This window comes from Panthera tigris, chromosome D1 (genome assembly GCF_018350195.1).
Source record: "Panthera tigris isolate Pti1 chromosome D1, P.tigris_Pti1_mat1.1, whole genome shotgun sequence".
Classification (NCBI taxonomy): domain Eukaryota; kingdom Metazoa; phylum Chordata; class Mammalia; order Carnivora; family Felidae; genus Panthera; species Panthera tigris.
Window position 1 is genome coordinate 89,535,713 of NC_056669.1, and position 72,089 is coordinate 89,607,801.

Here is a 72,089-nt window from a genome sequence, read left to right on the forward strand (position 1 = left end):
TTCATTTGTTTGTTTTTTGTTTTTTTTTTTTTGTCTGTTTTGTTCACTTCTATATCCCTGGTACCTAGAACAGTTCCTGGCCTGTAATAAGCCCTTAATAAATATTAGTTGAATTAATGTTTGCCGTTGCTGAAGGCACCCCTGATGTGGACACTCTGCTTATTCCCATGAACTTTCTAAAATATACTTCCTATTTTGTTAGTCCTTTGTTTAGAACTCTTCAGGTGGTTTCTTTTTGCTTTCAAAATAAATTTAAAATTTCTTTACATGACCTGAAAGGCCTTCTAAGGTGATCCCTGCTAATATCTTCAGTCCCACCTTTGGCCATTCAATTCTTTCTACTCTCCTCTTCTGCCATATTGAAGCAGGTGCAGTGCCCAATGAAGCCATGGTCTTTCTCACCCTCTGAGTTTTGCACATGCCCACTTCTCCTTTGGAGATACTTTCTGTTCCTTTCGTCCTTTAGGATTTAGCTTTAGATATCATTTCTTCTGAGAAGATTTCCTACCCTCAAGGCTGGGTTAGTCCATTGTTGCATGATATTTACCTGCATCATAGTACATATCATGGTGTAATTTGTTAGCCTAATTTATTATAATTTAGGAAAAGACTGTCTTAGGCAGCTTGGGCTACCATAATAGATGACTGGGTGGTTTAAACCACAGAAATTTATTTTGCACAGTTCTGCAGGCTGGAAGTGTGAGATCAGGGTGCCCTCCTGGCTGAGTTCCGGTGAGAGCTGTCTTCCTGGCTCGCAGTTGGCTGCCTACCCTCTGTGCACTTACATGGCCTTTCCTAGCTGCGTGTGCCTGGAGAGACAGAGAAGAGACATATCTTCCTCTTATAAGGCCACCAATCTTACTGGATTAGGATCTTACCCTATGACCTTATTTAGCCTTAGGAATATTAACCTTAAACCTTAGGAAGTTTAACCTTTAACCTCCTAAAGGCCTTTATCTCCAAATACAGTCACATTGGAGGTTAGAGCTTCAACATACAGACTTTGTTGGGGTGGGTATGGGGGCGCCATTCTGTTCATAACAAAGATCCTGCTTTGAATTCTGTTAGTAAAATGTCAAACATTTATTGGATAGGGATTAATATAAATATTTCTGGCAAAGGCCAATGAGAATGAAATGGGGAAGAAAGATGAAACTGAGTTATCAGGAACCCGGGGGAGAAAGAGGAGAGTCTGGGCATATGTGCCCGCTGGAATGCTGGGGTCCTATGGGACTCTCCACCAAGGCCACACTGAGTGAGGATAAGGCTCCTTATCCTCACTGTGTGAAGGCTGTAGCCATCTTTGGCATGTTTCAGGCAGTGTTTGGTAATGGGAAGACCAGTATAGATCAGTGATATTCCAGGATGCCATCAATTAAAAATGAACAGATGAACAAGACCAGTACTGGAGATCTGCAAGGAGGCATAAGATCCAACCCTCAGAGGCTTGAACCGGGTGGGGATCAGGACTGTGTAACCAACCTTATACTAAAGGGTTTGGTGGGGAAACAGGGAATCTGGGTGTTTTGTACCAGATATTTTGTTCCAAAGGTACTTGGTTTGGTAATGGGGCATAGGGGAGCTCAGCTGGGAGGGGCCCAGGGGTATTTTGGGGTTCTGAGGGCACTCCTGGGAATTTGGCAGTGTGGGAGTCTCAAGGGGCTCTGAAGGAGTGTAGCAGCTATGACTAGATCCTGGATCCCCAGACTGGAAACCTTAGTTAATGTCTCATGATGATTCCCGTAGTCCCAAGAGCCGTCTTCTCATAGTCATGGCCTGCTGGAGTTTCAGAGTAACCTCAAACATACAAAGAAAAAGCCATTTCATAATAATTGGCAATTTCATTATCAGAATGTCAAGAGCCTTCAGGGGAGAGAGCAGTGTAATGTTTTGAGCTTTGGACCCAGGTTTATAGCAATCACAGAAGTATCTTCTCCCCAAGAGAAACCTTTCTACCGTGATAGGAGGGAAGAGTTTTGAGATGAAAACGTGCTATAACCAAAGCAAACAGTTCCTCCAGATTCCTACCGCCTCAAGCCTTCTGTAGTCAAGGCCTGTATCAGGTTTCTGCATATCCAAATTGTCTAACTTTTAGATACAGCAGGGGAACACGGAGTCTTGTCAGGATGTCTTAACAGAGCTGTCTTTCCTAACAAAAGGAATCAAGCATTTATCTGCAGATTTGTAGGGAAATGAAATAATTCTGCCTTCTGACTACCAAATCCCAAGCAGTGGAAGAGATATGGATGATTTCAAGATTGTTCCAAAATCATTTTATGGTTTAAATTGTTCCTTCTCACTTTACGGTTTCTGCCATTCTGATTTACTCTTCAGGCCTCACGCCCAAGGTGCCTGTAAATCGTGACCAGCTTTCATTATTCTTCAGGATGTGGGACAGTACAGAGGTTAGGAGTCTTGGGTTATTGACCCTGGGCCATCAGCTTGTTAAGCCTTAACTTTCTTGCCTGGAGAATGAGTTTAGTAAGAGTCTGTCTCTTATAAGATTGTTAATGAAATGCTGCATGTAGATGGCCACATAGTAAGCATCCAATAAATGGGAGCTCTTCTCACATTTACATTTCCCCTACTGGAGCTTATACTCCATGAGGACAAGAGATGCTCTTAGTTATCTCCAGGTCTTCACACAGTTGGTAGCACATGACCAGTGGCCAGTGGTAGTTTGGTGCATAAGGAAATAAATTATTGCAGCTATCTGAACCACATCGGGCCACACCTGTCCCTTAGCTCTGTGAAAAGTTGGAGATTCGGGGGCCTCTCATCAATGACAATAATATGCCTTATAAAATATCTTATAAGTTGTGAAAATGCAGCCTAAAATTTTAGTACCAACATAATATTTCTTTGCATGTACTACTAGTCTGTGTGCACTGAAATGCTGTTTTCAGTGATCTCAAACATTTTTAGTCTGAGCAATAATATAATTGTTTTATGTTTCTTTTTTTAATGTTTATCTGTTTTGAGAGAGAGAGAGACAGAGCTAGCAGGGGAGAGGGGCAGAGACAGGGAGAGAGAGAATCCCAAGCAGGTTCCTTGCTCAGTGTGGAGCCTGATGTGGGGCTTGATCCCATGACTGTGAGATCATAACTTGAGCCAAAATCAAGAGTCGGATGCTTAACCCCAATAATAATTGTTTTAAGTTGTAGGTGCTCAAGAGCCACCGGGCATCCTTGTTAAAATGCAGAATCCTGGGCCCCATTACTGCGATTTTGAATCATAGGTCTAAAGGAGAGCCCAGGAAAATAGAAATTTTTGAAAATACAAATTAAAAGAAATTTTTTTAATGTTTGTTTATTTCTGAGACAGAGAGAGACAGAGCATGAGTGGGGGAGGGGAAGAGAGAGAGGGGGCACACAGAATCCAAAGCAGGCTCCAGGCTCTGAGCTCTCAGCACAGAGCCTGAAGCGGGGCTTGAACTCACAGTCCGTGAGATCATGACCTGAGCCAAAGCCGGACACTCAACCGACTGAGCCACCCAGGCACCCCCAAAATACAAATTTTTAAAAAGCTCTTCAGGTATTTCTGATGACATTTTGAATTTTCAAAAATACTAGTTGGTTCATTACCTTACAGACTGAATTGTACTTGGGAAAAGTCATCTCCTGTAGATCAGTTGGGCCACTAAAAGTGTTGTGGGAACAGGGCTTGACCATAGTAATGGGAGCTCACACAGTGTTGGAGGAGCTAAGGAAGTGAGTGTTGAAATGGGGGTTGGAGAGCCAGATAAACAGTCGTGAGACATAGAGACAGATGAGCAGGTCACAGCTTGCAGGAAATCGCACAACCTGTATGTGTTGGCTACTGCTGTGGACCTGTTTAGACTCGTTGAAGGTGTTCCCTTTCTACTTAGAAAACAACTCAGATACCTTGCCATGGTTGACAAGGCCTTCCTGATCTGTCCCTGCCCTCTTGCCACTCTAATCTTTAGCTCTGGTGCCCGGCACCTGGCTCAGTCAGTTAAGTGTCTGATTCTTGATTTCGGCTCAGGTTGTGATCTCATGATTCATGAGATCAAGCTGTCATGCTGACAGCACAGAACCTGCTTGGGATTCTCTCTCCCCCTCTCTTTCTGCTCCTCTCTTCTTTCATGTGCTCTCACTCTCTCTCTCTCTCTTGCTCTTTCTCAAAATAAATAAATAAACTTTAAAAAGTAATAATGATGCATTATTATCCAATAATGGATTGGAGAGGGTTATAAGAGTAAATGAAGGGAGACCAGTTGGGAAGCCATGCAATGGCTTGGCTGGAGGTGGAGAGAAGAGGGAAGTGTTGAGAAATAGCCAGAGGTAGAAGAAGTAAGACTCAAGTTCACACTCCAAGATGTATCAGTTGCATGACCTTGAGCAAATCAAACTCCCTGAGCTTCCAATTCTTCACCTGTGAAAACGTCTCAATATAAATTCTCTAATTCACACTGGTAGTAAAAGAATCTCATGAAAAAATATTTTAAAAAGCACCTTGTCAAACTCTGTGTTGCAAACTCACGTGAAGAGGCATGACTGTTACGATTGCATTTTTTCCCTAATGGCCTGATGGGTTCTCAGAAACACAGTCACTGGTTTTCACCGCGTCTCCTAGGTTTCTAGGGTAGTGAGTTTATGTGAGCGTAATCCCTCTGGTCTCTGAGACTGGCACCATGATGTCATGAGCCATTCTACCTCTTGAAGCTCCTCGCCAGGGTCATGAGAAGCCCCTTTCCGTTTAGAGCAACAGTTCTCAAATTTGAACACACATCAGAAGCTCCTGGAAGGCTTGTTAAAATGCAGACCGTTGAGCTCCAAATCTAGAGCTTCTGATTCAGTCAGCCTGGAAAAAGAAGCAAGAACATGCATTTCTAACAAGGTGCTCAGTGCTACTAATGTGCAGTCAACTTTGAGAACTGCCTTAGGTGAGCATACATTCAACTGCCTTTTCTGTTTGGAGGGTCTTCTATACTTCTCAGATACGATCCCTAGGAAAATTCAAGAACCAAAAGAAAAATGTCATCCAAAGCTTCCTCCATATCTTTTTATATGAGATCTAGTTGTTCTTGTTTAAAACAACTGGTATACTTTAAAAGCATGAAGCCAACATACTTGGTTTCAAAACTGTGTACCAGCTTCATGACCTTGGCCCGCTCCTACCTCCTAGGATCAATGCAAGGACTAAGAGTTAATACATGCAAAGCACTTGGAGTCAAAGCTGGCACCGAGTAAGCACTTGATAGATGCTAGCTGTTAGCATTATTATTCCAATGTTACGACTCATGTAATTGGTTGTTTTATGGTTTTCACACAAAAACCGATAGAAAACTCTGTTTCAAATGTGTGATCCACCTCTGAAAAATGCATAGGACTGGATGGCAAGCATTTCAGGGACAAACCTCACTCCCAGCTCCATCTTGCTTTTAACCTACATTTTCCTTAGGACTCTGTTCCCTCTCTTCAGTCTGTCTTATTGAATTACTATATGATTCTCTCTATGCCACTTTCTTAAACAAAGCGAGTCCTATGCAAAAACAAATGGTTCTCCATTCATTTATGCAGCTTCTTCATGAATGGTCAAGGTGTTTCAGGTTCAAGATCCCTACACCCCAACTTCTTCAGGAACCTGGTCATTACCGCTTTACATGTTCCAGCACCTTAAGCACACAGTAATAAAACATATACAACAAGTGCACATAGGAATACAGTTGTGTTACACTTATCCTCCCGACCAACTTTCTGTCATTTTGATTCTTAGAATGATGGAGAGTATGCTATCCAGCATTTGCTGCCTTTCTCTTATGAAGACATGATTGACCTACCATTGCTAGAACACAGTCTTCCAGTTGTTTTTGTGACACTCATTCAAGAAGCAGTTGAGCATCTAATACGTGTCACACATTGCACAGGGTATAAGGCAGGTAACAGTGCTTAAGACCCTATCTGTCCTCAAGGAATTCAGAATCTGATGAACAGACCCATAAATGGGTAGGCTATTACCGTACCGCAAGGTACCTGCTATGAATATAAACGTCAGCAACGCTTAATGAACGCTTGCTACATGCCAGGCACTATTCTGTGCATTTTCCATGAATGCTCTCTTTCATCCTCACACTGACCCTTGAAGCAAGCACTGCCATTTCCCTCACTTTGTAGCTGAGGAAATGGAAGCCTGGAGACTACAAGGTTGTAGTGTAACAGGCAGAGGGAGGCAGAGGCAGACTTCGCACTCAGGGAGGCTAACCTCAAGGTCTGCACCCTGAATCTCTCCCTATTATGCTGCTTTTCTGCAGGGTAACATGAACGACAGTTGGAGCGATAAAGGTTTGAGGGATCTTTGGACCCAGTAACGCAAAAAAGTAACACTAGACAGGGAAATATAATTAGTGAGAAGAGAGAGGGCAGGGCTGCTGGGGAGGCAGGTTAGGTGGCAGAACTAGGCAGCATTCCTTCCATGGAAGCATGGGTTGAGGAAAGGCTGAGTAAGCAGCCTGCGATAATGACCCGTAGAGCCTTTGGAGGCTGACAACTGTAGCAAATTACAGTACTGGCCCTCAGGAGACCAGTGGGCCCCACACAGCTAGCAGTTTTATGTAAGGTTCAAAATCAGCACTTTCCATGGAGTTCATCAAGAGAGCAAGGACTGTTAAGACCTAAGGCCTAAAGAGGCACTTGCCTCGAGCCCTCACACATGAAAAAAAAGAATGGATTTGATTTTGCAGAGAGGCATTGTCTGAGACTTTGGTGTCTACTGTGGTCTGTGCTTTAATGTTGGATTTATGATATATATTATCTTCCAAGTCTAGATCAACAAGCCTTCCAGGAGCTTCTGATGTGTGTTCAAATTTGAGAACTGTTGCTCTAAACGGAAAGGGGCTTCTCATGACCCTGGCGAGGAGCTTCAAGAGGTAGAATGGCTCATGACATCATGGTGCCAGTCTCAGAGACCAGAGGGATTGCGCTCACATACTCACCACCCTAGAAACCTAGGAGACGCGGTGAAAACCAGTGACTGTGTTTCTGAGAACCCATCAGGCCATTAGGGAAAAAATGCAATCGTAACAGTCATGCCTCTTCACGTGAGTTTGCAACACAGAGTTTGACAAGGTGCTTTTTAAAATATTTTTTCATGAGATTCTTTTACTACCAGTGTGAATTAGAGAATTTATATTGAGACGTTTTCACAGGTGAAGAATTGGAAGCTCAGGGAGTTTGATTTGCTCAAGGTCATGCAACTGATACACTTGGAGTGTGAACTTGAGTCTTACTTCTTCTACCTCTGGCTATTTCTCAACACTTCCCTCTTCTCTCCACCTCCAGCCAAGCCATTGCATGGCTTCCCAACTGGTCTCCCTTCATTTACTCTTATAACCCTCTCCAATCCATTATTGGAAAATAATGCATTATTATTACTTTTTAAAGTTTATTTATTTTTAGAGAGAGAGTGCAAGAGAGAGCACATGAATGTGGAGAAGGGCAGAAAGAGAGAGGGAGAATCCCAAACAGGCTCCATGCTGTCAGCATAGAACCAGATGTGGGGTTCCATCTCAGGAACCATGAGATCATGACCTGAACCAAAATCAAGAGTCAGATACTTAAATGACTGAGCCAGGCTCCCCTCCAATCCATTCTTATTATTTGTTTTTTGAATACCTTCTCAATATGCCAGGTACTTTTCTCAGTGCTGAGCAACAGCAGTGACTTAATATAGATCATGTTGCTTTTGTTTTTAGAATTGTTGAAGGTGTACCCTTTCTACTTAGAACACAGCTCAGATATGTTGCCTTGGCTGACAAGGCCTTCTTGATCTGTCCTTGTCCTCTTACCAGTCTAATCTTTAGCTCTTGACCTTGCTCCCTATGCTTCTGCCCCACTGGGTGAATCTCAGCTCCTTGAACATCTCAAGAACTCTATCTCTGGATCTCAGACATTTCTTTCCACTGCCTGCAATGCTGTTCCTCTTGGTGCTCGTGTGTCAAAATCCTTCTCATCCCTTGGGTCTCAAACTAAATGCCATGTCTTCAGAGAGGCCCTTTACATCTGTTTGAGTCAATTTTGGATTCTATAACAAAATACCACAGACTGGTTAGCTTATAAACAAATTCATTTTTCATAGTTCTGGAGGCTGGAGGTCCAAGATCAGGGTGCTAGCATGGTCAGAGAAAGGTCTTCCTCCGGGGTCATAGCTGGTTCCTTCTTGCTGTGTCCTGACTTGGTGGAAAGAGCTAGGGAGCCTTGTGAATTCTTTTTGATAAGAATGCTAATTTCATGTATGAGGGCTCCACCCTTATAACCTAAGCACCACCCAAAGGCCCACTACCTAATGTATCACATTGGGCATGAGGATTTCAAAACATGAATTTTGGGGAGACAAACATTCAGACCAAAGCGCCATCCAACATGAAATATCCAAGATGGCTTCTTCACCTAAGTGTTGCCACCTAGCTGCAACAGCTGATGAATCAGGACTCGCTGGGCCTCTCTCCCCACAGCCTCTCTACACAGCTAGCTTGGGCTTCATACATGGAAGCTAGCTTCAGGCCCATTACATTGGCATTGCCATTGCAATGGCATTACATTACATTGGCCCATTACTGGCTTCCCCTAGAGCAAGCATTGCAAGAGAGGATCCTGCCACTACTTTAAAGCCTCAGTGAAACATCACTTCTGCCATATTCTAGTGGTCAACACAATCCCAGAACCAGGCCAAATTCAAGAAGAAGGGACATAACTATCCCCCCCCCACACACACACTGAGGGGGTTTGCAATATCAAAAAGTTGGTGGACAAACTAATTCTGTCACAGGGCCCTTCCTACAACCACTACTGGCACACTGTGTTTACTTCACCATTACATTTAAGCTTAATTATAACTACCCAATTCTAGTCAACATTGTAACCCTAGAGACCAGCACAGCACCCTCAATAAATCTTTGCTGAATGAATGAATGAAAATGAGGAAGGAACAAGAATTTTCTGTACTTTAGGTATCCCTGTGGGTCTGGGAAATAGGAAACAAGACACGAAGCTCCAGGAGAGACCATGTCTGTCTTGTTTTCTGTTGCTTCTGCTACAGGAGGCATAGAACCTGGCACATATTTTAGGTACTAAATAGCTATTTATTGAATGAATGAGTGAATGCATGCATGCATGTATGAGCCTAGTTCCACTGTACTTTAAATGGCATGAAGTCAAGCCTCTTTTTTCTGCACCGGTTACAGAGCCACCCCCATCTCTGCCCTGCCTGGTGTTCTTCAAACTGTAGCCCCTGGGGGACTTGATATGCACTCACATCCTCAGCACCTTATAACCTCCCTCATGCATGTATTCTCAGATTCTTGAAGCAGGAGTAGGAGTGGAACATTGTGAGTTTTAAAATTCACTCAGCTCAGAAAAAAAAAATACCTTCAAAGCTAAGAGGTCTCTCAGTGGTAATATTTAGACTCCTGGAGCTTATTCAGCTTTCTTACAGGGGCACATTGGAAAATAGGAAATCGGAGAAAGCCTTCGAGAAAGATGTAGAAAAGCCTAAGCGTGTGAAACTCTTTTCTCTGTGCCTGGAGGAAATGCAAAGGAGGACTATGGGAACATTTGCAGGAGTTACTGAGTGGCTCAGCATTGGAGTCAATTCTGCAATGGTGGTTTGCTTTTCGACTCAATAAGATGTTTCTTGTTGGGGCTTTTTACCCTGGTGAGTTTACTTTGAGTACTTTGGATTCAGGGTTTGCTTGTAAGTGACCAGGACAATTGCTTTTAAGGTAAGGGATTCCTGTTTATCTTTGGTTGAAACTTCCCTTTTGAGGGGCACCTGGGTGGCTCAGTCAGTTAAACATCCGACTTCAGCTCAGGTCATGTTCTTATGGTTTGGGGCTCAAGCCCTGCATCAGGCTCAGTGCTGATGGCATGGAGCCTAGCACCTGCTTCGGATTCTGTCTCCTCTCTCTGCCTCTCCCAGGTTTGTGCTTTCTCTCACTCTCCCTCTCTCGAAAATAAATAAGTAAACTTAAAAAACATAAAAAAAAAACAACTTCCCTTTTGAGCTGGAGACCTTTATGTCAGACTTCTTACCTGATCTCACCTGGATATCCCACAGTTATTTCAAACTGCAGTTGCCCAAAATAGAATTTATTCTCAGTTTCCAGAAATGAATTTCTCCTTCTGTAGATCCTATCAGGATCAAAGGCACCAGCCTCCAAGCAGTCAGTCTCTTGAGCAGAAGTGTGGACATCACTGTCCGAGCTTCCCTCGTATTGGTGGTATTATGATACTAGTATTGATAACTTCCTTTTGCTAGGTACTGTGCGCCGTGTTTTGCATGCATTAACTTCCTTAGTCATCACCGTAGCTTAGCTGCTGACCAGGATGTTGTTGTTATGTCCATTTACAGATGAGCAAACTAGATGCCTCTTTACCTGCAATCCCTCCCCACCACACGGCAGCCTGACTTCTCTTTTAACCATGCAGATGTGATTATGTCATTCTCAGAATACAGCCCTCACCCTTGGCCAGGAGTACAGGGCTTTTCATGATCTGGTCACTGAGCATCTATCCATTTCTGGCTGCTCCTATCTGCCGCTTTCCCCGCCCCTACACTAGTCATGCTGGATACTTGCAACCTCTTGAAATATACACATTTTCCCTAGCCTCATTCAATTGTTTATTCATTCTACAAATCCTTTTGGGGAGCCTGCCTTGTGACAGCCCTCTTCTAGGCACCGGTGACATAACTGTGGACAAAACAGACCAAGCGCCTGCCCTCATGGTGCTTAAATTCTAAGGGAGAAATCAGATAGTACACAAGTGACTAGCTAAATACGTGATGTGATATCATAGTCCTGATTGTTGTGCAGAGAAATCAAGCAGGACCAGGGGACAGAATGACAGGAGAGTTCTGCTTTATGTAGGATTGCCAAAGGAGGCATAGCAAAGACCCTGAGATAGGAGCTTGCGTGGAATGGTTGAAGACCATCAAGGAGGCCACTGTGGTTGCAATGGTGAGCCGGGGGAGCGTGGAAGGAAGGGAGGAGGTCTCTAGTATAACAGTGTGCCATCATGTAAGGTTGAGGACTTTGGATTTTATTCCAGGTGTGTTCAGAAGCTATTGGAAGTTTGAGATCAGGGAGTGATGGACTCTGATTGACATTTTACAAGGATCATGCCAACAGCTGTGTGACTGGCAAACAAACCACAGTGGGGCCAAAGTGGAAGTGGCGAGACCACATAGGAGACTTTGTCTCTTGTAACGATAGCAGCGGTGTCCATTCTCTACCCCCTTCTTCACTTTTTTCTGGCCGCAGCTCTCCAGCTTTCTACACCCATCTCGAGGGTATCTTTATGCAAAAACCTTTCTCAGTTCTCTTCTCCGTCTTCCTGACAGAATTGTCTTGCACTGAATCTCACTGGCAGTAATTTATGAGTACATCTGACTTTCCTAACTGGTTGTGAGCTCCTGTGGGAAGATCTATTCTTATTTTTCCTCATGTTTCTAGCTCCCTAGCTTGGCACCTGACATTTGGTAGCACCCAGTGAGGGTTTGATGAATAAATGAATGAAGGAAGGAACAAAGGGACAGCTTGTTTGGCCAACACCAAACATTCAAATGCTTATTTGGTTGAACAAAGGGAGGCTTTAAATAATTCACTTCCGTCAAAATAGGCGATGTACCTATAGACAGCTTTAGAGTATAATGGACAGATGTAAAGGCATCAGATTTCAGAAATCCTTGTGGAAATCTGATTTGTGGCATTACGGAGCAGTCCTTTTGATTACAGTCCCATCTGTTGGAAAAGAGCTTAAGGCTGTTAGCTCTCTTACCAACCTTTGTTCGTGATTTCCATCACCACTCCAGCATGCAGGAGGACCGGTCCACTTCATTGCCGCCAGTAGCAGCCAAAGAGAACCAGAAATCACACCTTTTTGCTTCAGGTGGTCTAGGACTTTTGTAAAACTCACTTGGGCTTCAGGAGGGTGGAGGACGTGACTTAAGGCTTCTCAGGTTACTCACTTGCCAGATGGCCTTCAATTGGTTTTTGTAGGTCTGTGCGTTGCCTAAACCTGATAGAAGAATTTTTTTTTTTACACAAATGACTGAAAGGTGATTTATTTGATAAATGAGTTAAATCACAGTAGGATTCCTTTAACTAACAAGGTTCTTTAATGAATTTAAAATGATAGGATCTGTTAAAGAAAGCATTGACATGCAGCTTCCAAGAGTCCTTCCGCAATTAGCCTTGAGCAGTCCTAACTTGGACAGTTTCCATCCCCAAAGCTTGTTGAGCATACCTGCCAGGAACTTCTGTGCGGGCTGTGGGGGGCGCAAAGAACGTAAGAGACCTGGTTTCTGGCTCTCAGTCTACACCTGCTGTGTATGAAATGCAGCTCCCACTCATGTGTGGCTACTGAACACTTGAGATGTGGCTAATGCAGCTGAAAAACTGAAATTTTAATTTAATTTCATTTCATTACAATTAATTAAGCATTTCAAACTGATATTTGATTCCATTCCCAGGGAAGTTCTGAGTGTGTTGGGAACAGCTTGGGTATATGGGTTTGCTTTTTCAGTTATAAATTTTGTGAGCTCTTAAATGCAGGTCAAGTATTTCTGATGAAAATTTTAGTGTACCGCTGAAGACGTATTTTATACACACTGATTTTGAGGACTGTAGTACAAAAGGATGTAAAATTTCTCATTATTGTTTTTTTTGTACTGATTACATGTTGAGGTAATATTTTGGATATGTTAGGTTAAAATATGTTAAAGTTAATTTCGCTAGTTTATTTTTACTTTTTAAATGTGACTGTTAAAAATTTCTGAACATGATATCATGTGATATTTCTACTGAACGGCACTGGCGGTCTGTGCTGGGGATGCCCACTACCTCTCCACCACACATACTCTGTTCTGTGTGAGACCCTACAACCTGAACAGGACAGCCCAGTCTATGGTCTATGATCTTCTATGGTCTATGATCTTCTGTAATTAGACCACCTTTGAACAACAAGATGGAGAACCAGTGTTACTTAATACTTGGTTACTTTTGGGGTCCCTGATGGGGGCTTTGTCTCTGTGGATATAAATAAAACATCAGAAATGCTCTACCACCCCTCCTGGGAACTTCTTCACGCTGGACCAACCAGATTTCTCAGCTAGGATTTTAAAACACAGACTTGCTATTAAGTTGTTGGACATGGAACTCTAAGGTTCATCAGAGATACCTTCGTGGTAACCCAAAGCCTTCCCTGAGAGGGTGAGAGCCTCGCTGAGGACCTATATGGAGAGTGAGCCCAGAGCCATGAGGTCTGGGAAGAAACACAGTGGGGACCTTGCTGCACCTCCCATGTGGAGTTTTGTAAAATTTCCCTGTTTCTTCACCATAAATCTTCCTTGGTTTAACCTAGCTTGAGTGGATTTCTATTCCTTAAAGCTAATGATTGAGCACACACACACACACACACACACACACACACACACACACACACACGATTAGGGAAACAAGTCAAACATTTGTAAAAATTAAAAAGGGATCAGAATGCACAATCGCTGAAATTAGAAAAGTGAGCATGTGTGTGAAGGCAGAGAGGACGTAGTGTGAGGGATGGACTAGAACAGGGGGTCCTCACGGTGTGATGTGGGGACTACCGGGGGATGCTGAAGACCTTTCCAAAGGGTCTCCATAAGGTCAAACTTATTTTCCTAATAATACTAAACCATTATTTGCTTTTCTTGCTCTCATTTTCTCATGAGCGTCCAGTGTAGTTTTCCAGGGGCAGCATGATGTGTGATACAGCCACAGATTAAATGTAAAAGCAAATCTAAGAAGCTGGCTGTCTTCTATTAAGTCACATGTTAAAGAGATACCTAAAAATGTCAAACAGCATCACTTCTTCTCACTGTTTTTTTTTAAATTATGAAAAGTACAGTTTTTAAATTTTGTATTTTTATTTATTTTAAAATTTACATCCAAGTTATTTAGTATAGTGCAAAAATGATTTCAGGAGTAGATTCCAGTGATTCATCCCCTATTTATAACACCCAGTGCTCATCCCAGCAAGTGTCCTCCCTAATGCTCCTTTGCCCATTTAGCCCATCTCCACCCCCCAACCCTCCAGCAACCCTCTTTGTTCTCCATATTTAAGAGTCTCTTATGTTTTCGTCCCCCTCCCTGATTTTGTATTATTTTTGCCTCCCTTCCCATATGTTCATCTGTTTTTTATCTTAAAGTCCTCATATGAATGAAGTCATATGATATTTGTCTTTCTCTGACTAATTTCACTTAGTATATACCCTCTATTTCCATCCACGTAGTTGCAAATGGCAAGATTTCATTCTTTTTGATTGCTGAGTAATACTCCATTGTATATATATACCACATCTTCTTCATCCATTCATCCATCAATGGACATTTGGGCACTTTGCCTACTTTGGTTATTGTTGATAGGGCTGCTATAGGCATGGGGGTGCATGTGCTCCTTCAAAACAGCATACCTGCATCCTTTGGATAAATACCTAGTAGTGCAATTGCTGGGTTGTAGGGTAGTTCTATTTTTAATTTTTTGAGGAACCTCCATACTGTTTTCCAGAATGGATGCACCAGTTTGCATTCCCACCAGCAGTGCAAAAGAGACCCTCTTTCTCCTTATCCTCACCAGTATCTGTTGTTGCCTGAGTTGTTAATTTTAGCCACTCTGACTGGTGTGAGGTAGTATCTCATTGTGATTTTAATTTGTATTTCCCTGATGATGAGTGATGTTGAACATTTTTTCATGTGTCTGTTAGCCATCTGGATGTCTTCTTTGGAGAAGTGTCTATTCATATCTTTTGCCCACTTCTTCACTGGATTATTTAAGTGCAGTTTTTTTTTTAAATAAAAGTGTATTATGTTAACATGGAAAGAGTTTATTAGATATTTTAAAGCTTCTCCATATTAATTGCTAACATGTTACACATCAGTAGTTATAACCCACATAAACAAAAGCACTGTTACTCAGTTACTGTTGTTTTCAGTAGGTTGCAAGGATATAAGTGGTCCTGAGCAGAAAATAGCAATATAAATCCGCAAAGACTTCTTGGAGGGAGACCTGGTGTCAAGTTGCTCTGAGGTTTCTGTTCATGATGCCTGAGTCTCAAACAAGGGCCAAAGGTGTGATCACAGTGGTTCTCAGCCTTGGCATCAACATCAACTTACAGGACTAAACGTAAATACAGATTCCCAGTCCTCCACCCCTAGTTATTTGTATGATGAGGTCTGAGAAGAGCCCCAGGAATCTGTATTTTTTAAAAAGTGCTTTAAGTATTTCTCTACACAACTTGCCAAGAGGAGCAAAGACCAGACACCATTTAACTGCAAAGAAATGGGCTGCAGATGAGAAGCAAATGAGGGTGCCTGCCCCCTGCCTGACTACTGCCCTCTTCCTGGCAGCTCTGTGGGTGGACTGGGAGGGGGTGGTGGTGTGGGAGGGGCTGGTTGTTCAGGTCAGAGGGAGCGACATGCACCAAGGTGGCCCGTACTCACTTGGCTGCCTCCCCAGTGGCCTGCCAGCGAGTCTCTGGAGCTAGTGGCATGGGGTAATTCACAGGTTCTCAGGGGCACATCATGAATCCAGGAATCCATCAGAGTTGAGAGTTGGAAGAGATGAGATGTTGCAAACATGAGCTGGTCCTTGTGCCTTGCTTCTAGAGTTTTAGCTCTTTACAAAAAAAAAGGGGGGAGGGTGGTTCTCAGGACCAAAAGTGGCTTCTGAAGCAGACACTAGCTATATTTTAAGAGGTGGGCTGGACTTTGTTGTTTGTATCATAAATCAGCGTTTTTTCCCGTGTGTGTGTGTGCGTGTGTGTGTGCGTGTGTGTGTGTGTGCGTGCGCCCACACACGTGTTGGTGTTCTTGTTTCCTTAAAGGAGAGGAGACTCCTCACTGCAATATCTTGCAGACACAATGATTTCTTCTGAGGGTTGAAAGAGTTCTGTATTTACCTCTGGTTCCCCCATTCTACTCACATACACAGAGAAGGCATAGGGAGGGTTGGTGTGGAATTTTCTTTTTTATTTCTTCTTACTCTGGGGTTATTTATTGAGGTGGATTTTCAGTTTATTTTGGCTCTCCAGATATTTTCCCATCATTCGCTTTCTTCTGGAAACATACACTGCCCTCCTGGATACAGGGGTACTGTATGCTACAGGCCTGTCTGTTCTTAATATCCTATCTTTGGGGACAGGGTCACCATGTAGCACAACTGTAGTAACTCCAAATGCCACCCCTGCCGTGGACTTGGATGTGAATGGTGCCCCCTGGTGTTGTGTGATAGGACAGCCATGCCCTGGAAATTAAGTGGTCCTAGTGTGGGGGCATGAGATCATAGGACCAATCAGACTTTATACCTAGAATTAATCTATGGAAATTAGGAGAGAAAAATCTCTCTTTCCACTGGGATTGCTAAACAGGGATGCTGGATCTGGCGATCATCCTCTTGACTGCATATAGGAAGATCATTGTTGGAGAAAGTGATCCAATATGTGCAGCAGGAAACAGATGAAAGATTGGTAAGAAAAGCCTTGATGACATAGTTTGAGCCTCTGGATCCAAATGAACCTGAAGTGAGACCCATTTTTGGACTCATCAACTCCATGAGTCCAAAAATGTACTATTTTCTCAACCAAGTTTAAGCACTGATTAATAATATGTTCTCATAGACAAGTGGGTATGTGCAACCTGGATGGGATGTGGATGTCCAGAGAAAAAGAAAAAAAACCAACATAGCTGAACATTCATACATGTTAACTATCTCACATTCTCTTTAAGAAACTTTAAGAGGTTCTTTAAAGAGCATGGCAGACTGGTTCCTTTTGATTTTGTTGGCTTTAGAGAAGAGATTTCATACAGAAATAATATTGATGATAAAGGAAAATAAAGCATGGTCATCATTTGAAAGCATGATAAGAAAATTTGTAAAACACTTTAAACCTTTGTTTTTGGGAAAAAATGTCAGTTTCTAAATCTATCTCCCATTTTTTGTTTATGATCACATATAAATATATATGACTTTGTAAAAATGTCAGCACCTGGTAAAACACCTTCTGTAACTTGTTGGTTTCATTTAATTTATCTCATTGCTTTTCATGTTTTAAAGCATTGATATGCTGATGATTGTCTCATGAATTTTGCTGTCATTTTAATTTCTTTACTTCAATTATCTATTGTTATGCTTTGTCTAGTACTTAGGTTAATTTATGAAGCATAATAACAATTTTTTGGTAATCTACTTTGTAGATATCTTCTCCTAAAATTTCGCTTCCCTTTTAATAACATTTCATGTTTTGTCTTGGGAGTGCCTTCCTTATTTTCTACTGATTTTTCTTTATTTTTTAAATTTTTTAATGTTTATTTTTGAGAGAGAAAGACAGAACATGAGTGGGGGAGGGGCAGAGAGAGAACAAGAGAGGGAGACACAGAATCTGAAGCAGGCTTCAGGCTCTGAGCTGTCAGCACTGAGCCTGACACGAGGCTCGAACCCACAAACCCCGACATCATGACCTGAGCTGAAGTCGGACACTTAACTGACTGAGCCACCCAGGCGCTTCTACTGATTTTTCTAATAAAAACATAATGTAGCTCATTGTAAAGCAGTGGAATGATATATGTGGCACATTCACCTCTACTTGATGGTCTAGATCAGCACTGCCCAGGGACTGACCACATATGGCTATTGAGCTGTACCACTGAGAAAATAACTAATTTTATTCAATTTAAATACCCACTCATGGCTAATGGCCACTGTATTTTTATATTATTCTATTTTGCCTTCTGGCTTAACTGGGAAACAGTTTCTTATTAAGCCTGAGAAGAGATAGATAAGACAGAGGAGCAAGGTCAGAGCAGGACGCGCAGGGAGTGTAAGGAAACTCTGGTCCCAGGCCAGACTCCTCACCCTACCCCTTCTCGCTGAAACGGAATTACGTCCTCTCATGGAGGTTGGGGCACATACATATTTTGGTGCCAGAGAGGCTTGGCTTAAGAGCTGGTTTCCCTAGGAAGTAGAATCATGGGGTCACAAATTTACTTCTTGTGATCCACTGTCCAGTGACCTCGTTGCTGTTTTACTTTTCCATGGTTTAATAGTGGACTGCCCTCTTCCTAGATTGAGAGGGATGTTAAAATGCACTTTGGCCCCGTCCCTTCTCTCTGATGCCCTAAGACAAATCCTTAACGGGCTTTTTGGGGGAATGCACTGGCGTCTACCTGGACAGTGACTGTTGAAATGCAGTTGGTTTCTCTGGCTTAGTGAGGGGTTGGAGGGGACATACTTCCTCCTTGCGCCCTTGTGTCATCAGGGCCATTAGAAGTCTTGATTTGTAACATATTATCATATTGGAGTCTTGAAGGAACTATGTGAGATAAACGGCAAAGTTATTACGGTATGAATTTTGTTATTCCCATTTTTTCAGGTGAGAAAATATCTAAAAGCCACATGGTGAGTCAGTGGAAGAGCTGAGCCTAGAAACTGGCCCTACTCGTTCCACCATATCATGGATGATTTCCCACCAAATCATGTGGCCACATGCTGTGCATGTGTACACCATTCTATCTCTCTTCTTGCTGAGGCTCCTGTGTGTGTGTGTGTGTGTGTGTGTGTGTGTATTTGGGGAGAATGCAAAGTAGTGGATGAAGGCTGGGTTTGGAGCTATAAAATGAGTGATCAATATAATGAATGCAATTGGGATTATGACATATAAAGCCCTCATCAATTCAGCCTAAATCAGTATAAAAAACCAATGAAATATTCAAGACCATTTTAGCGCTAGTAGTCAAAACACTCATTCCAGCAGATTCAAAATGTCTACCCTGGTTGTTGTTGTTTCTGGAGTCTCATTTCCCTGTTAGCACCAGGCTGTGAGGCGATGATGTACTTGTATGAAGGGATCAATGTGTCTATTCAGCAATCACAGAAGCTAAGAAATGGGAAAGTGAGTGAGTTTTTGTCTTAAGTACCAACTCTAATTGATTCGCAGTGGCTTTTTGGAGAACTGGATTGCACTGAGGACTTGAAGGGGCTTTGGGGCTCACAAGGACAGTATGCCATTTACTGATTAGTGAATTCTGCCATGAGACTAGATTATGGCATCCATTAGGGCAGGGATTTGTTTATGTCTGTTGCATTTACTGTTAGGTCCCTACACACAGCACATGAATATTCGTCCTTTAGGAACCGTCATTGGAAGAGAGGAAATGATGGCATGAAAGTCAAGTACCTGCCATTCCTGGTAAAGAGATCGAAGCAGAATGAGAAACCCTAGGAAGCCCTCAGCACAGCCTCAGTTGGGCACTGGGTCCACTTCCTGTCCTTAGCAAGTTGCTTCTCAATCCCTACCTTGTTCTTCCAAGCCACAGGTAGCTGTACACGTGATATTGCAAAGTGTTTCAAGTGTTAGTCCTCCCGGGACTCTGGTGCTTTGAATATTGATGCTGTCAGTTTGGCGCTGCTCACTTGCTTATTTCCTGGCCCCGGGTTCTCTTTACTCTGTGGACTTCTTTGCTGCTCTGGGTCTTTAAAGTTCTATTGCCAACACTCTTGTCTGCTTACCTTGCTCTAACTCACAGCCAGGCCTGACCACACCTAGCTAGAAAAGACAATAACTATTTCTTTAATGAATGCTTATTGTTTTCTAGCAGAAAACATAGAATGTTACATAGAAAACATTCTATTTTGTATGTAATATCGCATTTAATCCTCACAAGAGCCTAATGGGATAAATGCTTAGTATTTGCTGGGGAGGAAGTAGAAGCATGTAGATGTTAACTTGCTTAGGTCACACAGTAAGTGGCAGAACTGAGATTCAAATTCAGGACAGCCTGACCTGAAAACCCATGTGCTTGACTGTTATAGGATACTGGTTGTGGGTTCACACTGAACTGCTTGGTCCTGACACATGGATGTACTCGGACCTCTAAGGAAATTATGGATGCCCCTTGGAACCATCCTAAACTACCCCAGCTCCTAGTAGGTGGTACATTTTGTCATAACTGACACTTCCCATCCTAACTACATGCAGAAGCCAGCCGGGTCAGCTCCGTGCAGGCCCTTGGATTTCATGCATGTTCTAGAAACACATCTACTCAAACAACAGGCATCCCTGGCTCCCCAACCCTCCTAGCGGAAGTCCAGAAGTCCGGTACTTATAGCCTCTTCTAACTGCACAGTGTACCCGAGGGCGCCATTTTGCCTTTCAGCAACTCTAATTAAATTCCTAATTGTTGCCGGTGCTTTCCTTCAGGAAGCCCATTAAAGAATTTTTGCACCATCGCCTGTGGAAATGCATTATAGTTCTCACCAACTTTGACTAGTAGCAAGTTCCTCTTTAGTGCCAATCAAGATTTCTCTGGATTCATTTTGGTCCAGTTCCCCCTCACATCACTTTGCTAAGAGAAGGAAAACTACTGACCTTTGTCCCCCTCTCATCCTTTATGATGAGGGAACATAAGACAGGCTGAGGGCAAAGCACAAGCTAACTCCCCCCTCAGGTGGGATATGTGTGACATTACTCAGGCACTCCTGGCTGCCCAAGAACAAAGGAAAGGAAAAAAACCAATGGTTGTCTGATAGAGATCACTGTCAGGCAGTACAGGAGTCTCCATCAATTTACAAATGCCTTAGTAAATTACAAGAAAAGGCAATCTTATCAAAAGCCTGATCTCCAGAAACCTATAGACTCCGTTTCCTGGAGCCTTAACATCACCCTCCCTTCCACAGTGATAGGGGAAACAAAGACAAGAAGGAAATGGTAAATAAGAGTAAAATTTCCTTATAACCTACAGCCCATTGACAAGTACTTGAGGCAAATTCAGAGTATAACATTACTCCAAAAAATGCCCAACTATCTTGTCTTAATGTTAATGCCTTACTATCAGGGTAAACAACCTTAGCTTGACAATAGCTAGGCCTCCAGCATCTTGTGAGTCCTCCTTAGCATATGAAAGTCCTGTTAGAAACTTCCCTTTTGCCTTTACCTCCCAGTGCACCTCTTTCCGTTCACAGGTCCTTCCCTGTGCTTTAATAAAATCACCTTTTTGCACCAAAGACGTGTTCAATAATTCTTTCTTGGCTGGCAGCTCTGAACCCCCACCATTCCAAAACTGCATCACTTTATATAGTTGAAGATCTGAGCTTTCTCTCCTTTCCTGAATTTGGAAAATAATGATAATTCTTCCTTTTTTTTTTTTTTTTTTGTTAGCCTTTTTGTCTGGAGTGATGTATTAGTTTTCCATGATTGCCATCACAAATTAACATTATTTAAAGATGTTATTTTAATAACATTTATTTAAAAATAAAAGAAACATTTATTTTAAAAATAAATTTGCTGTCTTACTGTTCTGCAGATCACAAGTCTGAAATGAGTCTTACTGAGCTGATGTCAAGGGTGTTCCCTCTGGAAGTTCTGAGAAGGAGCACATGTTTCCAGGCCCTTTTCAGCTTCTAGGAGTCACTGGTGGCCCTTTCTCCATCTTCAGAGCACATTCCTGCCATCTCTGCATCCAGCATCACTTTGTTTCTTCCTGTAACTGGGACCCGTCCTGTGTCCCTCTTACAAGGACTCCTGTGATTATTTTGGGCTCTTCCAGATCATCTAGGAAAATCTCTCCCTCTCAAAATCCTTACTCACTTCTGCGACATTCCTTTTGCTGGATAGGGTAAGGCTTATGCCTTCTGAGAATTAGGATGTGGGCATATTGGTGGCGGTGGTAGGGTCGTTGTTCAGCCTACCACAAATTAACATGTCCCAACTGAAAGAGGCTTCTTTTTCTGCTGAATAGCTCATGGTATTTCTGTTCTGCCAGGCAGGTCAATTTTTGCTGATTACCTTACTCTTCAGAAAATAATGTTTCTGCAAAAGTAATGCATAGTCAGTGTAGAAAGTTTAGAAAGTAGAGATAATTAAGACGACAAAAACAAACATGCATTTGATACTACCACCCAATACTACCTACATTTTTTGGACGAATCTATTCATTCACATGAAGGAAATTCTAGAAGTCACTAGTACTCCCTGAAAGGTTTCAGAAGTTCTCATTTTCCTCAGTGGCATCCTGATCCTTAGATCCTGTAAAGATGATCTCATCTCATTATTCTGTGTTAAAGATGAAGTGTGGCATGGTCAGCAACAGTAAATGACTCCTTCAAGGCCTCATAATCAGTAAGTGAAGAACTAGTTTAGGAATTAGCTTCCCTAGTTCCCAGTTCATTGTTCCTTATCTTCACCATGCTAATTGTTTCCCCAAGGGGAGTTGTTCATTGTTAATTAATGAATTCACTTATCATTTATTTAGTAAACAATAATAAATGCCTCTTCTGCACGGGCAATTTTGCTTTGTTTTGGGAATAAGATGGATATCATAGTTTCTGTATTCATAGACATTAGAGTCTATTGGGAAACAGACGTGTAAGCAAAATATTAAGACCGTGGTGTGGTAAATGCAACAGTGGGAGCATGTGCAAGGTACAAAGGTGTTCCTACAGATGGAATGATTACTTTTTATTAGAAACCAGGGAAGGATTCTTGGAGGAAAGACATCCAAGCTGGGCATTCATCAGGAATAGGAGGTACTCCCAGCAGCAGAAAGTATATGCCAAAGCCTGGACGGAGGAAAACTAACATAAGTTACGGGAAACTGTGTGATGTCTACCATCTCTGGAATGTAGGTCTTGAGGGTTGAAGATGATATTGTCAGGATAGTGGAGAAGATTGAGGTTCCCGTAGTTTTTTGTTTAATTGCTCTGCAATTCTATTCCCCATTTTCTGGCTCTTGGTGAATGTCCAACTCCGTGAGGCTCTGTCAGTAATGATGTCCTGCCTCCCTCTACCACAGTGGTTGGTTTAGGGAGGGGCGCATGGCAGGGGCAGGGCCAATTGAGGTCTTCTCTGAGATTAATGTATGTTCACTGAGTAAGAGAGACTTCTCCCCTCTGTAGCAGATGAGCTGGAAAGGAGGTGGGTCTTTGGCTACAGACCATATTTATGTATTTTTGAACTTTCCTGTGGGGTAAAAACAAGTAGAGTGGGAGGTGGATGGAGACAGAATCCGGTAATGTTGTTGGATCCCGCCCTCCTGAAGATTCATTTGTGGAGTTCCCAGTCATATGAGCCAAAACCTTCTTTGGGCTTAAAATGTGAGCTTTAGGTTTCCATGAGTTAATAACGAAGACTGATCAGACCAGGAACTTTGACTCTACTCAATAGGTAAGGGACAGCCAGGATGGATTTTCAGAGGAAAACTGAGGGCTATGACACCCAATGTCTTCAGTTTCTTGGTGAGTAAGAAGGTGGGAACATGCTGAGAGTGCAGGGGCCAGGTTGGGTAGGATGCCATCTGTTTGGAACAATTAATCAGGACCCTGGAGTGGAGGCTGCCCAGTGTTTGATGGTCACTGTTGAACAATAGATTAATGTGATGGGTAGATTTCTTGTGAAAGTTGTGAACAAAATTCATTTAAATTGGGGTTTGAGGTGACAATTCTAGATCTACTCCTAAAATAAATTGCATTTTTAAAACATTTTTACTTTAAAACTATTTTTAGTTTCTACTGCCTCATGGTAGCAAAGTGTAGTAGTTAACAATCTTGGTATTTTGAACCCAGATGGACCTGGATACAGATGATGTTTCTGTTACCTACTTGCTGTATGACCAAGGGAAGGTTGCTTGGCCCCACTGAACCTCAGTTTCCTAAAGTATAAAATGGGATAATAATGGCAACTACCCACATTGAGAAAGGATATTTTAGGTTGCATGAAACTGAAAAATTCACATCAAGTCATTTAAACAGTAAATTCCAAGAGTTAACATAACTTCAGGTAAGGCTTGATCAAGCATCTCAAACCCCTTGTTTTCTCACTCTTTATTTCTTGGCTTTATTTCTTCAGCAATGGCTGTCACCTTGGAAGTATATTTTCTTATGTGTCCAAAATGTCTGACAGCACATAATGGGGCCACGTGCTGTACGTTCAAGTCCTATGGGGTAGAAGGAGACCATATCTCCACATCTCTGGCAGATTTCCTGAGGTTTTTTCAGATTGTCCTGCTCAGGTCTTATCTGCCCCTGAAGCAGTCACTGTGGTGAGAGGCAGGAGGCATAGACTGACCAATGAACCAATCAAGATCCACTTCTAGAGCTGAGGCTGAGGCCACAAAACCATTTGGGGGAAGATAGGGAGGCAGTATGGTTTCTCCTGGGCCGTTAGGAACACTGTTACCAGGAGGCAGTTCTTATTTTTCTATCTATCTCTCAAGTATTATATATTTCTTATTGGTTCAGGGGTGGACAGGACCTGAATAGTACAGTCAGAAAAAGTCTGAGACATTACATATATCCCCCCACTCGCATGGTGTAAGAAGTAGAAAGTACAGACTACAGATAAGCAAAGTGAGCACCCATGACAGCATTTCTCTCATAAAGTTTTATGTCTTATTTTTTTATTTTGAGAGAGAGAGAGAGAGAGAGAGCGAGAGCAAGGGAGCTGGGGGAAGGACAGAGAGGGAGGGAGAGAGAGAGTCCCAAGCAGGCTCTGTGCTGTTAGTGCAGAGCCCAACATGGGGCTTGAACTCACAAACTATGAGATCATGACCTGAGCTGAAGCCAAGAGTCAGACATTTAACCAGCTGAGCCACCCAGGTGCTCCCAGCACTACTGTCATAGAAGGGAGTTGGGCTCAGGACAGCTTTTATGCTGACAGGAAACTGCAGCCTTTGGGGGGATGGGGACTTGCCAGAAGTTCGCATGGTGGCAGGACAGGAGCCAGACCCCAGTCCCCTTGGACTCCAGCCCACCCATCTTTCCCCTAGATTGCCCTGCTCTCATTAGCTGTCCTGTCTTCTCCAGGTGCCTCTGTAGAGCTGGACTTGGCAGGAAAACTGACAATGATATGTGGCCCTGGGAGTCCCTGAGAAGGGTACTTTAGAGCTGCTGTGAACACACAGGTTAAAGAGAACAGCTACATCTGGAAGCCTGTGGAAGCGTCTATCTGAGGAAGTGCTGTCTGTCACTCTGTCCCTGTGTGTGCCCTTTTTGTTGTCGTACTCTGCCTCAAACCTGTCATAATATGGGAAGCTGCCAATTAGGGAGGCCACTCCAACTGTTCTGTTCCATGCCCACTTTGGAGCGCTCCCCTCCCTCTTCCCCCAAATGTTTCCATTAGGGAGGGAAGGGTCCCCATTGTAAGATTGCTCCCTGATGGCAGCAGGGCACAGAACAGCCAAACTTGTGTCAGAAAGCTGAAATCGGTTATTGCTGACAACAGTAATAATGGTGTCTGGAACATGACCTAGTTTATTGCTCAGCACCTGGTCTGAGTTGATAAATTCCTTTCGAGAGACTGACTGGTCCTGTTGGCATCTGGAGGGAAAACCAGCAGTAGGAGGGTGGTAGGTACAACTTCGGGGGAGAGGAAACGAGGTGGAAGAGAGGGAGGGATGGAGAGAGAGGGGATGAAAGGGGGAGGGGGAGAGATGGGGAAGGGGAGGGAGAGGGGCAGAGAGGGAGAGGAGTGAGCACAGTTATGCTTATTTATTCCCAGTGCTCCTTATTACCAGTAGTAATTGCTACCATTCGTTAAGTGACAGACACTGGGATGTGTGTTTTTGTTTTGTTTTTTTAATATTTATTTATTTTTGAGAGAGAGAGAGCAAGAGTGAGCACAAGCGGGGGAGGGGCAGAGAGAGAAGGAGACACAGAATCCGAAGCAGGCTTCAGGGTCTGAGCTGTCGGCACAGAGCCCTACGCAGGGCTCGAACCCACAAGCTGTGTGATCATGACCTAAGCTGAAGTCGGAGGCTCAACCAGCTGAACCACCTAGGCGCCCCTGGGATATGTGTTTTAAACACATTTATTCTAGCCTTCCCCATAGCTGTCCAAAATAAGTATGATTACCCCTGTTTCAGTGATTAGAAAACCAGGACCCAGAGAAGTTAGGTAGTTCGCCCAAGGTCACACAGCTCAGTAAATGGAGATGCCCAGTTCAGACCCAGTTCTCATTGATTTCAGAGCCCAAGCTCTTTACATATTGTGCTGTTTCTAGTTTATCATACTAAGCTCGTGTCTTCTAGATCTCTTTCATGAAAGGGCTACTAAAATGATTTCACACATACTACCTGGTAGTGGGCTTAAATTCTCATTTGGATTAGTTTTGGAGACGTGGAGCTTCCTAAGGAACCTGGAGACGCTGAGGGGAAGGGTGTGTGCACACGCTTGTGTGTGAATCTTAATTGTGCCCACTGTGGGATCAGCCTTTATCTGTAATAATATTTTATTCATTGTGGCCCTACATCTCTGCTGGCAGCCTAGCATAATCTTGAGGCAATAGGGTAGAAAGTGACTAATGAGAATAATTTCTTGATCGATGGGGCTCTTCCTTCCAGATTTAAAAGGGCCGTGTTAAAATGATAGAATCTCATTTTCACACTCTATCTTCAATATCTAGCTATAAAAACCCTAAAAAGAAAATAAAACATTCCAGGTTCTTGGAGGACAGCCTCCGGAGCTGGGCATTGTTTTCTGCCCAGGGAACTCTCAGCCAGGCTGAGCCCGCAGAGCTCAAGGCCACAGCTGCTCACAAAATCCACCATCAGATCTGTATCAGATGTAGGTCTTGGTGGCAGTTCTCAAGTGCCTCACCCTGCCTTTCTTTCTCCTGTGCTCTCATCTTTTGCTTGCACACGTCTCTGTCACTAGCAAATCACCAGTTAGTCATTAAGCTCCTAGCACGTGCCCACTATTGTGTCTCTCTCTCCTCTTTGCCAATAGCTAAGCTCAGCCTTAGGCTTCCTACAGTGGAAGGACAGTGCATCGATGTGCCTGGAAGTGGCGGTCACCTTTGGGAGATAATTTGAGGCACTGATGAAAACTTACTGCCTTTAAATTTATTTTTCCCTTCATCAGGCATCATGCCCAAATGTTCATCCTTAGCCATTTATTTCTTTTAACTTTGAAGAACTTTAATATTTGGGGAATTTTTACAAAATTTAAGGAGGAACACCTAAGGGACTATCAGTCATAACTCTTCAGAATTCCCTAAGCTCTCGGGAGTGGGATAAAGATCAAATGTTTGGACACAGACAGTTATAGGCGGGCATCAGGAGGGGGACTAGGGGAGAGAGAAGGGCACAAAAGACCATGTCTGCATCTCAATTTCTAGAGTGGTAGCTGTCAATGGAGGAAAGTTCTAGAAAGGACTAAGGATCCTGTGATATAGACATTGAAAGACTATATGGCAAAATAGTCCTTTGGTCAGGAAAGGGCGATGCTTCTTTACAAAGAGAGTCACAATTTTATATCCCTGTTAGAGTAGTGTTTGAAAAATGCCAACTGAACACATCCTACATCCACCTTTCTCTACCTGAATGGAGCTGGGAGCAGGGCATCCACAGGGCTGGGCTGTCAACCTGATGCAAAGTTTGCAGGAAATGATCTCTTTCACAGAGTATGTGAAGATTAAAGGAAGGGAAGGATGAGGCCTGTTGCTCTAGAAGAGTGTGTTGTGATCTCACCATCCAGGAGATCCTTGACCTTGTTTTTGTGTGTGTGTGTGTGTGTGTGTGTGTGTGTGTGTGTGTGTGTTTTGGTGTCTCTGAAAGGCTTGCCACATGGTAGGAGTTCAGTAAGGGTTTTTTGAGCGCAGTGAGCAAATGACAGGCTAGGAAAGCAATTAAGGAGTAGAGTATCATTTAGCATTCACGGTCATGGTTTAAGGGTAGAATCTATTTTTTTTGAGGTCTAATTGGCATACATTATATTAGTTTCAGGTGTGTAACCTACTGATTTGATATTTGTATGTATTGTAAAATCATCTCCTTAATAGGTCCAGTTAACAACCATCAGCATCATACTTGCAAAATGTTTTTTTCTTGGGAGAACTTTCAAAATCTGCTCTCCTAGTGTCTTTCAAATATGCAGGAATAGTATTATTAGCTATAGTCATCATCCTGTACATTGCCATCTTCATGACTTATTTGTTTTATAGTCTGGACAATTATTGATCAAGATATTTTTCTTGTAAAATAAATCCTTCAGCAAGATTCTTAAATATACGTATGGTTATTAGGGCATTCCATCATTTCTCTTGTCTGTCCATGCCACTTGTCTGTCCATGCCACCATCTGTGCATCCATGGTTCCATGTGTACGTGTTTCTATCCATCTGATGCTTACTGAGTGCTTGCTCTTTGCCACATTACTTTTAGAAGCTGTGTCTAGATTTTTTTCTGAATCAGCAGCTTCTTAAGTAAAATGCTTTGTTGCCAGGTTGACAGTATGTGTGCTAGATCCATCCATTTGTTTCTTTTTTTTTTAAATGTTTATTTATTTTGAGCGAGGCTGTGAGCAGGAGTAGGAGCAGAGAGAGGAGAGAAAGAGAATCCCAAGCAGGCTCTGCTCTGTCATTGCAGAGCCTGACATGGGGCTTGATCCCTTGAACTGTGAGAACATGACCTGAGCCAAAATCAAGAGTCGGATGCTCAACTGACTGAGCCACCCAGGTGCCTCCCATCCATATTTTCAGCATATACTACTTGAATACCTGTTGTGTGCCAGGTGATGGGGATACAGTGGTGAGCAAAACTAGATAGACATATCCTGTCCTTAGGTAGCTTATGGTCTGGTGAGAGTAGCATTAAATAGTAACTCCAACATAAAATTATAATTGTGATAAGTGCCTCAGAGTGCAAGTTCATGGGCTGTAAGAAAGGACATTGGGGAACTTGACCTAGTCTGGGAGCTTAAGGGCAGTTTCTCTGCGACAGGAATAAAGGAGCTGAGATACAGAGTAGGAAGAGCTGAGGGTATGTGCTGCACGTGGAGGGGACAGCACGTGTCATGGCAGGAGTGTATTAGTTTCTTATGGCTCTTATGGCCACAAGCTCGATGGCTTCAGACAATACACATTTCTTATCTTACAGTTCTGGTTGTAAGGAGTACAAATGGATCTCATGGGGCTAATGTCCACGTGCCGGTGGGGCTGTGTTCCTTCTGGAGCTCCAGCTCCTTGTCTTTTCCACTTCCCAGAGGCTGCCTGCATTTCCTGGCTCATGCCCACCCTTGCGTTGCTCCAGTCTCTGCTTGTTATCCCGGCTTGTCACATCTCTGAATTCTGATCCTCCTGCTTCCCTTTGTGAGTACGTTGGGCGCACCCGGATAATCTAGAGTACCCTCGCCATCTCAAGGTCCTTAACTTAATTACATCTAAAAGTTGCTTTTGGCCTGTGAGGCAATATATGCACAGATTTCAGGGATTAGGGTGTGGACATCCTTGGGGGTGGGGATTATTCTACTAAAGGAGGCATGGTGATGTTTTGAGTGACTGAGGGGAGCCCACGTGGCTGGAACGCTAAGGACCAAGGCAAGTGAAGCAGGAGTGTTTTGCAGTGGAGCAAATGGGCATTTGTCAAGTTTGTAATTATTCATGCTCTTTGGTCATCTTTCGTACAGTTAGGGAACTTCCCATATCAGGCACTCCACTTTCCTGAAGGAGACACCAGAATTCCCGTTTTCTCAACTTCCCATGCAGCTGGGACACCACCATATTCTAAGCTCCAGTAATCAGGGGCACCACCCCAGTTTGAATTCTTATCGGGGGATAGCAGGGTGAGGTAGCAGATGCTATGCAGAATCCGTTCTCTGGTGAGTGTGGTCGCAGTGTCAGTGGCCTTCAGGAGCAGCAGTGGAGGAAGTTCTGGAGTCCACGGCTCAGCAAGGGAGGGATGCCCTGGGCAGTCTTTGTGTGAGGGGTGATGTCAGGGAAGGCTTCAAGGGGCAGCCTGGTGACTTGGTTGTTCTTTGTGGCCCTGGAACCCCCTCATTGTCTCTCCCAGAAGTTCTTTGAGTTATTGAATAGTCTCCATACGTTCATTTCTTAGTCCACTTAGAGTGGGTCTCTCATGAGCAGCTAAGACTCCTTAACTGCCTCAGTGATAGCCAGACTCTAGGAGGTTCTGAAAGTTTGGTAAGGACTTTGATCTTTACGGTAAAGATGGTAGGAAGCCATATAAATGTTTAAATTAGAAGCTTTGAGGGAGAGTGACATATTCCAATCCAACCAAGTGCATTCAAGTTTTGAAAAGAGACCACTGAAAACCAGACCACTCTAATATATCCTAGACGGATAATACCTAACAGGCACGGTGACTCAAGAGCAGCCCATATGTTCTATACCACGTTGGTAAGTTGTGGTTGGTGGGAGTATCGACTTTGATAGAAAAGAAGCACAGATTTGGAGTTAGGTGGAGGTAATGCATGGGTTTCTGTGTCTATCCCCAACATTTTAAACACCAGTTTGAACATTTAACATAACACGCAACAATGATTATATTCCTACGGCATACTGCAGAGTGAGGAGGACTACTCACAGCTGGAGGCTACTGGCCTGGGGTCTGCAGCTTCCCCAGGTACCAACCAGTGTGGAGGGGGGCCATCACCATCCAGAAACACCTGTAAGTTGTTGTTAGGAGACAGTGTGCCCTGGCAGTAGAGTCAGGAAGCGCTGGGTTGGTGGGCAGGGGGTGGATTTTAACCATTTGATGGCTGCTCTCTTGTTTGTACCATTTCTCTCTTACATGCCTTTGTGGTCTCAGTCCCCCCTCTCCGCGGCCTCACTGCCGCCACGCTGAGTGTGTCTGTTCTAAACACAACGTGCTGCTTTCAACATGTGCCGTGTCTGAGGTCCGATGGGCTGTTTTTGAAGTGGCCCATGCTGGACCTAGCCTTTCATCAGTGATCAGGTTGTAGAAGCTGTATCATGTCTCTGCTGCCTTTTTGCCGTTCCTCTGTTCCACAAGTTCTATCTGGGGGGCATAATTCTCTGTTTATGAAAGACCACGGTTCAGTCATCTTTCAATTAAACTTAATAAGAAAAACAGACCTCAGATTCCACTCGGAGGGAAAGGGCATTTGAATCTGGAGAGGCTAGAGGCTCAGGGAAACAGTTGGGTTGAATAAGGTCACAGATTAATTAGAATTGGGCTTAATTAAAGCTGCGTGAGCATCTGGACAACTTTGCCAACAAAGGGGATCATCTGGGTATCTTTGAAGGGTCTCATTCTCTGCTGGGTGCTCGTTCTCTGGTTGGGGCCTTGGTTCCAGCTGCTGTGAGAGACTCCTGTGCCCGAAAGCCTTTCCAAGTCAATTATACCAGCTTCTCTATGGCTGGTTAGTTCAGTTAGAGTGCTGTTCTAATGCAGTGAAGGCTTAATCCCCATGTGGGCCCTCAGTTTTAGTCTGGTCTGCATCCCTGACTGTGTATTTCTTCCTGTGGGGAGAGAGCACACTGCGTGGGCATGGAGTAGATGGAGGTGTGAGGACTCCTGTCCCAACCATCTGTCTCCTTTCTGCCATTTGAAGCAGGCATGGCTTCATGTTCCATGTGAGTTACAGAGGTGCTCAGATAGTGTGTCCCTGTAGGGAACTGGATGCTAGACACTTGTGAATGAATTTGACTCTGATGAGAACATCACAGGGCATGCTGCCAGGGTAGCCACACTCATCGTTTTCTTCCTCAAATCCCTTTCTATGCCTGGCTGCCGTTTGGAAAGTAGCTGATGAACTAATTCATACTAAGTTGGCAATGACCAAACATGGCTTAAAGTGTGATTTGTATTAGAAACACTTATATTTTTGATAAGAACAATGCATTTCTCCCCATAAATCAGCCATTTTAAACCATTTTGGGGGTGTACTTCAGGTTGGGTGGCTAACCATCCCGGTCTGTAGAGGTTTCCACTATGTGGGATTTTTCATATTAACACACCCCAAGTCCTGGGTAAATTGGGGTGAGTTGGTCACCCTAATCTAGGGTATCTAGGAAAGGTGAGTGTGTGAAGCAGGGAGGGTCTGGTGAGGATCACTGAACACAGAGTTTGGGGTCCTTGACTGAGTTTCAATCAGAAAAGTAACAATTTTTATATGTTTTATATTTTGAAGTTGTGGGTAATATTCCCCCTGAAAGGCTTTTGACAAACCATGCTGTCAAAAGAATATGGGTCAAAAGGAGTCTACAAGGGACAAGAGCAGGGAGGATGTCTGGGAGCAGAGAGATTCTGAAGTTCCCTACTTTTCACCAAGAAATCATCGCTACTCTGCTGACATGAAATGCAGGGTTTGGCCTTAGTCACAGCAAAGGAAGGAGGGTTTACTGGAGTTACCTTGTGTGCAGAAGAAAGGGAAGGGGCTCTTCTGGCAACAGGATCATATTTGACTTAATAGTTTGTGGTTTTTTTCCCTGTATCTCCCCCTTTCATTCCCCACTGAAGCTGGAATCCAAGTGCTAAGTTTTCTTACCTCAGGAGAGGTTGTATCAAGGTGAAAAGCAGTAGCTGCCTACAATGCACTTTTCTTCCAGGCTTTTGTTTTCCGTAAGTCTCATCTAGTTGATGCAATTATATTAAGTATCTCTGAATACGATGGAGGGGAGTAGAGGGGAGAATTCTGTAAACATTAGGAGATGAGAGACTGAAGGTCTTTGAATATCAAGGCTCTAAGAGATGGTAAGACCTCAGAAGACAATAGCTCTTTGTGCACATGAGAACTTGGATCCAAGTTATATATACGTATATATTTCGTCTCAAATGGTGTATGAAAGAATGAGCTGCCCTTCCTCTGGAAGCTATTAGGACACTTGGCTGGTTTTTGTCAGTCACCACAAAAGCCGTTTGCCAGGTCAGCCATTGTCACTGTGACCCTTAAATATCATATAATTCAGACCCACCCTACTCACTTCCCTGCCCTTTCAATCCCTCCCTTTTGCTATGCTTTCGGAACCCTCAGATTATCATTAGCTAATGCCTCTGTATCCTCAACATCTTTGAGTGCTGTATTTTTACCCTAAGAGAAACAAGCTGTCTGTCCCCTGAGGATATCGCTTACTTGACAGACTTCTTATGTGAAGCTTATACCCCTTGTAAATCAGAGCCTGGAAGTAGAGAATGTGCCCTTCATATTTCCTTCTGCTGTTTCCAAACTATTTCTTCCCTATCTTAAAAAAGAAAATCTCCTCCCAGTTTTAAAATAGAATAGAGAAGTAGCTCCCCTTTCTACTTTTGCATTTTAGAAAAAAGGAGAATAAGAAACAACATTCAAAGCACGCCAGGAGACATTTGTAACTCTGAACCATAGTTTTTGAGGAAGGGTATCAAAAGCAGTAAAAGGCAAATAGTGGTTCTTCCATCAAGAGAGGATGTTTTTGGTTGCCGATCTAAGATAGGGTTATCAAGTCAGTAACATATCCTTAGGGACAAAGCTTTGTTATTTAGTTAGGATTAAGTTCGAGTGCATCTAACAGATTGTCTATAATAAAAGAAGTTTGTATCTCTTTCACGTAAGAGAAATCTAGGGGTGCCTGGGTGGCTCAGTCGGTCAAGTGTCTGACTTCAGCTCAGGTTATGATCTCACCATTCCTGAGTTCGAGCCCTGTATCAGACTCTGTGCTGATAGCTCAGAGCCTGGAGCCTCTTTCAGATTCTGTCTCCCTCTCTCTCTCTGCCCTTCCCCTGCTCGTGTTTTGTCTTTCTCAAGAATAAATAAAAATAAAAAAAATAAAAAAAGTAGAAGTCTAGATGTTTGCTATCCAGAGCTGGTATAGTGGCTGCACTGTTATCATGAAATCAGGTTTTCCACTTTTTGGCCCCCCTTTCCTGGTTTTTAGCTTCCATCTTTATGGTAACCTCTTGATCTAAGAGTTTGCTGAACCATCAACCATCACATCTGTTAGGGAAGAAAAAATTATCTCTCTTCTTCAGTGTTCTTCTGGCTGGTCTAAAAATTAAACTTACATGAAACAAATTAACAGGAGAAAATAAAACTTAATTACATATGTACAGGAATCTCCATAAACAGGAGTGATTTCAAAGACAGAATGAGGTATATATGTCATTCTAGACTGAGAGGGGGGTAAGAGTCTGGGATTTCAAAAGGAAGGAAGGAACTCACAGGAAGAATGGAAACAGTAAATGTTTGGTTAACGAATATTTGCTGGGCCATCCAGAAACAATGGGACATAGAAAGGACTTTTATAAAACAGGCCTTGCTAAATTCTTCCTGGTCTACCATACCTAGTTCATATTATTCTCTAGTTATCTATGGAGAGAGCTCCCCTCCTGGAACAGGTCCTCTATGGAAATTCTTTTAGGCAGTTAATGGGGAGGCAAAAAGAACAACTTCTTGAGTCTTCTGTTTCTTAAGAATAATCAGCCTGAAATAACCCACATGACAAAGGGACACATTTTGCTCCCCTACACATTCATATTCAGGCAGGATAACAAAAGCTTTCTTCAGCTTTCTGTGTTCTTTTCGTACAGACTTGAGGCGGAGCAGAATATGCCACTCCAGAATGTGCCACGTTGGTATGTGAATTATTTCAAGCTAAAGACAACTGGGGCCTAGCAGATTCAAGAGCTTTTTACTTCCCCTTAACCACCTAAAAGAATTTAGATAGAGAGCTTGTACCAGGAAGAGAGCCCTTACCAGAGAGGACTTTTTATATCAGAAAGATATGGCTGCATGGCATGGCAAACATTTGTTTACCAAACATTTGCCCTTCTCATCTTCCTAAGAATTGTCTTCTTTCCCTTTGAAGCCCCAGACCCCTATCTCCCTTTTCCTTAGCTCGGGGTGGTATATCAGCCTCTATTACCTGACTGCCAGGGAGGGAGTCTCATGTTTTTATGGGGCTCCCATACATACAAAATTTGTTTTTCTCCTGTTCATCTGTCTTATGTCAATTTAATTATTAGACCAGCCAAAGAGCTTAGGACAGAAGGGAATTTTTCTGTACCTACGTTTTCTAGAAGTTCCTCCCAATGATAGCCACTAGACCATGACTGTCACCTCCAGTTGCAGAGGAGTCCAGGAAAATTAATTTTGTAGCAGTTTGTATCACTACCTTTACTAATATTACAGTTCTGTTATAGGAGGCAAAGAGAATGAGTGCTAATAGCAACTAGTGGTCATGGTCTCTTTGGAACAGGGAGGGTACGTGAAGACTGGCTACAGGAACTTTGCTAGGCCTTGCTGCTGAAGAGGATGGCAGGCAGGACTAAATGAGAAATTACACAGAGGAGGCATATTGACAGGAAACAAATTGTGGAGGAGGCAGAGTGGGAGAGAGAGAATCTGTATTGTGAAAAGACCAGATGGTTTGTAGTCATTGTTGATTGAGGGAAAGAGAAGTCTGAAGAATTTAATTCCACTCATAACTTCCTATGACAAAGAGGATTCTGTCTAGTTTGGCACATAGTCCTTGGTGAGTCCCCTAGATATTTTCTGCAAATGTTTAATTTAGTTAGGACTGAATCTTACTAATGAGTAACAATGGAAAAATAACGACCACAGGATCCATTCAAAGACACTAGAAGAAAAAAAGGAGAAAAGCTAATGGCAGATAAGGAATATGCAGGCAAATATTGTCTTCAAGATACAAGAATTTGATCAAACATCACCATTCATAAAAAATAACATAATGAAGTAATTGCCTCTAGAAAACAAGGATCAAAAGGGTGAGATTGGAAAAAGAGATGATGCAAGAGCTGACAGAGCTGGAAAGAAGAGGAAAGAGATGAAAAAAGAAAAGGGAAAGAGATGGAAAAGAAAAATAAGTTTAACACAGGAATGAATAATATCCTAAAAAGGATAGACACTGGTGAAAATAAGGTACAGGAAGGTGAGATGTAAATTAACATGAACATTTTTTCTTTTTATATTTATTATGATTTTTTAAAAAAATTATTTATTTATTTTGAGAGAGGGACAGAGAGAGAGAGAGAGAGACGGACAAAGAATCCAAAGCAGGCTCCAGGCTCTGAGCTGTCAGCACAGAGGCCGAAGTAGCACTCAAACCCATGAACCCATGAACCACAAGATCATGACCTGAGCTGAAGTCAGCTGCTTAACTGACTGAGCCACCCAGGCACCCTTAACATGAACATTTTTTAAAAGAATAAAGCAAAAATAACAGATGTAGAAGACTGACACAGGAAGTCATACCCATAATTGGTGTTAATGCTGAGGGTAACTTAAATAAGAAAACTGAACTAACATTTAAAGACGTAACTTAAGAACACTTCTTAGAAATAAAAGAAAATATTCATCTATAGGTAGAAAGGGGTTATTACAACCCAGAAAAAATGGTCTTGTTAAGTGAAAAAAACAAGGCCTAGATTAGTATGATAGAGGCACACTTTAAGTACATAAAATAATATTTTTTAGTGTACTGAACATCTCTGACATTTTCTCCGAAAACTGGCAACAGTGCTTGCCTTTCAAGAGAGGGAGTATTTTTTTTTTTCCCTCAACAGAGACTGCTTAGCTACTTTCCAAGCATTCAGTCTCCTGTTCTGTCTCAAAACACAGAATCCTGACTTTACCATCTGATATTTACATTCTGGTATTTACCACCTCTCAGCTTAAGTCAGTGGCTTTCCACCAGGGAAAGCCTCCTCCCGCAGGAACTCTAACAATGTGTGGAGACATTTTAGTTGTCACAACTGAGGAAGAGGGTGACTGGTGTGTTCTACTGGCATTTGGTAGAAGGCTAGCAGAAATGCTGCTAAACATTCTACAGTGTACAGGACAGCTTCCCATAGCAAAGAATTATGTGGCCCAAATGCCAACAATGTTGAGGCTGGGAAACCATGGCTTACATTATAGATGAGGGGATTTAAACAGAAATAATGAGTGGGATTTCTGGGAAGGCTCCTTAAAATAAATGGGGCATGCTTTTCTTCCTCCTTCCTTAGTCCTGCTGCTTAGAATGTGGATGTGATGTCTAAGATTGAGCAGCTGTCTTGGACCATGAGGACAAGGGTCATCTCCTAAGGATAATGGAGTGGTAAACTGGGAGGAGCCTGGTTTCTGATGAATTCCTTCCTTCTTTCATTATTCATTCATTTACCAAATCTTTATTTCATGTCTACTGTGTGCCAGGCAGTGCACCAGATACTGGAAATATGGCAGAAAATAAACAAAAAAAAATCAATCCATGTCCTTGTGAAACTTGGGTTTTAATTTGTGTATAATAAAACAGTAGAGAAGCCAAATACATCATATGTTAGATGTTGATAATGGCTATGAAGAAAAATAGAGTAGGGAAGTGGATAAGGAGTTGCCTGTTAAGGGGATACTTTGGATTTTCAATAGGGTGATTAGGCAAGTTGTTGATGAAAGGCAGAGGACTGATGGAGAGGAGGGAGTAAGTAGGGTGGATATCTGGCAGTATTTCCAGGAAGAAGCAACAGCAAGTACCGAGCCTTGTGGTGAGAGTTTGCTTGGCAGGTTGGAGGAACACAGGATGGCCAGAGTGTCTGGGGTGTGGTGAATAAGAGGAGGAGAAGGAGGAGTCTGAGTCGAAGACGTGATGGGGTTACCCAGTGGTGTATAGCTTTGTGGGAAGTTGTAGGACTTTGGCTTTTACTCTAGGATGGGAAGTCCCTGGAGGATTTAAAGCAGAAGAATGACATAATCTGACTTAATATTTATTTTGAAAGTTGGATAATAAGTATTTGAGCAGACTTGACACCTTATCACACAGATTTCTGGCCCATGTACATTTTCCTTTTTTTGTTTTAGTTAAAAAGTTGTGAATATTTGCTAATTGTAAAAGCTTCAATACTCTGGGTATAATCTGAATAGTATACAGAATTTACCAGTGTTCTTCTCTTACTGTGACTGAAATTTGTATCTGCTTCTCTTTTGTAAGCCAGATCACGTATTGACTTCTAGTTAAGCTTATGGCCTTTTATCTAAGAATTGCTCCTAAGTCAACCTTTTACCTAAGAATTACTCTAAGAATTCCCTATCCTGAGCCAATGCCTTCCATTTAAAAATTATACCAAGCATAGGATTCCCTACATGTATCTATTTTAAATTTTACCTGTTTTAGGAACTCGAATACTAATCTTTTCAGATACACACACACACACACACACACACACACACACACACACCCTCCATAGAAGCATTTTCTAGCCTGTGGCTGTCTTTCCTCTGTTTACAGAGACTTAATATTTTCAAGGATGACTCTGGCTGCTGAGATGAACTAAATTGGGGGATGAGAGAGGAGGAGGACATATAGAGAATTATTGCAAAAAGCCATTCAGTCCATGATGGTGATTTAGACCAAATGCAAGAGGTAAAGGTGGTGAGAAGTCATCTGATTCTGGATCTCTTTTGTAGATAGGCCTGACAGGGTTGATTTTTTTTTGATGGATTGGGTATGTGGTCTTAGAGATGTGGAGGAGTCAATAATGACACCAAGGTTTTTGGCCAGAGCAAAGGAAGGGTGGGATTGCCATGTATTGAGATGGGAAGGTGCAAGAGGGAAAGATTTGGTTTTGGATAAGTTATATTAGAGATGCTTATGATAAATATAAATTGGTTAGTTGATTTAGAAGTTGAGCTACATGAAATCACCCAATTTTGACCTATAAAAAATGGCAGTTCTGTAGGATTCAATGTATGTAGGTCTGAAGCTCAGTAAGGAGTTCTGAGTTGGGTTTATGTATTTTGGCATTTAGATGTCATCTGAAACTATGAGACTGGATGAGGTCATTGAGGATATATGTGTAGATGGTCCATGCCATACCAAAACTAACATATTGGTTATGGTCACCAGATTGGGGAAAACATTTTCTTGGGTCTCCTCAAACCTTCAGAGACAATGGTGGAATTTTGCATCTGCAGGCATTATCGTAGTTTGGTACTGATGTTGGAACTGCCTCAGGATGGGGCTGCTCTCTACTTGGCGTATCACATGAAATCATGTCCAAAAATAGTGACGAACATTGGACTTGTTTCAGTTCATTTATTTTCTGAGCATCTGCAAGTATGACTCCCTTTCATTCTTTACCTCTTTTATCCCCAGTTTTGAAAACTTCTTAATGAAATATTATATAGGGTAAAAGTACATAAATAATGAATGAATAGCCCGGTGAATTTTCACCAAGTGAACATTCAAGTGTAAGAGCACCCACATCCAGAGTCTAACTCTCACTAGCATCCAAGAATCCTCCCTTATGCTCCCTCTCTGTCATCACTATCCATACAAATGTAATAGCTGTCTTAACAAATCAACATCATAATAGAGTTTTCCGTTGTATGAATTCTACTGTTGATCAGTGTTTGGGGATTTTCTAGTTTTGGCAATTATAAATCATGTTCTTGTGATTGTTTTTGTCCACGTATTTTGATGAATATATGTATTCATTTTTGTTGGGTATTCACTTGGAGATAGAATTGCTAGATCAGAGGGCATGTATTTGTTCAGATTTAGTAGATACAGCCAAGTGGTCTGGTCTGGTCTCCCCTCCCCTCCCCTCCCCTCCCCTCCCCTCCCCTGTGATTGTATCAATGTATCATCCCCTAGCAGTATATGAGAGAGAATTCTGTATATGTTACATGCTTACCTCTCACCAATACTTGGCATTTTCAGCGTTTTTCATTTTAGCCACATGATGGTTTTAATTTGCATTTTTTGATGAATAATGATGTTGAACATTTCTTCATTTGTATACTGGCCATTTGCATATTGTTTTTTGTGAAGAGCCATTCAATTATTTTGCCTATTTTTTGAATTGAGTTACCTACCTCTTTCTTGCAAATGTTCTTATGTATTCTGGATATGAAATCTTTGTAGAATATATATATTTGAAATATTTCTTCCTACTCTGAGGCTTACCTTTTCACTGTCTTAATGGTGTTTCTTGATGAACAAAATTTCTTAGTTTAAATGGCATTCACTGTATCAATTTTTTCCTTATTTTTACAGAACATTTTTGTCTTGTTTAAGAGATTCTGTTTAATTCAAGGTTGTGAAAATAGTGTCCTTTTTTTGTAAAGATTTTTTTAAAAAAATTTAATGTTTATTTTTGAGAGTGAGAGAGCATGAGCAGGGGAGGGGCAGAGAGAGAGAGGAAGACACAGAATCAGTAGCAGGCCCCAGGCTCCAAGCTTCAGCACAGGGCCCGATGCAGGGCTCGAACCCACAAACTGTGAGATCATGACCTGAGCCTAAGTTGGACGCTCAAGCGGCTGAGCCAGAAAATATTGTTCTTTGTTTTATTTCACAAGATGTATTATTGTTGCTACTATTTTAAAGTTTATTGATTTATTTTGAGAGAGAGAGTGTGTGAGTGAGTGTGAGTGGGGAGGGACAGGGAGAGAGGGAGAGAGAGAATCCCAAGCAAGCTCCATGCTGTCAGTATAGAGCCTGATGCAGGACTCGATCTCACCAACTGTGAGATCATGACCTGAGCTGAAACTGAGCCGGATACTTAACTGACTGAGCCACCCAGGTGCCCCTAACATTTAGTATTTTAATTTTTATACCTATAGTTTATTTGTAGTTTACTTTTGTGTATGGTATGAGTTATGATTCTAGCTTCACTTTTTCTCTTTATGGATACCCAATTGATCTAATGTCATTGTTAAAAAATGTTTATTTTATTTTATTTTTGAGAGAGAGAGAGCACAAGCAGGGAAGGAGCAGAGAGAGAGAGAGAGAGAGAGAGAGAGACGTAGACTCAGAAGCAGGCTACAGGCTCTGTACTGTCAGTGCAGAACTGACGCGGGGCTCGAACTCACAAACTGTGGGTTCATGACGTTAGCTGAAGTCGGACACTTAGCTGACTGAGCCACCCAGGTGCCCCTAACACAATTTTCTGAAAAGACTACATTTTCTCTACTTCATACCAAGGATTGTGGACACAGGGTGTGTTTCTATATTCTGTCTCATTATTCTATTTTTGTATGGTCACCTCGATACCATACTATTAATTACTATAGGCTTGTAATGTCTTAGTATTGTAACTTTTAACATTGGGTAGTATAAATTTTCCAACGTTGTTCTTCCTTTTTTGTCACTATCTGGGCTGTTCTTGGCCCTTTGTTTTATACATCAGTTTAAAAACTAGATTATAAATTTCCTAAAAATAAAGCTGCTGAAATTTGTGTTTAGATTTTCATATAGATTGCATTAGATATACAGGTCGATTTGGAGAACTGCCAGATTTAGAATATTGGGCCACGCAATCCATGAGCCAAATATACCTAGATTTATTTAGATCTTATTAAATTTCTTATAATAATATTTGGTAGTGTTCTGTATAGAAGTCTTGTATATCTTTTGTTGGATATAGTCTCTGTCATTTGATTCTTTTTATATTATTTTAAACCATGTCCATTTGAGAATTTCATTTTCTTCCCCTTGGTTCAATTTCTAGTCCAGACCCTGAAACCTTAGAGGGTAGGGATTCATTCTTCCTTTTCCTTATATTGTGGCAGAAAGTAAGGGTGAAGGGGAGGGAGAGACAGAAAGCAATTTGCCCAGTAGGATAAAATATATAGCCATTTGGAAAATGGACTGAAATTTTGCAGGATCAAGTGAGAGCACTTGAAACATCTTCACAGTGACTACAGTTTGCAAAGTTCTGGACTCCATGGGTGCCTGTGATACTGTGACCATGTCTTTTACTGCGGAACTGGTTAGTTCTGCTAAGAAGACCAAGCTGCTTCTCAGAGCAACCTCTTAAGTAATGATCAGCTCTGTACGTTTTTTTTTTTTTTTTTTTTGCTTGAGTTTTACTACTTTTGATTTTTCTTTCTGCTTGAGTTCTTCTACAAACTCCTCACAATCAAATTTTATGCCTGTCGGTCAGATCATTTCAGCTTCGGAGTCAAATGCTTCTGACCCTCAGCATAAACCAGGGCTTTTCTCTGCTTCATACTAATAACCTTTAAGAAGCATGGAGACTTCATCCTTTCTTCTTATTGTCTCCTCCAGTCAGTTCATTATTCCTAAGCTGTTGGACAAAGAATGGCAATACATATTAGTCTGTTTCTTTGAATATAAATATGACCTCAGATTTCAGAGTTTGTGCCGTCTTTTCCCTGGGCCAGATTGCCTGTGCAAATGATGCCCAACAGGGAGAAATCAAGATGGATAATGCAGTTTCTCAAAGACCTAGAAAAAGACACTACTTATGTATGTATGGTAGATAGTATCATGATAGTGAATAAGTTCTTGTTCTTACTCATGAATGTAGTAGATACATTAATTTATGTCTCCCTCATTCTATCAGTCTTCTTCTTAAACAGGACTCTGTTTCTCATCTAGGTAACCACTTCTTCACTATTAATCTGTTTGCTTTGGATGGAGTTGATTGCCACTCTGGTCCCATGGGTAGGCGTTTAACTCCAGCTTGGCTGAACAGAGATCGGTATTCTCTTCATAGTGACTGCTTTTAGAGATGGGCATGTTGCCCTGTCAGAGCCAAGGGGACACGAGGAAGCATTTCTGGGAACGTTGGTAGAGAAGGCTACTCCCCTTTGTGTTGGATTTGATAGAGGTTTCGTTCTGGGAAATATGGTGGCTACCACATCACCTCATAGAGCCTAAGAACGAAGCCAATGTGTAGAATGGAGCTGGGAGATGGATAGATAGATGTCAGGTACTGGTGACTTTCTTTGAGCCCCTGAAGTTGAGATATCCAAGACTTTTAAGTTTTGTAAGCCAGTGCATTTCCTTTTTTTGCTTAAACCCGTTCAGAGTTTACTTTGTGATTTGTGTGTACCTGTCTCTGCATGTATCTGTATGTGTAATGAAAATATTTCTAACTGATACAGTGTTTGTGGATGACAACAAGAGGCTGAGCTATAAAAACTTTGGGTAGGATTCCTTTACATGGATACCGACTTGATCCTTGTCCATAATATCATGTCATGTTAAGGTTGCTGAGAATGTAATGCAATAATTTCTAATTCTAATGTAGCAGCATTTCTAAAAGTACCTCTCTCCCCCAGTGTCCTCATTCTCCATTTTTATGCTGAAGCCCGAAGTTATATACAGGCCAGAGTCCTTGTATCAGTTTAAAAAAATGCATCAGTCTCCATTGCATCTAGTAACAAGTTGTGACAAAAAGAACTGCACTCTTGCAGTGTAACCGAATCTGACATTGGACAGATCCTTAAATCAGGCTGGGAGTCAGTTTCCTTGTCAAGAAAATGGGTTTAGGAATACCTGTCCCGTATCTACGTTATTGTGAGACTCAAATGGGATTAATTTAGAAGTATTTCTAGGATGTGTTCAAATTTAATGTGTCATTATTAATATTATTCATAAATGAAAGACTCAGAAATGTCTTCAGACATGTCTATGTTTCTAAATCCCAGAGAAAAAGGAAAATTTATTTACACTAAATTCTTGAAATGTTTACTTATCTTTCTAATCTGGACATTAGTATATTTTTCCAAAGGCAGACTTAATTCATCTGGTTTTTGCTCCACTAGGATTTATAAACCAGCCAGAGTGGGTTTACAATCTTATGGACATACTAAGGGCAGCTTCTCCTTCAAATCAACGGCCTGTTTGAATTATAAATTAAAGAACCCGTTTTGTCTGTGTCTCCATTCCATTCCTAGCTCCAGGAGGATCCCTGATTTCTAAGCTGATAAGCACATGGCATTCCCATCATGGCAGTTATTAATCCAAGGGTGGAGGGATGTTCTGAGCTGGCCCAAAATGAGAGAGAGAGAGGCTTTTCTTCCTCTCCTGCTTTATGTAGACAGGGATATATGTAGCCCCAGCAGTCACCAGCAGCCATGTTGCTGCCATGAGGGAAAGCGGCTCTTGGAGGAAATTGACATTGAAGAGAGCAGAAAAGAGTGGTAGAGAGAATCTGGGATTTTATGGCACCATTGTGTTTCTGGGCTTCCAGTTATAGGCTTTCCAGCATTTCCTTCAGTTTGGGTCTATATTTTTTGTTACTTGCAGCCAAAGATTTTGTCAATGACCCCATTTATTTCCAGAGGCTTTCTGGGAACCCTTGAGATGAGATTACATTAAAAACTATGTGTTTGGGTACTGTTTTCCCATATTGGCTAACCTGGAGTCAAACTTCCTTCCTTTCTTTTGAAAACCAGAATGAAGATGTCAGTAATCACTTAGATGCAGGACGGAGAAATGATCGATCATTGGCATATTACTACACCATTTAAAAACTTGTCAATGTATTTTAGAAGGTGCTTATTTAATCTGGGGACTGCTAATAGGCAGTGAGACTGGAGGCTCCAGGGAATAGGGTTTCCAGATTTAGCATTTAAAATACAGGATCACCAGCAAAAATTGAATTTCAGATAAATAATACATATTTAAAAATGTAAGTGTGTTCCATGATTTGGAATATACCTAGACTAAAAATCATTTATTGTTTAACAAAAATTCTGGAACTAAATCAATGACTGAAGTATTTTTAAGTCTATGTATACAATTGTGAAAATGAAACTATAGCCTAGAAAGGGCAAATGTTGTTCCCCCAGGCTTGGGCCTAAATGTATCACTAGCTAAATACACATCAGGATTACCTAACTTTAGAAATATTCTTAAAACAGGATGATGATTAAGACAGATTTATAAATTAAATCTTTAATATGAGACTTTTACGTACTGGGTGAAGGGCCTACTTTCACAGGGTATCCCACATCACATTATATAAGTAACCTCTTATTGTAATTTGGGGAAAGTGGGCCCAGAGCATAGATAAATTATTGTATTATTTCTTTCCAGAAAAAGGTGAGTGTGAGCTGAATTGCTTGATGTATATTAAAAGAGTAAGTCAGGGAATTCAAGATCAGTCAACAAATGCAAAACAAATGAAAGAATCAAGAGTCAGGGCATAGAAAGTGGGACAGAAACATTTAGGAAATGTGTGTGTGTGTGTGTGTGTGTGTGTGTGTGTGTGTGTGTGTGTGTGTTGGGGGGAAGTCCTGGTTTATGGCTGTAAATCTGGCAACGAAGCCAGTATCTGGCTCACCTTTTGGGTCATTCATATAGAATGTGTGTTACTCGGGTTACCACTCAGGGGTGCAGGATCAGAAAGAATACAGTTATACTCAGAATTCCCAGTAATTGGCCCCAGTCTTTCTTAAAATAACAGATCTTGTATGCATCTCCTCCTGTTGCCTCAGTTTGGGCAGAGGCCCTACAGGGTGAGAAAAACACAATTAGTTTCCCAGTAAAATGCCAACCTAAAATGAAGTTCAAGGCTGTCGATACAGGGCATGCCAATGAGATTGTGAAAGGGGTTTTACTAGCACTGGTGACCGTCCATTCACCTCTGGCCCATACAGGAGGCTTGGCGAGAGCTGTCAGTGCTGTGCGCTGCCCCCCTCATACTGGGTAAGGCTGGGGTGTTGCTTCCCTTCACCTTACACCCAAGGAGAGGGGCTTCAGGGACCCTCAGAAAGCTTGACTACTGTGCCCTTCCCTCTCCCGCTCTTTCCCTCTGAGCCCACGCCTAGAGAGCTCAGAAACCATTTCTAGAAACACACTGTGTGGGGAGGAGTAGAAGGCATAAGGACAGAGGTGGGCCATGCCCCAGCCTCTACTGCAGGCTCCAAGCACGGAGCTGGGGGCACAGAGAGGGGAGACATTTTACACTGAATGAATTTCTGAGATTTTTAAGAAGTTTGTTTGTTTGTTGTAAACACAAATGTATCATACGCAATTCTGTAGTTTGGAAGTCTGGGTTACAGCTGGGGCTCTGGTTCTCTGCTCCAGGTCTCACAAGGCTAAAATCTAAGTGTCTTCCTTTGTGGTGGCTCTAGGGGAGAATCTGCTTTTAAATTCATGCAGGTTTTTAGCAGAATTCAGTTCCTTGTATCTGCCAGTCTGAAGTCTCCATTTCTTTGTTGGCTGAAGGTATCTCTCAGTAAGGACATCTGTATTCCTTTTGCTCCCCTTCACCTTTAAACCAGCAGTGGTGCCTTTAGTCCTTCTCTGTGACTTGCCTTTCTGTCACATCTCTCTTCCTCTTCTGTCTTCCTCTTCTCCCAGCCTGAGATGGTCATATTTTTAACATCTCATGTAATTATATTGGGTTCACCCAGAAAATGCATGATACTCCTCCCATCTCAATGTTCCTAATGTTAATTACATTTGTAAAGTTCCTTTTGTCATGTACCCTAATGTAATGTGATGTAACCCTGGAACTCATGGCCATCTTTTTTTTTTTTTTTTTAATTTAAATTTGAGTTAGTTTTTTTTTTTTTAAATTTTTTTAAATGTTTTTATTTTTATTTTTGAGACAGGGAGAGACAGAGCATGAACAGGGGAGGGTCAGAGAGAGGGAGACACAGAATCTGAAACAGCCTCCAGACTCTGAGCTGTCAGCACAGAGCCCGATGCGGGGCTCGAACTCACGGACCGTGAGATCATGACCTGAGCCGAAGTCAGCTGCTTAACCGACTGAGCCACCCAGGCGCCCCTAAATTTGAGTTAGTTTTTAACATACAGTGCAGTGTTGGTTTCAGGAGTAGAATTCAGTGATTGATCACTTGCATACAGCACCCAGTGCTTATAAAAACAAGTGCCCTCCTTAGTACCGATCACCCATCTGGCCCATCTCTCACCTACGTGCCTCCATCAATCCTCAGTATGTTCTCTATTGTTAAGAGTCTCTCATGGTTTGTTTCCCCTGTCTTCTCTTCCCCTACCTCTTCCCATGTGCTCATCTGTTTTGTTTCTTAAATTCCACATATTAGTGAAGTTATATTGGTATTTCTCTGGTTGACTTATTTTGCTCAGCATAATACATTCTATCTCCATCCATGTCAAATGACAAAGATTTTATTCATTTTGATGGCTGAGTAATACTCCATTGTATATATACCACATCTTCTTTATCCTTTCATCAGTCAGTGAACATTTGGGCTCTCTCCATAGTTTGGCTATTGTTGATAATGCTGTTGTAAACATTGTGATACATGTTCCCATTTCAATCTGGAGTTTTGTATCTTTGGGTAAATACTGAACAGCACAATTGCTAGATTGTAGAGTAGTTCTATTTTTAGTTTTTTGAGGAACCTCCATACTATTCTCCAGACTTGGTGCACCAGTTTGCATTCTCATCAGCAGTGCAAGAGAGTTTCTTCTTCTCTGCATTCTCACCAACACCTGTTGTTTCTTGTGTTGTTAATTTTAGTCACTCTGATTGGTGTGAAGTCGTAGCTCATTGTGGTTTTGATTTGTATTTCCCTGATGAGGAGTGATGTTGAGCATCTATTCGTGTGTCTGTTAGTCATGTGGATATCTTCTTTGGAAAAGTGTGTATTCATGTCTTCTGCCCATTTCTTAACTGGGTTGTTTGTTTTTTGGGTATTGAGTTTGATAAGTTATTTATAGATTTATACTAACCCTTTATTGGATATATCGTTTATGAATATCTTCTCCCATTCTGAAGACTGGCTTCTGGTTTTGTTGATTGCTTCATTCCCTGTGTAGAGCTTGTTATCTTAATGAAGTTGCAGTAGCAAATTAGCAAGGAAGAAGTCAAACTTTCACTATTTGCAGATGACATGATACTCTGTGGAAAATCTGAGAGACTCCACCAAAAAAGTTGTTAGAACTAATACATGAATTCCACAAAGTCGCAGGATATAAAGTCAATGTACAGAAATCTGTTGCATTTCTATCCACCAGAAATGAAGCAGGAGAAAAAGAAGTCAAGGAATCAATCCTATTTACAACTACGCCAACAACAGTAAGATACCTAGGAATAAACCTAACTAAAGAGGTAAAAGATCTATACTCTGAAAACTGTAGAGGACTTCAGGAAGACATTGAAGAGGACAGAAATAAATGGAAGAGCATTCCATGCTCATATATTGGAGAGCAAACATTGTTAAAATGTCTATACTACCCAAAACAATCTACACATTTAATACAATCCCTATCGAAATACTATCAGCATTCTTCGCAGGGCTAGAACAACAATCCTAAAATTTGTATGGAACCAGAAAAGGCCCCAAATAGCCAAAGCACTTCTGAAAAAGAAAAGCAAAATTGGAAGCATCACAATTCTGGATTTTAAGCTATATAACAAGGTGTAGTCATAAAGTCAGTAGGGTACTGGCACAAAAACAGAGACATAGATTAATGGAACAGATTAGAAGACCCAGAAATGGCCCCATAGCTATGTGGTTAACTCATCTTCATTCAACAAAGTAAGAAAGAATATCCAATGGAAAAAAGACAGTCTGTTTAACAAATAGTGCTGGGAAAACTGGACAACAATATGCAGGAGAATGAAGCTAACTGGACCACTTTCTTACGCCATAAACAAAAATAAATTCAAAATGTATGAAAGACCTAAATATGAGATAGGAAGCCATCAAAATCCTAGAGGAGAACACAGGCAGCAACCTCTTTGACCTCAGCTGTAGTTTATTTATTCATTTTGCAAGGGTGGGGGGCAGGTGCAGAGAGACAGGGACAGAGAATCCCAAGCAAGCTGAAGTTTTGAGCTTTGATGATTACACTGGATAAGCTGTTTTAATTGCTAACGTGAAATTGTTCTTGACTTGAAGGGACAGGGAAGCCATGGTGCCTGCCTGCCTGCTGTTCAGGATGGGGGTGAAGGGTTCAGAGTAAACTTAACTAGGCATAGGAGAAAGATTACAGTCAGTTTATGATTGCACCTATTCCACAGTGCCCATTAAGTATAGTGATTACCTTGGTAAATTTAATATCCATCTTCATAGCAATGCTCTGGAGGCTTCATATTTCCTGGAATTCTTAAAGAAGAAGGATTTAGGTCAATTCCATCCTAGCCTGTGGGTCTCTATGGACTCTTCTAATTCTTTCTGTTCACTGTGTTGATGGTGAAATGGGCAGTGATTGTGATCCCAAAAACTAGAGCTCTGAAAAGACAGATCACTTTTTATTTCTGATTTTGACTGCCATAAGAAATGAACAATTGGTAATAATCCTTATAATGATTTGACCAACAAGGACATGCAAAGTATGTGATTTGGGTTTGAAACAGATGCCGCCCTCACCTGAGTTTTCTAGATCACATCACAGATGGTAGGAATTAATATTCATAATAATAACCACAGGGTACTCTAGGATCCTGAATCTTACACGTAAATACTTAGATATAAATACTCCTGAAAAGCCTTCCATTCACACCACCATTACTCTACTGAGTCCAATCCAAACCACTATGATCTTGAACTCTATGGCTGCCTCCTAATTGGTTTTCCTTCTTCCAAGTTTGTCTTCCTCTACTCTTCATGGCAGCCAGGGTAAAGTTATACACTTACTCTTGTGGGATTGTGAGTATTAACTAAGAAATTGTGTATCAGAGTCTGGCTCATTGGAGGTGCTCAGGAAATGCCCACTGTACTGCTGCAGTCACATCCACCACCGCCGAGTTGTCCTTTAATGACAAATGGCTGCCACTACAGCCTACTGTTCTCATCACCATCATCATCATTTTCGCCTATATCGTTCAAATCTTTTTAGGATAAAATGCAAGCTCCCTAGTGGTTTACAAGGTCCTTCATAATCTTCCTCCTGCTTATTTTTCAGGACTCATCTCTCACCATTTGTCTCCTTGCATTCAGCACTTCAAACAATTTGAATTGAGTTCTTCAAAAATTCCATGTTTTCTTTTGAGTTTGTATCTCTGCACATGCTGTTCCTTTTGCATTGAAAACTCTTTTTAAAATTTTTTTTGTTTTAATCTTTATTCACTTTTGAGAGACAGAGAATGAGTGGGGGAGGGACAGAGAGGGAGGGGGGGACACAGAATCCGAAGCAGGCTCCAGGCTCTGAGCTGTCAGCACAGAGCCTGACATGGGGTTCAAACCCATGAACCATGAGATCATTACCTGGGCCGAAGTCCGATGCCCAACCGACTGAGCCACCCAAGTGCCCCTGCATTGAACACTCTTAATCTTCAAGTCCATGTTCTCCCTAAATCCTGGGTTAGGCGCTGTTCCTTTGTGTTCTCATGAGTCTTCTACTTCCCTTGTCTTAATGTGTCCTGCTATATTGTGATTGCTCTTTACTTGTATATATTCCATTTTTACCATAAACTTGGTGAGTGTAAGGACCATAACATACCTGTTATGTCAGTTCCACAGCTCCAAGGTATATCCTATAGCAGATGCACAATGGATGAATAAATGACTGAGTGAATAGATCCACAATAATATAAAATAAGAATTACTGTCTGTGGTGATGCGGGTGTGGTACTACAGAATTCAGTAGAAACATTCAACTATAGTTCTGCAAAGTAAAGAAAGAAAAAAAAACTTGAAGAAAAAAATCATTAAGCATTGAAATAAAAAGCAACTGTCCTTGACAGTTGACCACAAGGTCCAAATACACTAAACTCTGCATCCCCACCATCCCACTCCATTTCTGAGTATGTCTGCTAACCAGAGGTTGGTTGTTTGTTTTCTGTGAATGAATATGATTGGGTCTCTGATGTTTACTCCTTCATCCTCAGAGACTTTATCACCAAATTTGAATCTTTGCATGACCTTTCTCCTGTTTGTCTACTACAGCTTTCTCCATTTCCACAAGATGAATGGCATGCTAAAAGCCCTTAATATAGAATCTGAGGATTTTAGATGGCATGAGACTCTTTCTCAAAAATACTGAGAAAAATAGTTCAGTATTAGAGATTCATGCAGCTGGAAGGGAGGTCTAGTGCTGTTCCTCCCCTGCCTCCCACTGCTGGACACGTCTCTTTTCATATCTTGGCAGAGGTGTAATGGAAGATGCATGCATCTCTGGAATAAAAGCTATGAGTTTAAATCTTAACTCATCCATGGAAGGTTACTTAATCCATTTGATTTTCAGTTTCCTCACTGGTGGAAGTGAGATGGTAATGTTTGCTTCAAAGGGTATTTCAGAGGATTGATCAAGGCCACACAATTAGAAAGCTTTGTCTAAGTAGGGTTTTTGAATGCAAGTAACAGAAACCAATTCCAGGTGATTGAAGCAATAGGGAATTAATTGGAAGGGCTTGGGGGGGACTCAAGATTGATGAGGGACTTGAAGGTTGAGTTTGAGATGAGCAAGAACTGAAGGGTTTCTGGAGAGTAAGAAACAGAAAGCTTATATCTAAAATTGACTAGGTAGTACATAGCTACTACTATAATGAATGCTCTGTAAGCCTTCCTTTTACCTTTGCAACACTCTTTCAAGATTCAGAGTCCCAGGAGAGAGTGTCTTATTGTCTGGGTTTAAGTGATGTGCCCTTTTTCTGGCCAAGGAAATACTGGGATCCAGCCCACCGAAGACAGATACCTGGATTTATCAAAAGTGCCAACAGCAGTATTGGTGGGATAATTCCTCATAAGGAAATTAAAGCTTCAGAAAGGGGATGAGTGTCGGATAACCACAGAGCACAAATACTAAAAGTTAACTCCTTGGCTGTGCTGTATCAATTAGGATATTTTCGGTGAAGTGTACCCAAAAGCCTGACTCAAATTGTATTCAACAGTAGAGATTTTCTTAGTCCTCATAACTGAAAACTGCAAAAGCATACCTGTTTCAGTTGAGGCTAGATCCAGCAATTCACTGATTGTCACCAATCATTTGGTGTCATTAGGTCTTGCTGCTCTGACTTCTGAGGGTTATGTCATCCTACAGCAGGGTTCCATGGCTATCCCAAGGTAGCTTCCAACGGTGTCTAGGATTTCATGTTTTCCATTTCACAGCCAGTTGCAGAGACCCACCTTTGCTGGGACATTTCCAACCAAGGTAGATGATAATTGTAATAGGCTTGGGTCCCAGTTCAAGCGATCGTTACCAGTGTTATCCGTTGTCCCGTTACATGTTCTTCTTTTGGCTTTGCAGTCACCCCTACTATGACTGCCACTTACACCACCTCTGGGCTGAGAACTTGATGTGTGTTTTCATGTTTAATCGTGACCAATGGCTGCCTCCAGTGAAAGTCTGATATTACATTGTTAAGTAGTTGGCCCTTTCTATGTGTCTCTATCCTTTGCTAATGTTGTCAGGTAGCTGAGGACAGCACTTCGTCTTCCTCATCTTCATGTCCCCAGGCCTCAGTGCAATTTTATTTCCTGGAGCTAAGTCTTCTCACAGGTAAAATAAAGAAGCAGGACTAAAATGACCTCCTCAGGAGAACATCTAGCTTCAGAGGTTCTGTACCAATTTTAGGCGAGGCATGTGGTAACTGTCACGTTATCTTGTTGGCATATTGAGAAATTATACTGATGGAAATTGGAAATTATTGTTGATATTATAAAACAACAACATCAGTCTTTATCTTTTTTTCACAGCTGTTTTAACAGCATCTAGAACACAGCTTAGCATGTAGTAGGTGCCCTAATAAATATTCATTGATTACAAGAATGAGCTGCTTATTACTGTGAACCTTTGGTGTTATCTTGTGTAGGGGCTTTACATACATTATCTCATTAATTCTTCCAAGAACTCCAAAAGACAGGCATTATCCTACCCACTTGAGAGATCATGAAAAGGGGACCCATGAAGCTTCAAGAAACTGCCCAAGTTCTCACAACCAACAATGGGCAGAACCACGATTCAGACTCGGTTTGGACTAACTCTGAAGCCTGTGTTCATTCTACAGTAGTGGCCCATTTGTAGCATTTTAACTCCCTGATAATCTCCAAATGACAGTTTAGCTGACTTCCTCTTGGTGTTTCAGATCTGTACCATTTTTGTACCAGAGGTGGTAGCAGGGAGAAGCTTTGGGGAGAAGGAACTAGGAGATAATAATAATCCTCATTGTAAAGGTCCCGTCGTAAAATGAAGAGATTAAAAAAAGAAAGGTGAATCATACATAGAGATAACAAAGATTTAATTCTGCTAAACAACTATAAAATATCCTCAGTGTTACTCTCTTGCAAGGAATAACTCCGATTCTCCCAGAAAAAAAATGAATTCCATATTTCTTCTGCATATAAGAAGAGGCCAAGCAGGCAATTGTTGATGTTCCTTATGAGCAAGCTAACAGCTTTGATACCCTCCCCTTTTTATCTCCTCTCCTATTATCCATGAGTCGGATCAGAACCAGAGCACTGGGGATATCTTTTTATTTTTTTTTCCTTTTACGATACTGTTGTTATTACATAGTTTATGGTTCCCCTTGTATCTGCCACGCAAGCTGGCATAATTCAGCCGCTGCATCACTTTTATTAATGTAAGGCCTTTCAAATTTGCTGTGAGTTCTCTAATGATTTGTCCACAATGGAACGCTTTTGAAAGAAAAGAAATTAATTTAAAAAGTTTTACTTTTTAAAAATGTGGCAACTATAAAAATTTCAGTTCCACATGTGGCTATGTTATATTTCTATTGGACATCACTGGCCTGGACCCTGCCTAAATCAGCAGCATTCTTGGACCTACCACCTGCAATAGACCACACACTGTTTCCTAAAGATGCAAAAGCCCTGGATTTTTTCTGCTTCTGTGCCTTTATTCATTTATTCATTTCATCTGCCCAGGTTGTGTGTCTTACCCACACACTGAAATCCCACCTCTCTTTAAGGCTTAGCTCAAATATGATCACCTTTGGGAATATTAAACATTTAAAAAAAATGTTTATTTATTTTTGAGAGACAGAGCAGGAGCGGGGGAGGAGCAGAGAGAGAAGGAGACACAGAATCTGAAGCAGGCTCCAGGCTCTGAGCTGTCAGCACAGCTGTGAGATCACAACCTGAGCTGAAGTCGGTCAGGTGCCCCGGGAATATTTTTTAATACCCCATCTTCAGGCTTTCTATGGTGCTTTGATGACAGTTCCACTTTGGAACCTCTATTTTATTTATTTATGTATTTCTTTGTTTATTTACTTTTTTTTTTGAGTTTATTTTGAGAGAGACAGAGATAGCGTGTGTGGGGGAGGGGTAGAAAGAGAGGGAGACACAGAATGTGAAGCAGGCTGTGGACTCTGAGCTGTCAGTGGAGAGCCCCACACAGGATTCAAACTCACCAACCGTGAGATCATGACCTGAGCCAAAGTCGGACGCTTAACTGACCGAGCCACCCAGACGCACCATTGGAACCTCACTTTTAGGGCTAATGACCCCCTGGCATCCATGCTGATGCTGGTGTATTTGTTGTCCACACCAGACATTACTAATCTATCATAGCAACTCCTGCAGAATGTGTTCTTTGTATAAGAGTCCTCAGTACAGCAGTCTGGACAGCAACTACCACAGGATCAGAGTAGAGACATGGTTTGAAATGTTGAAGTGCATTAGTAGGCTGGATGCTCCAGAGGTCTAATATTAATTGTATGGAGTTTTCCTGTTCAAGCAGGATTCTCAGGGAGGGATCCAACATCATTACTCTCAAGAGAGAATATCTGGGAGGGATCATATATTTGCATAATATCTTTTCTTCTGATATTCTGTGTAACTGTTTTACAATAGCTTGCCATTTTCTGCATCTTTCCACAAGCCTGCCGATAATGTAAAATTTAGGCAGCCTGACTCCTTCCAAGCAGATTGGTTGCTGAGGAGTCTGTGAAGGACTGTTTTGGGATGTCCTGAGCAATGGAGGGTGTCTCATGATGACGTGGGACTCAGGTAACCCAAACACAGGAGACCTCTCTTTTTTCACTTTGTTATGAGGGGTGTCGAAGCAATGGGGAGGTCTAGAGTCATGAAGAGACTACAGACAACAGAAGAGTGTTATGAAATTCCCTTTTTACAACAGGTTTGGGTATTACTTACTTCTTCCTAGGAGTGTTATGTGGTTAACACAATTTTCTAACTTTTTTGAGCTAACCATTGACTGTTACCCTTCTGGGACTTTAAGGTACAGTAGCTGCTGGGTGTCACTACCAGAATTTTGACTAATTCTTATTTATGCTAATCTCTTCTACAATATAGGAAACCTCATGGGGGCAGAGACTGTATATGTTGGCAATTGTAGGTGTTTTATTTTGTTCTTTTGTCTGTGTGTGGGAGAGGGAGAGAGAGGGAAGGAGAAGGAGGAGGTGGAGGAGGAGGAGAAGGAGAGGGAGGGAGATTTCAGATTAGTGACTGATAAAGACAAAGAAATGCTAGGTGCTGTGGCTCAATACCACCACCAAGAACCTCAATCCAGATGACAACATTATACAATTTGGTTTCAAGAAATGTAAAATCTAGTTGGTGCAGGGCGACAAGCACAAGACAAATTACCAAAGAATTAAATAACAGGGTGATATAACAACAGAATGGATGTACTAGGAAGCAGTTGTGTTGCCAAACACATTACACAGACACTAAGTGTGGTGGTTCATCAGAGAGTTCTCTGAAGCTTAGCCAGTATTTGCCAGGTGGCTGGGCCCTGGATGAGAGGATACAGCACTGGGAAAGTGAAATAGAGCTGTATCATAAGGGGGTCTGGACACTGATTTTCTTAAGACAGATGCCCCATTGTTGTGCAGTGTCCCTTGTTGGGGGAAAATGGTGTACCTAGCCAGGCGGCTTAGGTGTGGCAAGGTCTGGACACAACTCAGTCACGTTTTCCCAATCACAAAGAGAAACAGAGTTATCAAACACCAGAGCGGCTGATCCTTGAACAGAAGTTCTGACTGATGGATATGCTGACCGCAGGCAGCCTCATTGCCGTTTTGTGACTCACTTTGTGTTTTCCTCCCACTGAGGTGGCTGGAGGCTAGCCATGCCTTTCTACCAGACCCTAGCTGTGTGGTTTTGGAGATGGACACTTGTTCTCCTTGGATCATCTCCAAGCACTCCAGGGCCTGCCGGTGTTCATTCTGGATGTCTCATCTCCTGGCAAGCAGTCCCTTCATCCATCAAAAAAAGCGGGGACAGCAGAGCACTCTGAGGATTTGCCTGCCAGTGTCTGTGTCAGTATTTGCCAGGGTTCACACTGTAGTCTGGCCATGCACATTAGTGAGGATGATCCAAACCCAAACTGGATAGCACTCAAGAGGATGATGATGAATCTCTCCTGTACCATTTCCACCTCTGCCTCCACCCCCTTCTTCCTAGAAATCTTGGAGTCAGAGGGTCTGGTTTATTCTTGGCAGCAATCACGGGGGTCCTTGTGTAGATGCAGCTGGCGGATCTAACTTGGCTTTGAGATCTGACAACCTGATCTCCACCATTATTCTTCTCTATCCTGCACCCTAGAGGCAGCTCTTTTTTGACGAAATTCAGGCCAGAGGCAGAGATCAGGTGACATTTCTGTTTCATATTGGAAAAAACTTATGTTATCTTTGACAAAGTGTTTTTGTTTGCCAGACTTAGGTATTAAGATGAACCTTAGTTTACTGTCACCAGCCTTGAAAGAAGAACAGCCTCTCTCGTCCAGAAAGCTTCCATGATGCCAGCACTTTTGCCAACATCTTTCCTTAAATACAGTCATTAGTGGTGTCCTATAAAATGGTGATGGCTACTAATAAGAGTCCTTTCTTCTGACCTAACATTTTATGCTTTCCAAAGCACTGTTATGTATATTATCATATTTGATTCTCGTGTTTTTTAAATACGTAGTTGTTATTCTCTTCTCACCCTCAATGCCAAAACACTTTCACACATATAGCATATCAATGTCTCAAAATTCTTAGGTTTTCATCACTTTCCTTTGCCTTTTCCATATTCCTCTCGTCTGTGGGGTACTCAATCCTTTGGTTGGCTGTTTTTTTAAAAATGAATTCTACATTATCTAGTTCCCCAAATGATTTAAGTATCTTAATTTAAATGCACGAGAAGCAAGGTAAAAATAAATACAGAAAGCCCAAACTCCTCTAAACCAGTTGAAAAGAACTAGGTAGGGCTCTAGTTCCTTGCAGTTGGAAGGGATTTCTCTTTGGACAGAGTGATTGCCCCAGACTCTATAGAGAAGGAAAGAGAGCAACCTAAGAAGCAAGATAAGCTGTTAAAAACACAGCTGAGTTTTCTTGAAGGAATAGGGAAATAAATGAGGAAAGTAGACCAGAGGCATATCCTAATGCTGTAAGAAAAGTTGTGACATATGAAAATATTTCTGCTGCTATTAAAATGGTTACTCGTGGCCTATGCATTAGAAAGCCAAGCAAAGTCTAGGCTTTTGACAATAATGATGGCAGAGGTTTGGTTCTCACTGAGCTGTTAGGGGCACAGGCTTCTAGAACTATCTATGATGGCTTTGGTTTGGGAATCAGTTGAAGGTGATTCCCCAGCAGAAAAATAGTGTGGGGATGAGGAGACAGGTTTTATTGGCTCAAACAATTCCAGAGCCTTTGGCATAGGACTAAAAGCATCTGTTTTCAAGGCTAACTCACTTGACAGTGTTCGTTCTCAATTAGCACTGAGGTGCTTAGGACACAGGGTTCACCGAGGAAATAGAAATGAAATGAAGAAGACATATATCTACCGAATAAGAGAGTAATGGAAAATCTGGTGACTGGGACTGAAATGGTTATAAATTCTTAAATTTTACAGGAGGACATGAATATTTCAAATGTCATTCTCTGGGAGAACAGCATCCCCCCCTTGTGTGGTGACCAAAGGGTTATAATCAACATCTTAATGAGAGATTTCTGATACTTGAGTGTGGGGTCAAATGTAGAAATCTAAAAGTGACAGTAAACTACCTGGCATCCCAGTGAGGTTGAAACCAAAGGATCCTCGTTCCCTGAGGCACCCTCGAGACTCTATTCTGGTCTTTGTCAGCCGTAGCATGGGATTAGATTGCTCCTAGTACTGGTTTAGGGAATGTCTGTTTACAACTGTGTTCGGGGCTTGGGATGACTTGTGTTGTAGTTAATGTGGGAGTGTAATTTGGACTCATGAGAACTTGAAATTGAGTAGATTCAATTTCAGAAGTTCTTATGAATACCATTCCACTGGAAGATACCTCAGGCTACCTTTGTTGAAGGAATTGCAACTATATCGGGACACTTTTGGATGAGATTAAGCAGAAAGACGTTTGAACTTTAAAGTCTTTGGTCTTTGGAATTACTATGGATTTTAATTTATAAGAAATGAAGAAGTTGGATTTTTAAATTTAAATTTCTTCCTGTAAATTTGATAATGGTCAGAGGTCATATTTAGCCCTTTGTTTGTTGATGTTGCTGATATTGGAGGATCTTTATATTGCCTTTTGATTTCTCAATGACATTTGAGGAGCTATTTTGAATAGAGCAACTGCATAATTTGGGATGGGAATTTAACTTGGATGCATTATAGTCTTGGATTTAACTTAATTGGTATATTACTCAGCTATTGCTGTAATAATGCTTAACAAACTCTTCCAAACTCAGTGTCTTGCAACAATATGCATTTGTTTTTCTTATTCGTGGACCCACAGGTTAGCTGGGACATTTCTACTTCAGGCTGCTGTTTGGCTAGGTTTGGCTCCAGGTTGGGTTTAGTTTAATTTCATGTGTCTCTATAGTCTTCCTGAAGGAAGCAGCAGCCATATTCTTATTATCGGTGGCAGGTGCTAAAGAGAAAGAGCAAAACAAGCTATTAAGGCCTTAGTTCAGATCTAAACACTGCTATTCCTCCGCATTCCTTTGGGCAGTTCCAACATTAGTGGAGTGGAGAAATACACTCTGCCCACTGCTGGTCACTGCAACGTCTCATGACAAGAGGCTATGAAGAATTGAGTGTAATGGTCTAATTTGCCACAGTAATATATTCTTATTTTGTTGCATTTGTCATTTCACTTTGTATCCATTCAGAAGTATGATCAAGAGTTTACCCAGCTTCCCTCAAAAATCTTCCCGTGGTTCCCACACTCTCAGGCTCATTAACTGTTTGTGTTAGGACTTAACCCTAAAATGACTGAACCAGAATCTCCTTGGATGGGCCTCAGGAATTTGTATTTTTTGTGCTCTTGGTAGATGCTTTCAACGTACTGTTAGAAATCCGTAATTAATTCCCTTAACTCAAGAACTTGGCTCCTGTTCAGTAATGGGTCCGTCTACTTAATTTATCAGCTACTTTTTAATTATTACCTGGCTGAAAAACATTTTTTTCTTTTGTGCTTGGAATTAGCTCTAGCTCTATTAGACCTCTCATAGTTCTTCTGTAATTTTCTGCCTATCAGTGTTTCTCCCCACCTCCAGAAAACCTTTCACCCAAGTGTACCTGTCTAAATTCTGCTCCAACCCAAACCATATATATCGTAAACTTCATGTCAAAGGGTACTTTTTGAATTCGTGTTTTCTTAGTCTGCCTTCTTGTATTAAGGATCAGGTCGTGCCTTTCATTAAAGGTAGTTGTATATAGATTTCAACTGCCAGATTAAAAGCATCTTGGTGGCAAGAACATGTCTCATTTATCTTTGTGTCCTTTCGAGTTCCTTGTAGGTTACTTTTTCCCGTTTGCAAAACTTACCTGTGGTTCCCTTTGAATGCTGTGCCCACCTGTGACTGTTTTCCCCACCAGCTCCCCATCCACCTTCTCTCTCTTTGATCTTGCTGATTTTGAGACCTTGTAGGTGGTGTCTTTAGGTTTGTGAGCCATCCTTCTTCTGTTCTCACTCTGTCCATACAAACCTCTCACTGGCTCTTTGATTTTCACTATTCCAGCTCCAATTTTGCCATTTTTGTCTCTTCTGGTTCTTCACTTCACTAAGTATATTGCAGCAGGGGATATAGATTTTTCTCTTTGAAGCCTCTGGCTTTAGTTTTCCCTTGAGAGCTTTCTCTATAATATTTTGAAAAACATGTCCTGCTGTTGTCTACCCCTTGGAAAAGGGGGAGGCCTTCCTGCTCCAGTTTTGATCATTGGTTTTAATCAGATTTGAAAATGTCTTCTTAATACAACTGGGGAATTTTCTCATTGTGTATACATTCATGCTAAATTCTCCAGCTCTTGAGTAAGTGATTCTTGCTATTTTCTTAGTGTGACCTGACAGGGGTTTCTCATTCACTTTACATTTTACTACTTTTTTCTTTCACATAAATCTTAGTGATTCTAAAGAGCCACATTCTTGTTTTGGTAAGTACGTTCAGGACTGTAGGGATTGTTAAGAAGGTGTCTCATACCCTATAGTGCTAGCCGAGGACTCCAGATACTTGATTTTCCAAGTTGACTTTTGGATCACTTCTAGCTTTGTCACTTTGCACTAAAATTGTAGTTTATAATCTCTTCCCCAAATGACAATTCTTATTGTCAGTAGGGAAAGTATCATTCCCTGATGTATATTTTATTTCTTCCCAGTTTTGCAAAACGATATGTTTGGGTGGGCACAGGTTTTCCCAAATTTTGTGTAATTGGTCTTTTGAACAAAACAAATGATATATCACAGAACTACAATTTTATTTTATTTTTTAAAGATATTTTTGTGTCTCTCACAGTCCCTTTGAAATATATTCAGTGTGGGAAAGCTTCCCTACCTCCTTGTGCCCTTGACTTTTATCCTGCTTGGGTAATAGAAAGTTCTTAAGTTGCTTAAGTTGCAAACAAGGCTCAAACACAGACATTAGAATGTCAACTGGAAGGTGTTAAATAAGGGAAGATTTTATGTAAAATTTTCTGCCTTTTTGCATTTGGGGCTGCCTCAGGCTGGTAGCTGGCAGGGGGTATGGTTGGCTCTTTGCTGTGTTTCTACCTTGCACTTCTTTTTCCTCAGCTTGCCAGCTAGCTGCTAACCCCTTCCAAGGTCAGAGTGATGAGAGAGAACGGAAGAAGGATAGGAAAGGTAAGTAAAACCTTTCCAAGTGTAGGACTAGTCTGTCTTAGGTTGGTTTCTCACACATTGGTGTGGAGGCTACTTAAAGTTGATTCCTAGGGTGCCTAGGTGGCTCAGTCAGTTAAACATGTGACTTCGGCTCAGGTCATGATCTCACAGTTCGTGAGTTTGAGCCCCATGTCGGGCTCTGCACTGCTACCAAAGATTCAATGTCTGTCTGTCTGTCTCTCAAAATAAATAAATAAGTTTAAAAAATATAGTTGATTCTTTCTAGGCTGATTATGAAACTTTTTTCAGAGATTTTCATCATGGAGACCTTGCTCCATGGTTCTTTTGACTAAGGAACATACATTTCCTACCCCACCAGAGGGTCCTTCCACAGCCCCTAGAAATCCAGCATTTACTTCTGGCTTTGCAGTGGTTCGTCTGCCCTTTTAGGCAATCCTGTTGGACAAGATCAACCGAAGGCACCCTCAGGCTGGTGTCTTCTCAGGAGTCATGCTCTCTGGTGGTGCCAGCCGGTTCAGTCAGCCACCCGTATCACCACAGGCTGCTTCGATTTCTCAAGCCTGTGTTAGGCACCAGCTCTCTGCTTCCGACCTATAGGGAACACATCAAGCCCCTCGCTGTTTATCGCATGGTCAATTCAAGTGTGTGATAACATGTCTCTTTCTTAACATTTAACCACAGGTTTTTCTGAGAACAAGAACACTGATTTGTAAGGGCTGTAGGTCTCCATGATGTAAAGACACTGTCACCTCAGCCCAAATCAAACTACTACCAATGTGATAGCACTGAAGAGAATTAGGAATAGCCGCTAACAGTTGGTTTATGAGAGCCTGTGAGAGCTGACTCTAGCACACCACTGGCTTAGTAATCAAGGCAGAGAGAATGTGCTGGGCAAGGGTCCTGCCTCCTCTGTTGTTTTGTAAGGTGCTTCAGCACCAGTTCTGCTTATCTTTCCCTTTGGGACCAGGCTTTGGGTGTTTCCTTTATATAGTCACATCATCCATTGAGGTTGTCCCCTCCCCCTGCAAATACCCACAGGTTAATAAGCAGACAAGAAAACAAAGTGGTCTGTCCCTAAAAGTGGCTTCTGTGTCCCCTCCAGAGGTTTTGAGATGGCTTTAGATTTCGAAGTGGCATTCTTTGTTTTTCCTTTTTTGTTCTGTCCCATACGGGGTCCTGCATATCTTACCTTCCCCTTATCAAATCCCGGCTTGCTGTTCATCTCTGCTCCCCCAGTTTCTGCAGACTCTTGGCACTTTGAGCAATGACTGTGTTAGCTCACCCTCAGTCTACTCCATGATGGCAAAATGAAAAAACAAGAGGTCCTGTAGATGAGAGCCTTGCAGCTCTCCTCAAAAAGCATCTTCAGGTAAGAAGCCGTCAAACACCCTTTATCTCCTCCACTGAACAAAACTGCTGTTTAGGGGTATCTTCTTGAAATAATACTAAATCAAACAAGCAGGTACAACATAAATGGAGAGTCAGACACAGGACAATACAATCAGAAACATGAGTTATAGTGAGTGGTTCTTCAACTGTGTAAGACTGACAATTTTTATTCTTAAGAAAGTATCCTTTTTCTTCCCCTGAAAGCAGACAGAATGTCAAACACAAGTTGTAATTGGGCTATATGATTTACATACAGATTAATCCATTATTAGTCTAAGTGAGAATCTTTGACTAGGCAAGACAATATTTATCATCCCATCACTTTGCTCACATAATCCAAGCGACTTTGTAACTTTAATTGTATTGCACGTTCTGGAAATATTGCCCATGATTACAGCCTGTTTGAAATAATTAGGTGGTAATTAGCATTACAAGTTTCTGTTAAAAATACTATCATTAGAGGGATTTGTAGATGAATTACCTGGCACTGGGGGTGAGGTTTTTTTGGCACACATACCTTTCTCCATAGAAGGGGCAGTGATGTTCCAAGGCATTCTTAGGGAGAGCCTGTATTAGTTTGAAGTCACTACTCTAACAGATAACCACAAATTTAGTAGCTTAAAACGACACAAATTAATTATCCCACTGTTTCTGTAGGAGAGAAATCTGGAGGACTTGATTAGGTCTGTGTATAGACTTGAAAGGCCAAAATCAAGGTCAACAAGCTGCCTGCCTTTCTGGTGGTGCTAAGAGGCTATTTCCTTGCTCGTTCAGGTTGTTGAAAGAATTCATTCCCTTTCAGTTGCAGGACTGAGCTCCCTGTTTCCTCACTGGCTGTCAGCTGAAGTCCACTCTCAGCTTTCTGAGGACTTCCGTGCGTTTTGCTTCATGCCCTCTCCATCTTCCACCTACAAATGGCAGCTTGAAACCCTCTAATGCTTTGAGTCTTGCCTGCCTTTTCTCATGTAGCATCACTTTGACTTCAGCTGAGAAATCGCCTCTGCTTTCAAGAGCTCATGTGATTACATTACGCCCACATGGATAACCCTGGATAATCTCCCTATTTCAAGTTCTTTAACCATACTCGCATCCGTAAAGTCCCTTTTGCCACATAGAAGGTAACATACACAGGTTCTGGGGATTAGGACAGGGATATCTGGTAGGAGGGGTGCATTGTCAGCCTCTCACAGAGCCTGAGCCACACGTGTATGTCACTGGGCATATTATTTCTTTTCAGAGATGGTAACAGTATAGTGGTGATTTCTCTCTCCTGGGTGAGGACACCCACCGATAACTTTTGGAGTATTGACCGACTTCATCAGAAAAAGAAGGACAACTGAACGCTTTGATGTCTAGGATATATCAAGATGCTACAATAGGCAGAGAAAAGATAATTTCTGTTAAGTAACTTGTCAGTAATTTTGGGAGAGGGTGTTTCATAATGAGCTATTGATTTTTAAAATATTGGCTTATATGGTGATTGGACATTGATTTATCAAAGAAATGTATAATTGCATATTGTGTATCTCTTGCCAGTCAGATGTAAGTCCATGGAAACAAACACAATGCCTTTCTCGTTCACTATTGTATCTATACAGCCAGGAAGAGAGCCTAGCATGGGGTTGCTCAATAACCACTTGGTATCTATTTATTGAAGAAAATACTTACCTGGCAACTACCTTGACAACACTTGGCAGTGAATGAGAGTTCAGCAGCGAAAAAGACCCGGTCCCTGACTGCCTGATGTCAGGTTTTAAAAGAGTAGTTATAAATGAGGACAATACAAAAAAATTAAAAAAAAATTTTTTTTAAACATTTATTCTTTTTTGAGAGACAGATACAGAGTGCAAACAGGGATGGAGCAGAGAGAGAGGGAGACACAGAATCCAAAGCAGGCTCCAGGCTCTGAACTGTCAGCACAGAGCTCGATGCAGGGCTCGAACTCACGAACTGCGAAATCATGACCTGAGCTGAAGTCGGATGCTTAACTGACTGAGCTACCCAGGAGCCCTGAGGACAAAACAAAATCTTTTTTTTTAATGTTTATTTATTTTTGAAAGAGAGAGACAGAGAGAGAGACATAGCGTGAGTGGGGGAGTTGTGGAGAGAGAGGGAGACACAGAATCTGAAGCAGGCTCCAGGCTCTGAGCTATCAGCACAGAGCCTGACAGGGGGCTTGAACTCATGAACAGTGAGATCATGACCCGAGCCAAAGTCAGATGCTTAGCTGATGGAGTCACTCAGGCACCCCAAAACAAAATCTTGAAAGTAGTACACATACCTCTTAGTCATTCTATTTTAACTTCAAGTGTACAATTGTTCATTAATGCTTTGTTAGTGTTAAGACATTTTCTTTGAATAGGGTCGGCTGAGTGGAGTTCTACATCTTCCTTCTTGCATAAAACCATACCCCAAATGCATCTTCCATGAGTTGAGTTTTTTCTTCTCTTAAATGGAGTGAGGACTTAAGATCAAGGGTAGGCAAAGTATGGTCTAAGCCAAATCTGGCTGACCATCTGATTTCATACGGTCTCAAGCTAAGCATGGTTTTACGTTTTTTGAATGGTTGAAAAAAATTAATAGAAGAATATGTTTGTAACATATAAAAATAATATGGAATGCAAATTTCAGTGTCCATAAATATGCTTTTATTCGAACATAGCCATGCTTGGTCATATACCTATTGCCTATGACTGATTTTGTGCTATAGTGACAGAGTTGAATAGTTATGATGGAGATCATATAGCCTACAAAGCTTAAAATAGTTTTTTTCTGACTTTTTAGAGAAAAAGTTTCCTGACCACAGCTCAAGATATGTGAGAAGTAAATTGAGTGCAGAAAATTCTTAGTAGTTTCCACCCCCAATTATTTTCTTGGTGGTTTGTATATATGGGCAGTGAATATTAATGTAAGATAAGATTTTACCTATCAATAATTTTTTCATGACTCCACCTTATCAGAATTTTCCATACACTTGATTTATTTTTCATAGAACAGCTCTTTTTCTTATTTAATTAATTTTATCAACATACACTGTTAATTAAATTAGGAAATGATACTAACAGGTGCAAACCAGTTTAGAGATGTATATGTATATCAAGTCACCATGATGTACACTTTAAATATCTTATAATTGTATATGTCAATATACCTTAATACAGCTGGAAAAAAAACCCCAGAAAGCTGTGTTGGAGATGAACACAGCTGACTCCTGGTGAGTGCTCATCTCTAATGGTGAGGGCAGCAAGCAGTGAGCACTGTCCTGGAGGCAAGACTGCTAGCCTTCAGTTATAGACATAGTGAGGTTTTCTGTCCCTACATTTTATGGAGGAATGGAGAGGTCTGGTTAATAAGCAATCAGGTTTAGTGGAGGTCAGTGATGAGGTCTTCTGCTGTGTGTAAGATTTAGTCCAAATTAAACATAAATTTGCATTTTATAACTAGAACCATGGTTTCATAGATGTCATGTTGGTATCCCTCACTCAAGGTAACTTGCTTCTAGAATTTTGAATTCTCAGCATTACTAATGTGGGGAACTATTTCATGTTACTGAACCTCAAATCTCTAATTTAAGAGACTTTCTTGCTAGAGTTCTCAGAACTCTGATTTGACTTTCATAGAAATTCTGTCTTCTAGCCAAATCAAAGTGAAATACTTTACCCCACTCTGTGCAGAATGCGTCAATAATTGTTGTTTTCAGTGCTTTTCTCAGAGAGAATATTCCCCCTGTAATCTCTTAATTCAGCAGAGAGAAGACATAAAATCTCCTTAAAATTTTTTTAATATGCTCAGTGATACACTTCTGTGCTCCTTTAAACCAATATTCTTTCTCCTGAATTTTAATTTCAATTTATTAAAATGAGGACAATCATTGCAGTCTAACAGAGAATTAAAAAGTAACATTTCGGCCAGAAACAGGTGTTAAAAATAGCAGTGATTTGGGTTTGCTATCACTTTCAGTTTAGAAACTTTGTCTTTGCATATTTCAGTGGTTCTTTTAGCCCTGAAAAGTCACCACTTCAATGAACAACTGGCCCATTTTTATGTTATAAGGCCCTGGGAATCCAGAGGCAAAAGCAACCTCTATCCATCTTCTCTAATTTGCTTCAGTAGATGCAATATGAAAAAAGCATAGCATTAAGGAAGGATCTTTTCTCTTTTTTTCCTTTCCCTCTCAGGAGCAGAGTTAAAATGGAATACAGTCATTAAAAGGTTATCTAGTGTAACAAGCTCCCTGCCAAAGGCAGAGCAGAAGGCTCTATTCCTCTGTGAGTTGTTTTATGAAGTAGCTCATGGCTGACAATCAGTGAACTAAATCCTTTGACAAGGAGAGATTTACAAGGACTTGTCTACAGAGACGAAGTGTTTCTACAGACTTGAGCAGAACTGGGACCAGGGATTAGCAACCCTGCACATAAATACAGCTTGCGGCTTCAGGATTCTGCAGCTGGGAGCTTTGGGTAGCCACTCTGTGTAAATATGCCTATGGAATTGAGTTCTAAATACTGCTGAGTTCTGAATACTGACTGTGCTACATACAGGATTCATGTGGCTTCCAAGATCTATGGATGGTTCAAAAAAGTATTCTCCAGACACACATTGCAACAGTGGGGTTCATCTTCTTGAGCTCTCGGGAAGCTACAGTGTTTATAAACCAATCTCATCCCCTGTCACTAAGGAAGGGGCTACCCAATTTAAGTTTTCACCCCAATCTCTTTTCTTCTGGCTTCCAACTGTATATTGTCCTTTGCAGTAGGTGACTCTTGTTAGGTGTGAGGAGTGGTGATAACACCACATGGTACAGTGTGCCCGTGGACATTTGCTATGGTCTAAATATTTGTGCACCCCCCCCCAAATTTGTATATTGAAATTCTAACCCCAATGTGATGGTATTAGGAGGTGGGGGCCTTTGAGAGGTGCTTAGGTCTTGAGAGTGGAGCCCTCATGAATGGGATTAGTATTCTTACAAGAGACCATAGAAAGCTTTGTAGACCCCTCTGCCGCATGAGGATACAGTGAGAAGGGGGCCCTTAATGGACTGTGCTGGCACCCCAATCTTGAACTTCTAGCGTCCAGAATTGTGAGGAATAAATTTCTATTGTTTATAAGCTACCCAGTCTGTGGTATCTGTTACAGCAGCCCAAATGGACTAAGACAATGTTCAATTACACAACCTTGCTTTGACATGAGTTTGAATATTGAAGGATTAATTTTGTTAGGTCTAAATGGTAGAATTGATGATCAGAGATAAATTGTACCAGGGACTTAAGTGCTTAGAATAACACAGCTTGAAGGGATCTTAAGGATCATACGGGCCATCTTTATTGTTTTTTTAGATGATAAAACTAAAACCTACAGAGGGTGACTGACTTGTCAGTGGCCACAGGGGTAGTTGAGTCCAGTATGGGGACTAGAACCTTCAGAGTATAATAGACTACACTGCTCATATGGTATCTGGATGTACTGGTTAGAAGCATATGCTTTGGAGTCAGAGTTTTCTGGGCTTAAATCCCATCTCTGTATGAGCTGTACTATCACGGGAAATGTGTTGAATTTTTCTGTGCCTCAGTGTCCTCATCTGCAAATGGAGACAAGGGTACCACTTCATGGGGCTGGTTTGTTTATTGAATTAGTAAATACGTGTAAATCAAAGAAGAACAATGCCTGGGAAGTAGTAAACACTCATGAAATGTTAGCTGGTGCTACCATTACTCCCCCTATCACTACTGCCCTACTACCCCAATACTATAATACATGACTGACTTCCCCCAACTCAATGTGATTTGCGAGCAAATTTTGAAGAGAAGAAATACACTCAGTTAAACATTTGCATCTGAACAATATATATGAGTATGTATATGTGTGTGTATTATGTAGGTGTTTAAATCTATTGTGTTTATCATTTGTGTAAAGCTATTAAATAAGCTCATGTCCTACTTCGTCCCTGAGCTAAGTAGGAGCTGACTCGCATTTCATCACTCTCAGGTTGCTGATTTGAATATATCAACAATCCATTTTGAATTTGCATATGACCTTGTAGGGGTTCCCATCATGATATATATTACTGGGGCGTGTCTGGGAGAAGCCACTTTTTTTCAGTAAGTTGAGTCATACAGCAGACTGAATTTTCATTTTGTTTATGTGTAATAGGTATGAAAAATGAATTTACATATATTAGTTACTCTCTGAATGTTTTTTCTTGGGAAGAATATGAAACTGGTTGAATGAAAACACTACTCTGCTGATTGTCCCTGCATAGGGACTGAATTAAAAGATGGGATGAAGAGAAGACTGATGGCTTTATACCAGTCTTCCTTTGTTCTGAAGAACTTCAGCTCATGGTCCTGTAAAAAGTATCTATTGTGAGATTTTCCTCACTAGCTCTGTTAATGATCATAAAGAACTGGAAGCAACCTCATGAGCATTGATAAAAAAATGGAAAAACAAATTGCAGTCTATTTATACAGCAAGATACTATGTAGCAGTAAAAATGAATGAACTGTAGCAATATGAAACAATTAAATGAGTGTTGATAACCTAAAGATGAGTAAGACCACAGATTCCAGAAGTCATGCTTCTTATACACTTGATCTTAGCCAAAAGGCCGAGAAGCGATGGCATGCTTCTTATAATGTTTAGAAACAAAACTAAGCAATATACTATTTAAGAATATATCTGTATATGGTAAAACTCTCCCTGTACATATATACATTTACATATTCATTTCTAAGTAGTACATAAATGAATAAATATAAATAAAAGAAGACCACGTATTGCCCAGCAACAGTATTGTATTAGGATAAATCCAAGGCTATGTACCTGAGGTCCAAGGGAAAAAAAATATTTTCAAAAAGAATGATCTCATAGAGCCACTGTTTTGCAGGAAAGAAGACTCCAGCGTGCAGTGTGTACTGAGCAAAAACCACAGAGTGTGACCTGGGAGTGGGAAACTGTTATTTAAAAGTCCTTAAATGTTTTTTGTTTTATTTGATAACATCTGTCCTCTGTAGCCTTTTGCGCTCTGTGATTTCCAGCCAAGACATTGCTATTTGTATTTGAGTCCACGGGGTAAGACTAGGAGATAGTCTTTGTAGGACTTTGTTGAAAAGAAAGCCTGGGAGCATGTCCGTTCCCTCCAGTCCTGCTGAAGCCCAGAGTAGAATAGAAAAAAGGTAACAGATTCTGAGGTTCATTCTTCAGATTTACGGAAAAAGGCCAAGTTAAGCCTTGCTTCTACCGCTGGCTCTTCTTTCCTGTCTGCTGTTTGTTTCCTTGCTGCTGTGAGTGAGGACGGGTGAGGCCCAGAGCAAGAGAGAGGCCAAGAGAGGATACACCACTCAGCCCCGTGAGCCACCTTGGAGCAGCATGACATGTTTGAAGCATGTGTCTGGGTTTCTCTTCTTCCTAAATGCCCCGCCTTTGTTGACTTTCAAGTCTGAATCATAACAAGGAGCAAACTTGAGCATCGTAAAGTGCAAGGGTGAGCTTGCCGGAAAGGGCTGGAGCTCAGACACTGGTTTCTCTTTCTCCTTACTCTTCCGATGACAAGAAAGGCCTACTTGTCAGAGAAGCTTAGAGTTTTAAGCTGTTTCTGATGTTTTGACTTGGAACGTTCCAGCTAGCAAAATGTTCTTCAGTCCGACGTGGAGAAATTTGAATGACTTACCCCTGCCTGTCAGCAATGTTGAGTGAAAACTACCCTCTCAAGGGCCCAGGGGAAAATTAAGCCGGTGCTCCTCAGACATTTCTGCCTGAGTCCCCTTAGCAGCAAAGTACAGAAAACTTGTGCCTCCAGGGGTCCGGCATCGTAGTCCAAAGTGGCTGCTCCTGCTTCTAGAGCTTTGGGAAGCAGTATATTTTATCTTAACTAATGAGAGTTTCCCTTCCACTTTGTAATATACCTTTTCTTTTTTTTTAATGATGTGTAGTTGACACACAAGGGTCCATCAGTTTCAGATGTCCAACGTAGGGAAGCGACAAGTCTATACCATGCTGTGCTCACCACCAGTGTAGCTCCCGTCTGATGTCTTCGTACATCGCTGTTATAATACCCCGCTGTACCTTTCATCCCCATGGCTTACTCAGTTCATAACTAAACGGTATCATGCTCTCCCCTGCACCCATTGTGTGCATCTCCCTACCCATCTACCTGTTTGTTTTAATAGAAAAAAACTTTTTCCTGCCCAATTGTTCAAAAAACAAAGCTTCTGGAAGATGGTTATTCTGTGACTTCTGGTATTTCTGAAATGTGTCACTACATATCTCCAAGGGGAGGCATACTTCAGTCTGAAAAGTACAGTTAGGGTGTATAAGAAGGTAGTGGTGTTTTCTTATGCCAGGTGGTTTCACAAAGATAGTTTTTTAAATTGAGTTAACTCAATTTAAATTGATTAATTCCTCAGTAATTATTTGACTAAGCTTAAGATCAAACCACAAATGTGTATGTCAGTAGTAAGTGGCTAATTATTACTTTGTCGTATGGTTGAGATACAAAACAAACTAAAACTATTATAATATGTAGAAATTCTTAGCACATGATACTTTTCTTTGCAAAGTAGTCTTAAATTTATGTTTTTGGGGGTGGCACCTGGGTGGCTTGGTCAGTTAAGTGTTGGACTCTGGATGTTGGCTCAGGTCATGATCTCACTGTTCATGGGATCGAGTCTCTTGTTGGACTCTGTGCCCTCTGCCCTTCCCAACCTCCCCCCCACCTCCCTCCCCCCACTCATGCTCTCTCTCTCTCTCTCAAATAAATAAACTTTTAAGAAAATTTATTTTTTTCAGAGAGGTAGAAATAAATAAAACAAGTATAAGCATTAAAGGAATAATTACAATAATATATAACTTGGATGTATTTGACTAAATTAATAATCTAAGAGTCTTACTAAAATTGACAGTCTACCTTCCTTCCACATTACTTCTCATTTTTTCTCTTTGTCCTTAGTATTATCTCAAAAGGTGGATTTCTATTCTCCTTTCTGTTTGCATGGAGCCCCTAAATTTGCATAACCGGCTGTCTGTCACCTCTCTTCTGAGCCCCAGAGTAGCATATTCAACTTAAATATCTTTAAGATGTTTGGGAAGTATCTGGAATATAACATGGCAAAAGCAGGACTCTGTTTCCTGTTTCAGCAAATGGCACCATAAAATTCCCAAATACCAAAGCCTCAAACCAGATAGCGTTTCTTTCTGGACAATACCCTGGCTTGTACTTTTTGCCTGCCCAGCCCCTCTCCTTCCCCCAGGAGCCAGAGTGAATTTTTTAATGTAAATCACATCACGTCACATGCTTGTGCATGTGTCCTCTGCTGGTGTCCATTACACTTGGGTATAACACGTATGTAGTGTGCTTTCCCTGGCCACGAGGCTGAGTGGGATAAACTCTGTGACTTTTTTTCTTATTCTTCCTCCCTACCCCTCTCCTCCTGTTCAGTGTGCTTCAATCCCTGATGGCTTTATTTCTGTTTCTGGGAGTCTGGTTTCTACCCTGGGGACTTTGCACTTACTGCCTGCTTTGTGTAGACTGAATGCTTCTGGATCTTCCCATGGCAAGCCCTTTGCATCACTTATGTCTCAGCTCACACGTCCTTCCTTAGGGAGACTCTTCCTGACCAAACTTGAAAAACCAGCACCATCTTCTCAGTCGCTCTTTTTTTTTTTTAAGGTTTCTTTTTTTTAAGTTTTTATTTATTTTGAGAAAGAGAGAGGAGGGGAAGAGAGAGGGAGAGAGAGAATCCCACGTAGGCTCCGTGTCGTCAGGTCAGAGCCCAAAGCCAGGCTCAAATCCACAAACTCTGAGATCATGGCCTGAGCAGAGATCAAGAGTCAGATCCCCAACCATCTGAGCCACCCAGGCGCCCTTCCCCTCAGTCACTCTTAAAATATTACCCAGTTCTATTCTCTTCTTAGTGTTTATCACCTTCCAAAAATCTCCTGTATTAATTTACTTGCAGACTACAATGTAAACGTCATCAGTGTAGGGACCTTTTCTTTGTTATTCAATATTGTATTAGCTGGCTTAGTAAATACTGAATGTTTGTAAGTGTCTGGACAACCTTCCATTGACTTCATGCGAGTCTCATAACAACTCTGTGAGGTGGACACTATTATTGCTTTCTTCCAAGGGCTGGTGCCTTAACTATTGGTGTGTGTTTAGGGACTTTTAGCAAGTCCTCAATAAATGTTTGTCTGAAGAGTGCAGAATTCTCATTTTACAGATAAGGAAGTCTGAAGGTTTATAGAAGCCAACTGATGTTCTCCATTGTTGTA